At 39.7% G+C, this 60,948-nt stretch overlaps 1 protein-coding gene across 1 annotated transcript; it reads left to right on the forward strand.

Annotated features, from left to right (window-relative positions):
* Positions 1-45,368: 45,368 nt before the first annotated feature.
* Positions 45,369-59,135, forward strand: wnt4 (wingless-type MMTV integration site family, member 4). Its single transcript, XM_058372925.1, has 5 exons — positions 45,369-45,975; positions 56,063-56,298; positions 56,391-56,522; positions 56,688-56,830; positions 57,654-59,135. Exons 1-5 carry the CDS (start codon positions 45,899-45,901, stop codon positions 58,122-58,124), a joined length of 1,059 nt encoding a protein of 352 aa, XP_058228908.1. The 5' UTR covers positions 45,369-45,898; the 3' UTR covers positions 58,125-59,135.
* The last annotated feature ends 1,813 nt before the right edge of the window (positions 59,136-60,948 follow it).

A 60,948-nucleotide genomic window follows, 5' to 3' on the forward strand; every position in this document is an offset into this window, starting at 1 on the left:
AAGATAATTTAGTGTAGTGTATTGTAATATAATGTAGTGTATTATAGTGTAGTGTATTGTAATATAATGTAGTGTATTATAGTGTAGTGTATTATAGTGTAGTGTATTGTAAGATAATGTAGTGTAGTGTATTGTAATATAATGTAGTGTATTATAGTGTAGTGTATTGTAATATAATGTAGTGTATTATAGTGTAGTGTATTATAGTGTAGTGTATTGTAAGATAATGTAGTGTAGTGTATTGTAATATAATGTAGTGTATTATAGTGTAGTGTGTTGTAATATAATGTAGTGTATTATAGTGTAGTGTATTGTAAGATAATGTAGTGTAGTGTATTATAATGCAGTGTAGTGTATTGTAATATAATGTAGTGTAGTGCACTGCAATGTATTGTAGTGTAGTGTAGTGTATTATAGTGTAGTGTAGTGTATTATAGTGTAGTGTAGTGTAGTGTATTATAGTGTAGTGTAGTGTAGTGTAGATGCTAGTGTAGACACTGAACAGATACTATAATCGCTAATACAGTGAGGTTTCTGTAACTTCAGGAGAGAAGAAAAGACAGGAAGCGTTGAGGAAGCGAATGTTTACAGCAGCTATAAGCGAGAACCCTTAACTAAATTGTTCAACAACATGAAATGTAACCGGATATGGTTATAAAAGCTTGACATGCTGTTCTTTAACAAGCAGGAAATTGTAATTGATAGCAAATTGCTGTAGTATTATAACATTTCTGTACACGCTGTCATTGGAAAATAATCAACTTCAGGGTGGTAACAGAACCTTTGCTTCATTACACCAGACAGTGCTTATCATATATATTTTTGTTTCCTGAACACCCCAAAGTGTTTTATTCTCCACTTGGACAGATGTGAGTTAGTGTTTGATAAACAGGTGGCGAAAAAAAGTCTTCAGTCTGTTCCTTCGCATGCAGCCTAAATTTTAGTTCTGAACCAGCAGTAACCACAGGCACATTGAAAACAAAGCTCCCTCTCCATTTAGTCTGCAAGTGTATGTTTACTCCTTATAACTCCATTCATCACAAAAAGGAAAACCTGAGCCGTAATGTGTCGGGGAGGATTTGTATAATGCTTGGATAACGATTTGGATAAGTGCTGTTACTCTTCTCATCCTCCCCCTTCCTCTTTCTCTCTCTCTCTCTCTCTCTCTCTCTTTCTCGGAGACAATTTTTTTACACAGAAACCCCGTGAAAAAAATAGGTTCCAGCTGTCAAGCCGTAAACTTTGCTGGAACATCACGAAAGCAACATTCTGGGATGAAACACAGCCGGCTTATGGCTTCAATTAGTGTCAGCTCTGACTCGAGCTTGTTTGAGCAGCAACAATGCAAATCATTCTGAGCACCTTTTCAAACTTGCGTTTTCCAGCTTGGCCCACGCTAGAACATGGTGCACCTTCTTCTCAAAAGAAAAAAAAAAGAGAAGAAGAACCCGTTTTCAGATGGTATCTTCGTGAAAGCTCCTGCAAAATCCAGATTTTATTTCCTGCACGCTACATTAGTAACAATAAAGTCACCGGGATTTGACGCAGACGAGTTGCTCGTCCATCATGTTATATATTGTATACAGAGTTCACTTTCAGTGTTTATGCGGTTTTAGTTTGCTCTCGAAAGTGTTTAGGACACCAAAGGATCTCCCACATGGAGCAATTTCCTCTTCCCTTTAGCACGGTGCAGTCTGATTGTTTATATCCTTGTCTAATTGCGGATCGTACACGAGCGGAAACGGAAAGGTTGAAGCGCTAAGCGCGTGAGATTAAAGCCCTGTTTATCCGTGGTCGAAATGCTTCAAATCATCGAAAAAAGAAAAAAAAAACTCAGAAAGAAGCTCCAGGGAGGCAACACCGCAGGTGATTTATGATTGCACAGCAAACACATGGACGCCACCCTGCATCCATCCCAGGATGCAGAATGATGTCATGCTCGGCGCTGGACTTTACACAAACTCCAACAGCTACACGACCCAAAATAATGACTACACTTCCAGTAAGACTTGTCAAACACTGTACGCTTGAACCATGAATCTAAAGCCGTACAATACGTAACTAATTACACTGACAAGGACAAATCGATTGACAAAACGAGAAGTCGGACTCGTTCTGTCAGCTGAAAGTTGTAGGCTGCTTTCTCAAGGACATTTTAATATCCATTACATAGCAAAAACGTGCCAGGGATTTGAACAACACGCTGATGGACACCAGACATGGAAATGATGGACTGGTGTGAGAGCTTCAGGATTGGTGAGGTCTTTCCGGCTGGATGATACAAAGATGGCACTTATCTTGTTTTGGGGAAAATGGACGTTAGTGGAAATGGCTTATTAGCTGACGGTAATAATCATAATAATAATAATAATAATAAAGTGCTTAATGTTCAATTGACATGTCTAATTTCAATACATATGCATTACTAGAGTCCATGTAACAATATACAATGATCAGGTATAACATTATGAGCAGTGAGAGGTGAAGTGAATAACACTGAGTATCTCCTCATCATGGCACCTGTTAGTGGGTGGGATATATTAGGCAGCAAGTCAACATTTTGTCCTCAAAGTTGATGTTAGAAGCAGGAAAAATGGACAAGTGTAAGGATTTGAGCGAGTTTGATGAAGGACCAAATTGTGATGGCTAGACCACTGGATCAGAGCATCTCCAAAACTGCAGCTCTTGTGGGGTGTTCCCAGTCTGCAGTGGTCAGTATCTATCAAAAGTGGTCCAAGGAAGGAACAGTGGTGACCCGACGACAGGGTCATGGGCGGTCGAGGCTCATTGATGCACGTGGGAAGAGAAGGCTGGTCCGTGTGATCCGATCCAACAGACGAGCTACTGTTGCTCAAATTGTTGAAGAAGTTAATGCTGGTTCTGAAAGAAAGAGGTCAGAATACACAGTGCAGGACGGGTCAGGGCTGTTTTGGCAGAAAAAGGGGGACCAAGACAATATTAGGCAGGTGATCATAATGTTATGCCTGATGGGTGTAAATATGAAGGAAGTGAATCCTCACCATGCTTGGTATCTTGGTATGTGAGATTTGTGCACCATTTTTGTCAAAAAGATTATGTGGATGTTTTGTGGGCAAACTGAACTAAAAATTCATGACTGATTTACAAAAGTTTCTCTTCAGGGTATGTTGATAAACACCATTCAGCTCTAAATTACCAAATTCTGACACAATGCGTTCACCCAGAGCTGAAAATGTTGACTAAACATTGAAAAAGCATGGATTGTACTAAATCTGCTCAGCCACTGCAGCTCATTGATACACACTAATTCAATTTAATTCAATAGCCTTTATCTGTCACATATACATTACAGCACAGTGAAATTCTTTCTTCTCATATCCCATCCTTGGAGGTTGGGGGCAGAGCACAGGGTCAGTCATGATACAACACCCCTAGAGCAGAGAGGGTTAAGGGCCTTGCTCAAGGGCCCAACAGTGGCAACTTGGCAGTGCTGGGGCTTGAACCCCCAATCTTCCAGTCAACAACGCAGAGCCTTAGCTACTTGGGCCACCACCAACCTTGCCTCAAAACAGCTTTACAGAAGTATAGAAACATAGAAAACAATCAAATTTAAAGTTGATATTTATCCTGAACATTTATCCCTAATGACAGAAGTGTGAGGTGACGGTGGTGAGGAAAAAACTCCCTGAGAGGATATGAGGAAGAAACCTTGAGAGGAACCAGGCTCAGACAGGAACCTCATCCTCATTTGGGTAATTTAATGCTTACTCCATTTATAGGGTGTTATTACTTTTGTGCTTTATTTCTAAATTCTGCTTTGTCACAATTCACAGTCTCTTTCCAGACATGAATATTGAAATACAGTGTTTTTTGTGTGTGTCTGTTATGTTTTGGTAGTTTAAATTTACACAATCTCTATAGATGAACGTTCTATACAGACCATATTTTAACAAATACCACAGTTCCAGTGTAAATGCTGCTGGGAATGGTTTTTGTGAATAAATGTATTCGTTTTGGTCACTGAAAAAATATTTTCAAAAGTCTATGAGGAATGTGAATGGGGGGGGGAATTTACTTCTTTAACCAACACCGCTGAAAAAGTGATGGCTTTTTCAAACTGCAAATGGAATTTTACACTATAGCTATTCTTCTAATTAACTAATTTGTGAATATAAAAAGTATGCACAGTATTCCAGATGTGATGTCATTATTTTTTTTAAAGCATTTCAGCTCTGTTAACCAGATAAATGACCATGCAAGGAGAAACAAGAGTGGACCGAAAATGGACCCCTGGGGATCTCCTGTAGTGTCATGCTTTTGATTAGGGTATTAAACGGTTAAGAAGGAGTTCACTTATCCAAAAAAAATGTCAGGTTTCCCAAGACCTTATGTTGCAAGCTCTGACTTTTTTCCTGAGAAAGGTCTAAATGTCATACACATGTATTAAAATTGCTTTGTGTACATGATCGATGATTGCAAAAAAAAATAAAAAATTAGTTCAGACCTAAAAAAGCAAAAACTTCCCACTTGATTTCAACATAAAGCTGATTCAGTACGGTGTAAAAGACGTCCCTCGTGTTTACTTTTGCCTTAAATGCCTTGATTTTGTTTATTTCTCAAGTGTATTCGTTATGCATGTACAAGTCTGTCTTTTGCATAGTTAAGAAATACCGAACCGAGGTCAACGAGCACACGAGGCCTACGGCGACACTGCAAACGCAGGAGAATGCAAGATGAGGAATGTGAGGAATCGTGTATGATATGCTGCAAGAAAAAAAAATAAACAGATGGTGCCAAGCTGAAATGTAGAGCTCTGTAAATCCTCCTCCTACTTCTAGCCTCTCGCTAACAATGACAGATGATGAGAGTGGTGGTCGGAGATGTTTCCTCTCTGAGAAAATCCCATCCTATTAGTCAGTGGGAAGCCGCGTCACTCAAATTGCTGCCTCGCCGAGCCACACTGCTTCCAGGTCACGCTTCAGCGCAGGGAGTAGAGGGCAAACCTCTACCAAACATGACTTGCCTGGTGATAATGTGATGTACAGTTTCCTGGACATTCCTGGAGGTCCAGTTTTTAATCAGCTTTGCTTTCCGTACATGTGTTACATATAACAGCGAGTCTTTTCACGTAGCAAGGCACATAGTTAGGGAGAGATTTATTTATTTTCATGCCAGTAGAAACGTTCCATTACTTTAAAAGATCCTGAAGGACATTTACGACTTTGCGTCTATCTGCAAAGCAGGAAGAAATATGATTAGTGATTTTACACACATGTACATTCATACACATGCATACCATTTCCATTTACTACTTGACCAATAATTCATTACTCTGTGGCAGAGCCAGGAAATGTTTGACTGCAGTTAGGACTGGGGAGGCCCCTGGCTCCGCCCCCGCTGCTACTGGGACTCCAACACTGTGAAAGATCTTACACATTTTATATTAATTTACATATTTGGAAAATAATTTATTGATTTGATTTAGTAATTTGCATATTGCAGTCATTTACATATTGCACAATAATGTACAATAATTTACAAATTGCATAATAACTTAAATATTGCACAGACTTCATCATTCACATATTCCACAGCTGCCATATTGATTTGACACATTCACTTACACATTGTGCAGTAATTTACATATTGTAAAAATAATTGAGTGATTTACATCATCAAATACAATACAAACAATTTACATATTGCATAATTATTCACAGATTGCAGAGTAATTAGCATCTTGCACAGTCATTTAGTAATTTGCATATTACGATTATATGTAATAAACACATTACGTGTTGCATCATTCACATACTGCACAGTAATGTACAATCATTTATACATCACTCAGTCATTTGCATGTTGCACAGCATTTTACAGTCATTTACATATTCCACAGTTGACATATTACACATTCTCATTTAAACATTGTGCAGTAATTAACATATCGTAAAACAATTAAGGAAATGAAGTTGTCTTTCTCTGTCACATATACATTACTGCACAGTGAAATTCTTTCTTCAAAAAATCCCATCCTTGGAGGGTTGGGTTCAGAGTTCAGGGTCAGCCATGATGCAGTGCCCCTGGAGCAGGGGGGAGTTGGGGGGCCTTGCTCAAGGGCCCAATGGAGCCAGCTTTGCAGTGCTGGGGCTTGAACCCTGATCCCTGAACCACTGCCTAGTAATTATAGTAATTATAGAACATATAAAATTCCATCATTTCCATATTGCAGTAATTTGCTACTGTTATTTGTACATTAATTGATATAGTGCCTTGAAGTTTAAATAGCATGTGACAAGAACATGACTTTTATAGTTTTGTAATAAAAAAAACTACATATATATTTTTTCACTTTTTTCTATTGTGTCTGGAATAGAAACTCCATAAAGGTCTCGAATTGTTAATCTCTGACTGTGTGTTTTCTTCCTCTTCTTCTTCTTTTCATTTTTGTCCTTTTATACAATCCCCTAAACCCCTGACAGTCACATACCCCTCTCATCACTTCCACTGTACTTGCCTCTATAAGCTGCAGTCCTTTTAATCAGCTGATTAGTGAAGATGGTTCAAAAAAAAAGAGAAGTGAAGCTCATTTCAAAGGTGATGTCATTCTTTTGGAGCAATTTGGCCCTGGGAACCAATCTACTGTTTCTTTAGGGTGACACAAAGCAGTGATCCATTTCCTGTTTCCTGGCACGCCGACTTGGCAGCACCATCGCGACACCATCCAGTCGACATTCAGAGACAGGCGTCACACAACCGAGCAAAGCTCCTTATTAGCAACGAGTCGGAGAGAGAAACATCTACAACTGATGTATAGAGTGTATACATGCTAGATGCTACATGCTAACAGCCAGAAACCCTTATAATCTCATAATACAGAGTGTATTAGCAGTTACAGGTCTTTTTTTTTCTCCTTGTTAAAGAGGAGTTTCGTTTAGGCCTCCGAACTCTTTCAGGCCCTGACACGTCAGGAAATTTAGGACTTGGCAAATCGCAGCTTGCTGAGTGACTTACAGCAGGATTCAGCGGTGATAAATTTTCACTAATGGTCTGAGAGGTTACAAAGTACGGTTTCAAGTTTAGAAGGTGGGGAGGAAGGAGAGAGAGAGAGAGAGGGAAGGAGGAAAAAAGAAAAACTTTGAAAGAGATCAAATCATTTATCTCAATGGTTCGGTTCCCGTCAAGTGGAATGTAAGCAAACGTTCAGAAAATTAAATCATAGCGCTATAGTTTAGATAAGAGGCTAGTTTAGATAGAGGAGAGTGGCTGCCTTTTTCATTCATACCGGCTCTCCATGACGAACCGAGAAACAGCAGTCCATTACTTAAGAGATAAGCGAGAGACAAACTGACAAGGATTTGATTACGGCACAGCAGGAACAGTTTACCTGTTGTGTTTCAGCAGACGTTTTGACGATGGAGCTCAGGAAGATGGAAGATACAGCACACGGCGACGCAGGACAGGAAGACGGAAAAAAAAACAGAGGGGAGACTTCACTTTTGGCCACCAATGATGATGAAATCTTACAGCTTAAACTGGGATAAGACTTCACTTACATTCTTTCAGCTTGTCCAGTTTTACAGCCTGGAACTGCAGTGAACTCCTACACCATCCATCCATCCATTTTCTATACCCGCTTTATTCCTAATTAAGGTCACGGGGGTCTGCTGGAGTCTATCCCAGCACACATTGGGTGAAAGGCAGGAGTACACCCTGGACAGGTCACCAGTCCATCACAGGGTCACACATATAGACAGACAACCACACACACTCACACTCACTCCTCTGGGCAATGTAGAATTACCAATCAACCTAATGTACATGTTTTTGGACTGTGGGAGGAAACCGGAGTACCTGGAGTAAACCCACGCAGGCACAGACCTCTACACTATACATCCCATAATACTGACCCAGGGGAATAAGACATTACACTACAATTTACAATTAAGACGCACACAATCGATTCTGATCTGTTTCCTAAAAAATCAAAGGCTTCATTTGTTTCTTAACATGCTAGCTTATTATTGTTTCCATGGTAACAGCTCACACAGTGTGCTGAAAGTTCAGCATAAATGCTGAAGTTTTTTTTGGAAAACTTTTAATTTAAAATTAATTTGAAGTTTTCTGACATCTTTAGGAGTGAGGAGTTTATAATTTATGGATTATTTTGTTTATCAGAAACAAATTAATTTATTTTTTACAATATATTAATAGCCGGATTTGAAATGTATGCTTTATTGTTGTGTCTGTGCTTTAATTTTCACACTTTTATCGATTTTTGAGTGATTTTTTTCAGGATTCATTTATTTTTATTCAGCTTAGTTTCCTTTATTTTCATGTTTATTTTCGTAAAATTTTCACATGAATTGTTTATTTCTCACGTGATTTCTTTCAAAATTTCCTTTTCTTTATTTGATCTGTTTACACAAGATCCTATTATTTCTCATTGTTTTAATGAGTCAATTATTTTCACATCAGATTTTTACCCCCTTTTTAATGTTTGTTTTCACATGTAATTTTTCCACATTCCAGACGTTTACACTTCTCTCACATGTCACATTACGCACATGAACAATTATTACACTGTTCATGTGCGTAATTAAAGGGCATGAGGATGATCTACACCATTACATGTCAGCGACAGCAGAGTAAGGAAGAGGAAGTGAGTTAATAGTCTGGTTTCTTTTCTTTTTTTTTTCCCACAGAGCAACATCATCTCGGGAAGGTAAAATTGCCAGAAATCCTGTAATCCACTGGAGAGGGATTGAGGCTCCACAATTACAGAAGCACTGCCTTGGGAACCGAAAGTTCCCGCGACCATTGGTCTGTCAGCAGCAGGAGAAAATGAACTGACATCAAACACTGCACCTCACTGCAGGCTTAGACATGTCCATAATCACACAGACAGGACACAGGGCAGAGGGAAGAGAGAAGCTGAGAGAGAGAGAGAAAGAGAGAGAGAGAGCGAGAGAGAGAGAGAGAGAGACTGAGAGAAAGAGACTGAGAGAGGGATAGAAAATGGGAGAAAGAGAGAGAGGAGAGAGAGTGATAGAAAATGGGAGAGAGAAAGAGAGGCATAGAGCGAGAAACAGAGAGAGTGGGATGGGTTTAGAAAATGTGAGAAAGAGGAATAGAGAGGGAAAGAAAATGTGAGAAAGAGTGAGAGAGAGGTTGAGAGAGGGTGAGAGAGGGAGAGAAAATTGGGGGGAGAGAGGTTGATAGATAGATAGATAGATAGATAGATAGATAGATAGATAGATAGATAGATAGATAGATAGATAGATAGATAGATAGATAGAGAGGGATGGAAAATGTGAGAGAGATGGAGAGAGAGAGAGGGTGAGAGAGGGATACAAAATGTGAACGAGAGAGAGAGAGAGGAATGATGATGAGAATGAAAATGGACAGAGTATACTTTATGTAAGTATAGAGAGATGACATGCCTTTACATTGTGTCCAGTTTTATTGGTGATTAGGTTGAGTCCTCAGCTCTGGACTGACCCGGTGTGTGTGGAGTGGACGGAGCGTTAGGAGAGTGAGGCGGCTCTGGTGCGAGGTGCTCAGGTCGTTACACTCACACAGCCTGACGCTAATGCGGCCTGGCAGCTCAGCACACCTTCCCCAATGACTGATTTCACAGCTGCACTTGTTTGACAAAGCCACAGCACTGTTAGCTCTCTAAGACAAACCTTCTCGCCTCTTTTTTTTTTTTGTTTCTCCAGCTCCACCGACCCCACGGGTGATCGTTCCAGAACGGGGAGAAGGCCAACAAACCTTTGCAGCCCCGAGGAGCCGAGGTGATTCATTAGGTAAACAGTCTACTGTTAATAAAGCCTGTTTTCCTGCAGATGGAGAGTGTAATCTGAGGCTGCAGCTACACGTAGTTTTGAGAAAAAACGTATTTGCTGAGTTTGGGCTTGTAATGAACATGAAAACAAAGCTTTTTCGAAAACGCCCTCCGAGGTGGCCGAGTAAAGTGAAATAAAACTTTGTTACTTCGTTTTTTCGCTGTTTCTGTGTGAATTTGTGCAAATAATGACGATCTTGTTCCGTTTTGTTCCGAACTCTTCATCCGTAGCCTGGGATTTTATCGGAAAAATGAACGTTGAGTTTATTCGGATAATGTTTTCACAAACAAAATGCTTCGTATTCAAGAGGTAACTCCATCACATCATCAGATCACACATATCAATCCTTACTTTTGTCTTTTTTTTCACTGCTACTCAATTGACACACAGCTCATAATGTTGTGCTTGAAGCGTTGATGTATGCCTCGCCCCCTAATGGCCTGGAGAGATAGCGTGAGTCGTTTTCAAACCATTTTAAAAATGTGTATACGATTAAAAAAATTTAATTAGCACTCATACAGCATGCGCTGATGTGAAATACAAGTGAGTGTTGGAACGTTATTGCTAATTTCCAACATACACTCGTACACTCCCTAACCCACAAAGTTGAGAAACAATGCCGCCGTGACAAACGGAGACATGCAACTTTTTTAACGAGTCTTCCTGTGTAATTTTGCCTCGTAAATGACGCCTCCTGATTGACTTCTTCTTGCGCAGCCAGTTAATCCTGCTATCCTGGTAATTTCCTCACAGCACACCGCGTTTCAGTCGCACCGCCGGGTTTGTCATCCCGCTGATCGTTTGTTGATTGCCTGTTTATTTGGATGCTCTGCTTATGTAAGAGAGACGCCGTGTAGGCTGGAATGTTTTCACGCAGCTCTGAGTCACGCCGTGACTAACACCATGTGCTGGATTCTACAGTGTGAACTAAAAAATTTCTCACATCTTCTAATCTTATCGTTTGTTTATTTTTGATCTCTCTCTCTTCGTGCTGCGGATTTTTTTTCCAGGCTGCTAGCTGCTAGAAGACCGTTGGTATTATAGCATTTAGACTGAGCCTAATGTACCCAAACAAAGACCTAGTCTCTACAGGCTCAAACAAAGCCCCGGTGCAGAGAGTTTTCGCAGGGGCACCAGTGGCCTCGGCGCGAAACAGCTGGTTCTTATTAGGCCTCTGCTCTCTCTAATTATTAAAGAGCTTTGAGCACGTGTGCAGTGGCGGGACTCCAGCTCCAACACCTGTCAGCTGGTTATTAACACCAGTACACTGCTCCGAAAGCTTCAGCTACTCTCCGGCTTTTTGCTCTTTTTACTCTCGTCCCTGGGTAAGCACACACACACATACACAGTGCTGACAGTAATTAGAGCATTAAGACTCACTGGAGCCTCGTCATGACGTTAAATACAGATCTTTACTTTCTGGCAAAAGAACATAACTTGGAAAAGACACTCGACGTCGACATTTCTATCGTCACTGGACTGCAACGCGAGCAGCTTTGAGTTCCATCATACTTCATTTTGACAACAACAAAGTAACCCTAACACGGAGTCGATTAATATTCATATTTAATGAAATTATTAATTCTTTTCTTCTCCGATAAAGATACGGGGGCTGTTTTTATATCCGTGATGCTAAAAAAACTCTCTAATTCACAACAGGAATAAGGGTTAGTGACAGGCACATATTATCCGTGTAATTGATCATAAACAGCTTTTCCTTCCTTTCATGCTTGATTTCACAAAAGGGCATCCAGATTCTAGCCTGCGTTAGAGCAGCTGCCCGCTAAACGTCACCTCTCGTTGGTCTCGCTCGCTGCCGAGATCCATCAGTTTGTGTTTTCCTACACGGGCAAAAAAAAGTGTTTGCTTAATGTGTCATAGGACTAGCGCAACTCTGCCACACTGCAGCTGGATTTAGCAGGCTAGCTTCACATTAGCGCTCGTTCTCAAATAAGTGTGACGTGTATCATTTAAGCGAATATGCAAAGCTTCTTTTGTGTAGATTTCTGAGAAGAGTTTTAAATAGAAATATCAATCATGGTGTGAAATTTAAGCTGGATTCTGTTTTTAAGACATCTGAATGAGTATTGAACATGTCACAGAGGGATGTTGTTACATCATTAAATATAAGAGCCAATCACGTTTCAGTATGTAAATCAAGGCCATACAGAAGAAAAAAGCAATGGGGTGTATGTATGATTCAGGAAAGTTTTGGTTTCTATATTTAAATATGACTTGAATTTCTTAATGAAGGAAGTTTGGTGCAGTTTTTTGTCTGTTATAAGAATAACTGTTATAAGGCAGTATTTCCATTCAGTTGAATAAATTCTACAATCTTTTAAAAACTAAAGCTATTTGCTGCTCTTCTCTGCAGCATTTCGTTTCAGCCAATAAGAAGATCTGAAAATAGACTAAAGTGGTCTGGAATTGTCAGAAGCATTATAGCAGCCACTTTCAGGATATCATAAAACGGGGGGTGGAGCTTTCACTAATCTTTAAAAAAACAGTTTTATCTTCTTACCTGCAGGCGATTTGGCAGAGGCAAGGAGGGAATTAAGTTGAATTGTATTCTTTTTACATCATAGTAGTAAAAGCCCCAGCAGCCACTGTGTCAACCTCAATGTCAAGAGACTTGAGTGATGCTAAGCACCGGGGATAAAGTGCTCCTGCCTTTAGTAAACTCTCCTTTGCTTTCCTGAGCCTTCAATTTGGAAAAAAATATCCTAAATAAATTCTCTTTTGAAAGTTTAATTATGTTACTTTACCAGAAGACTGAAAGTGTTGTCCAGGATTTTGAAAACCTTAACAGATGTCCAAAAATATCTGTAGAACTGAAATATAGAAATATATCGGTTTAATTTAAGCAAAGAGCTCTTTCTGTTAAACAGCCCTGTCAGATCGAATCATCTCTGTTACAGGAAATACTTTATTTGTCCATAAAGTGCATCAATTTTTCCCAAGGTGTTCCACAAGGTTCAGTATTGGGTCTCATTCCATTTATAAGATACATGCCTCCCTTCACTCAGTTATTCTCCTAAACCGCCAAATGACAAATATATCTCATCTAACTTATTGTTTTATTCTCATTGAAGCTAATTCCTTGGAATAGCATCTAATATATTCGTTTCTGCTTCTGGCTGAAAGACTGCCCTGCATACTGAGCACTCTCTTTCCTTTTTCGCTTCATCTTGCATTCATTTGTCTGATTTTATGTCTGTTTTCTGTCTTTTTGATCATTTGTTGAATCTGTCATGTGGTTGAAGCTCCAGGCCTAAGTTTGAGTGGCGCCTTGATCTCCCTTGTGTGATGAGTGTCTGTGTGTTTTATCATTATTTTCTGTTTCTTGTCTAAAATCATAAAGTGAACTTCAGTTTGAGAAAAGCGCTGTAAAAAAATACACACGTTACTGTTATTAACTGCAGCAAACAATAGCAACAAAGGCAGCCATGTTTGTTTCATTCGTACTTTCTTGAAATAATATGCATAGTCATAACTGTCACTGTAGGACTCTGCTCTTCTTCTTGAATTACTCAGCTGCGGGATGTTCAGCTGACAGAAGGATGTTAGCTGGCACAAAAAAGCCCATGCCCAGAATAGCAGTGGTATTTAATAACTGTGTTCAGACTACGTGGGGTATGTTATTAGAGTAAATTACCTCCCCAGACCTTCCAATGGACTGTTTGGGTGGGCACGGATGGCCACCCATGAGTGAGCACATTAAAATCTGAAGGCTGTTTATTCTGAAATAGAGGGATGACCATTTTACGATGATGAATGGGCCTTTAAGAGATCCTCAGTGAGCACAAGCTGTCTCTTTTGTTATTTGTGCAATTTGGTTGCCATCCTATCAAAAATGAACAAAAAAAACCCCCCTGACCCCTCTCGCTGGCCGATAATAATCCTGTTCATTCCAGACTGTCCGATTAGCTTCCCCCATCTACACACACTCCTCATAATAGTAAACATGTTGTCAGAAATCTGCAGCTGCTTAACATTAAGATCGAGCCTGAAAAACCGCTAACAGAGATAGTTTTGTAATAAGGTTGGCTAGGAGAGGCCACAAGTTGCTGCTCCTGGTCCTTGAGACTCCATTGTGAGTTCATGCCACTAAATGTGCATGCTGCGAGCTGATAGTCTCCACAGTGCACCTTTAGCTTGTACAGACAGAGAGAGAAAGGTCTCTTATTCCTTCACCCCCTCCATTAAAACCCCACCCCAACCCCCTGATATGTGTTGCGGCCGGACGGCTGATTGGAAATGGCAGTTTAACAAGAACGCTTCCCTGCAGACCGAGCCCTAGCAGCAGGGCAATTCGATCGTTTTCACGAGTCTTGCGGTTCATCCCTTCTCATTTAAGATTACAATCCTTCGAAAATTTAGGTCACACAATGAAGTGCTGTAGGTGGGAGAAAAACAAGGACTCTGCTTAAAGTACTGGGAAAGACAAAATGAAAAATCAAGTCTCTCTTATGCAAGAAGAAAGTCTGTTGTTGTAATTTGTACGAAGTGGATCAGGTTTCTCCAATAGGCCTAGAACGAGATTGTGAATAAGGAGGGGCCTGTGTCGAGGGCAGATTGTGGTCATACCTGCGAGTATTTGCTCAACAAGTCCCTGATGACAGAGCGGACAAGGTATGCTGGCCAGCTTTGGGAACAATAGGGCCCTTGCTCCTCCTAGTCGTGATGTGTGTAGCTCTGGGAAGCAACCGCAGGGCCAAGCAGTGTAAGCTGATGCTGGAAGACTCAATATCCAACTGGGTCAATGGCCAGGGGGCCAAGCATCCAGTGATCTACTGATAGGACTAAGGGCATGGACACAGATGATTCAATTATGAGCATAACTCTAATTAACCATTAAGGTACCAAAGTTCAGGCCTCACTACCATTCCACACATAAAAATTCGAACAGTTCTTTTATTACAGTTGTATCATAATTGCTATTATAAATAGCATAGTATAATAGTCGGCATATATCAACTATGACACATTTCTTAAATGTTCAGCATGGTTACAGATCTGACTATGAGCAAGGCTCATGGTGGAACCCTGTTTGGTCAAATCACAGAAGCATTTCTGGGAATATGTTTTGAGGTGTACATAGAACAGTATTGAACAAGTTGCAGCCAGGTAGGAGTAGACCCATCTTTGTTTTTGCCTTTTTCAGTTACCTGCTGGTTGGGAAAACATATTCTCATCATCGAGTGAGCTCCTCTAATCCTCTGCTTGCATGGGGAGGGGCTGGAGACACTCAATCTGCCTCTGTGTTGGCTAGTGGGATTTCCCTCTTTAATTAATTCAGGATTTGTACCGGGAGCAGAGGTCAGATGTGATGAGAAGCTCAGGATTGATTTTCTCATGTTCGATCCCGGGGTCTATTATGCCTTGTGCAGAAAGGCAGTGTGTGTATTTGTGTGCCAGTGTGTGTCCCTGATAGTGACTCGTGATAAATCCGCAGAGTGAGTGCACTAAATGTTGGAGGAAACTTTGTCCCCGAATACACCTTCGCAGTCTTGTAATGTCACCGGGAGTTTCATTACCAGATTTATTTTCTCCAGACTATAAAAATCCTGTGATCTCCCTTCTCTGAAAATATTTTTGACATTGCAGGAACATCTGGAACATACTGCAAGTGCACCACAGTCTTTGATTCACTGCCCATCAGTGGCACATGCAACCCGTGTACCCCACCCACTGCTCCACACTTACCGAGCCTTCCAGTCTCATCGTAATTAGTTCCTGTTTATCTGACCCGTGGTGGCCTTCTCTGGCTTCTCTGAAACATCAGACAGTGCAGGCTACTGGAGGTCAAAGGTCAAAGCTATCACAATCACTCCTAGCATGCCGCCTAAGGAAACTGAGCTGATGATCACAGTGCTGCACCTTGCAAAGGTTCAGCCACCCGCTACTCCCGTCTGCTGATTTACTTGTACACGGTCTGTCTTTAATTACACAAGGAAACAGGTGTTAAGGTCAGTGCCACACCGTTTTTTAATTAGGCTTTGGAGTTCTACAGCTCAGCCATAACCGGCTATTATTTTACACAGCAGCTAAAAACTCAGAAGGCCAAAGAATAGGGGTCATTGACAAATTGACTTTGACAAATTGGATCTGGAGGTCGTTCTCGTCTGCAGTTTTTTCCCCACCAAGTCCTCTGAGAGTCTTGCAGGATCTTAAGGTCACCGCTGTTGGGATGGTCCTTGGTGGCTCACATATCCTGCATATTAATACAGCCTGTCATCAAGCTCCTGGTCCAGCCATGGCCTGTGGAGTTTTTCACCCTCTCTGCTCCACAGTATTTGGTGTGAAAAACTTTCTCTCCAGCTGCCTAACTCACATTAATTCTGACAGGCTGCAAACAGCAACCCCTTGGCGACGCTTCCATGGATCACCTATTAAAGGAAACGGGTGTGGGGGAGTGTAATAAAACACAGCAATGCAAATATGCACAGCAAGCACATAAAGTTTCCAAAAGAGGCAGGCTTTGGCGTGGGAGGAAAAGTGCCGCTTGCCAGGTTACGAAAAGCTTTCGGAATAATAAGCACCTGAAGCTGGGTAGGTGGTGCAAGTGCGAAGGATGACAGCAGATAAAAGTCTTTGGACTATAGCTACATTCGTATATACAGGTCAAAGTGACGCAGGACTGTACGAAAATCAAAATAATTCTAAATCTTTTTAAATCACACCTGTGGATTTTTTGAATATGTGGATGAGACGAACTTGTGATACGAATGAGAGTGGTTTACTGTCATCATCGTCATCATATGATGTTGCAGCAAACAATGATAGAGGTCAACAACAGCAGTAACAATATTACAAATGTGAACCGTCAAGACTGCCAGATTTGTGCAGAGAAGCTTGTAAAGTACTCATTTACTTCCACATTTCAGGTGTCAGTCCTGCTTGATCGTTTCCCATGAAGCCCATGTCAGTCCAGTGCACTGATTGATACGCCACCTCTGGCTCACATTCCCCAGCGTCTGGAGGCCGCAGTGATTCACTGCAAGTGAGAACAGTATTATAGTAGCTCTGAGAGCTTTCACTCATCAGACTTGGGCACGGCCAAACCTTTTACACTCGCACTGTTGCTCTGAAGAGTGGCAGTTTTGTATATAAAGAGCTATAGACCATTTCACTGAAACAATGTCCATTTCTCCTGAATTTAGTCTTGGCAAATTCCAGGGTACCCAGCCCTTCTCTCTCATAAGATATGACGTCTACCAACCAGGGAAGGTGAAGGTGAATACAGTATGTGCTTCCTCTAAGAGACAGTGATGCTCATGCTGCATCACAGGAAAGTGGTGTAACACAGACATCGTTTTCATCGCACATCATTACAATCTCACATTACAGACAATCTAGAGATGCCAACCAACCACAACGCATGCCTTTGGACTAGGGGAGCAGACCGGAACACCTGGAGGAATCTCCCAGTAAACAGGGAGAACATGCAAACTTCACACACAGGGTGGAGCTGGGAATCAAACCCAAGACAGCTTATGGGTGAGCTGATCTGAAGCGAGTGGTATCTAAACATTTCCAGCTAATGCTATTTGTCTTGATTGAGGCTAATTGGATGGGGAAGAAAAGCAGATCAGGATGTGTATAGAGAGCTTGTACATTAATGCTGCTTCTAAGAAATGAATAAATGTTTTCACAGCTGAGAGACTGTTGCTTGGAAATCTTTGACATACACAAACCGTCCACTGCAGTCCAAAAAACAAACCCGGATCAGAAGGGCCATTTTGTTGGGTTTTTTTTTTTTTTTTTGCACCTGCAGGGTCTGTTAAAGCTGAAGCGTGAGGGGACTGAGCTCTTCCACGGTTTTGACCATAAACTGACCCTGCGTCGCTGAATCATACTATAAAGACGCAGTAAAAAAAAGTTTCCAGTCCCGAAGAGCTATATAAACTCCTAAACATGGGTCAAAAGGAAAACCTGCTCTGTTTTAAAAACACAGAAGCCAACCGGGATGTGTAGGAAGCTCGGCCAAAAACAATCCAATCACACATCAAATCCTGCAAAGCAAGCTAATGTTTAGGTCTACTCACTTCCTTTACAGGCTAAAAAAACTTGACTGCTGTCTATTTTTATTTTTTTATTTTTTTTTTTAATGTTTTGGGAAATAACATCATTTTGTTCATGCCGCTAGATTGACGTGCGATATTCCGTTTCATTGGGATCAAATGACTATGACTATGGAATTTCGCTATTTCCTATATACTCCCTTATTCCTAATAATTCGTCTAGGATGCAGGAAGCAGATTTCTGTCAATGAACAGAGACAAAATCTCCAAATCGGCTTATGGCTGCTTGGGAATCGAGTAGGAAATGTCAGGAAAAAGGAGCAGAATCTGAGAAAAATAGAAAAATGTTTGTAGACTAGACGTTTCTTACCATTTTCTTAAAAATGAACTATTTTATTCGCTGTTATGATTACAGAAGCTTTTGTTTACACAAAAAATGTCATGATACATAGAATGTGTTACAGAAAACACAGAACCAAAACAATTTGCAGTCATTCGATGAATCATTTTCTGACCCCAAAATTCTTCTGAATTATTTCATGAGATTTTCAGATGTATCTTGTGAATCATTTTGTGAATCATTTTGTGAGTCATATTGTTTCAAATGAACACAATAATCATTTCTTATCATCAAATCTTCCCATCACTCATTTCCAACAAGTTGTCAAGCATGTTGCCATGGAGACCAGCTTCAGTGCTTATCATTATGCCATCTGAAAAACTGGACATTTTGACAGAGGCTTTTAAATCCAGCGCTAAAAACATGGCATAATTTATACCGAAGATTCATTGTGTCTTTAAAAACCATAATCCATCTGCTTTTTCATAGAAGAAAAAACAAGGTCAGAGGTCAAAAGCTGGTCTAGATGTAGCCCTGGATCCTGTTCAGATCTTTAAATACAGTGCTTGTTTATTATTACAGGATATACGTCATGGCTTACGGTTAAATTATGTCAAAGCTGCATATTTTTTATTAAATGTCTTCCTGTTTTCCACTTCTAAAGCGACAGGAGCGACAGTTTTGGTGGAAGTTGCTATGCTTAAACGTAGCACTGGCATGCTGAGTGGCTCGCTAATCGTCCCGCTGCCTGTAGCCATCGACCTCACACACACACCCACACACACACACACACACACTTGGTGTTTGCAAACACATCTCGCCTGTTCCTCTCTCATGCACAGTCCTGTTTTAAAAAGTCGACCACCTATACTGCACCAGTTTGCACCCTGGGGCTTCTTTAACCAGGCTACACATCAGACTGAAATGAGCTTGGGATGTGTTGTGACAACAAAAGCAGGCTATAAAAGTGCTTAGAACAGGGAGGGAGGTGTAGTACCTAATGCTTATTTATAATAATTATAATAATAATAAAATATATGTATATGTAAACCACAAGCACAAAATGGTAACACAAATGGGAAAGGCACAGATTAAAAAAAAAGGCAATTAGCAGAAAAATGCTCCAAAAGAACCGGAGTGTTAGGAATATTCCAGAAAGAGGGATGGATTTTTTGGCATGACGGCTATCCTGATCGGTCAGAGAATGTTAATCGGATCTTAGGAGCAGCTGTAACCTGTAGGCTGGGTTTAGATGGTAATACTACGTTATCGTTTCTATGGTAACGGCTCATGCATCTCATTGATAAAGCATTGGTGAAGTCTTCTGTGAGGAAACATTTATTTTTGGAGAATTCAAGGAAGTCTCCAGTCGCAGAGTTACAAAGCCTTGTTGTGGTGTAAGAGGAATAAACCACATCCAGATGTTCTGTTTTACGGGAAAATAATTGACGTTGTGGTGGTGGTAACAGTGACTCCGCTTCATCGCTGATGATATTCCTATAACAGGACACGTGTCGTGGTTTACTCCACATATTTACAAATAACAAGCACTGGTTTAACTGGTCTGCAACAGACTTCTTGTTTTGCCTCATGGTGAAATTGTGTTTTCGTAGGTATAGGAAGAACTACACAAGCGAAAAACATCATCCAGAATGGAAATGGCTGTTTTTTAAAAATCTGCATAGCCTGCTAGCGTCGTGCCTCTAACATCACGTCTTTATCGTGTGATTTCATTTAAGGCTTTAATGCTACACCGCTTCATGTCGTGGATCAACAATATAAAGCTTGTTCCATCTTGCACCAGTCATGACAATAAAAAGAAAAACAGCTTAGCTAGCTAACCCAAACTAGCCACGGGTATGTTGGTGGCTAGCATGAATCTGATTTTTGGTGAGTTTGCTAGTTCTATAAATGGACTATAAATGATCAATGGCTAGATTACAGCTATATATTGGAGCAGAAACATTAAAACCTACATTAAAATCAAAGGTGTGTGTGTGTGTATGGATATGTCCTTACCAATACAAACACAGCTGCAGGTCTAATCACTGCCCAAACCTACAGTTCATAAAAAAATATAGAATTAACCATTTTTTTCATCCAGCCATTTTAGTGATTTTACCTTCCAAGAAACGCAAGAACCAAAATAATATATCCAAATATTTCTTCAACTTGGACTGAACAGATTTTTTTTTTAATTATTCCATTTCCATCCATGTGACCACACTAGTTTAGGTTCACCAGCAGGGTTTTTCTCTTAATGGAGAATCTTCAGAGCTTTAAAAGTAGAATATGGCGTGCCCCAAGGCTCTGTTCAAGGCCCAATGTTATTCTCCATTTATTTACACAAGCTAGCTTTCAGTTCTAACCCGGTGATCCATTATTCTCAGATTCAGCAACACAGCTACACATGAAACGAAATGAAAGACGTCACACAAATATAGAAATGCTTTTACGAACAGATTTTTTCTCCTTAACAGCCCATATGTCAACGTCGGACGATGTGACAGTTCGTTTAGCGGTTTATGCTAATCTGTATCACATGTCCGCACTTCTCTTGTGGCTTTTAGCTGAGTCTCTGTTTGTAATTCGTGTTGCTTTGTGTTGGTTTGCGCTTTGCTAATATGTTATACTTTATGATAACTTGTTTGCATTCTTTCACATTTTCTCATTAGCTTTAGGAATTCCTTCTGGTTTTTTGTTTTTCTGAAGTTTTTATGAAGCATGGACCACGATGTACGTCAAGCCTAAATGCCAGAAATTACTTACTTTTGGGCTTCCAAACTCTCCAAGAAAAAGAGAGAGACATAAAATAGAAGGAATTGTACCAAGAGCTGAAGTTCCTCCAGTTTAACAGTTATTAGGTGAGTCAATATAAACATACCTGTTAGTTGATTCTGTTCGTTCGTTGTTATTTTACACTTTGCTAAAAATCTGTCAAGTAAATTGTTGTCACTCAGCTATAAAACTGTCAAATTAACCTAGCGCCCGTGAAGCACTCGACCCTGGGGGCAAGCCGAGATGCCAGACCTCCGCTTCTTCATCACACAGGTGAGTTATTCCTTCCTACAAAACAGAGGCTTCATTTTTCAAGTGACAAATTACACATACCTCCCTGACAGTGGACACTGTTGAGGGTCTTGTTTTTTTTTTCTTTTCTTTTTTAAATCCTTCTTGTTGATAGGTGGATCTGCACAACACGTTGCTGGCAAACTGTCCTCCAGCATGTAGTAACATGTTAATATCCACAGATACAGCTCAGGTTAATATACCCAGGCACTGACCAGAGCTTTCTAAGCTTTAGATGATCCTTAAACCATAAATCTGTAAATTTAAGAAATTAACCCTCCTATTATCCTTGGGGTCAATTTGACCGCATTCAAAGTTCAACGTCTTTAAATATATGTTTGACATATTTTTTTATCCTTCATATTTTATCACTTTTTCTAATTTAATAGGGACAACCAGGTAAACATAAAATGGTATAATTTTATAATAATGTTTTCAGTGTCCTGACCACATTTTGTGGCATCATTGTGTGTTCCCTGTGGTCAGTTTAAGCCCAGGCTGTTTTAGCTGTATAAAACCCATTCATCTGGTTTGGTTGTTCTGGATAATATTGAGGTCAATCAATTTTATAAGCTTTAAGAACATCCCTCTGCTTCAGGGCCCTAACCTAACATAAACATACCTGTGGTATTGCAAGAACTATTACAAGTACTACTTTCCAACTGTTATAACTAACAAAAATCTGTACTAAGAAATAAAATAAAACCATTAATAGCGAAAAAAAAAAAGGATCTTTCTGCCCAGTTTGAGGTGAGGTTTTATGATGATTTGTATATAGTCGTGCAAAAGAAATTCTGGGGTGGGGAGGTGGGTTGGGATTATGTTTTATTTTAAAAGCTATTTAGGTCATCAACAAAGAAACATAAAAAAATGGGTTTAAATTGCTAGGGTCAAATTGACCCCAAGGGCAAAACATGTTTGTAAAATCAGCGAGTAAAAATTAGGAAGTAGGACGTACAAAAAAATGAAGGCAAAAACATTCAAAGAGGTATTACATGCTGTAGCTGTACAAAGTCGTCCCATGAGAGTGAGATTATAACGAATATTTTTTATCCATTTATAGTTACGTTTGTAGAATGTCCAGTAAACAAGTTCTCACATCATTGCATTAAAATTTTTTTTTAAATTTAATTTTAAATTTTTTTTAATTCTGTTTGCTTGGTACTGAGAAATGTCTTGAAGGTGTCGGAGTTACAGCTCTGTTACAAAACCCTGACACTGGAGACTCACTTCATACATGTCATCTCCTTACACAAAACTTCACTTTATCGAGTTAACAATTCCATACCCTTTTAAAATCTGCTATGTTGTTTTTAACAAGGTGACGTGAATCCTTGGATACGCTGTTACTATAGAAACGATAACGTATTAGAATGGTTACACTTTGTGTTTTCTCGGTAAAAGAGGCCGGCGAGGGAACAACTGTTCGCAGCTGCTGTAATGTAAGTGATAATGTAAGTAATAGAATTAAATGTAGCTATAAATGAAAAAAAAAACGATTTTTGGAATTGTTGGAAAATTTCTGTGGTTTAAAATGACAGCACTTCATCACACCATCCGGTTGTGTATTGCTTCCGTTTAACATCTTGACGTTCTTCAAACGTTCAGTGGTGGACCTGAAGCCAACTTTAGCTAAATCCATAAGCTATCGATCAGCCTGTGGCTCTGTTGAGTAAACAGCCTCGTGTCATCCAGTCACTGAAAGAGGGAAACCCCTCGGGCTCATCTTCGGCTGAGGAGCAAACCGGGACCTGACCTGCTGTAGAGAAGCCACACATCCACCCAAACACCCACGTCCTATCCCCCCTGTCCTCCTGGACATCACTCAAGCCTTCTTCATGACAAACCAGTCATGTCTGACGGAGTGCCTGCAGACCCAAAACAGATCGGTTCGACTGGAATCCCGCAAAGGTGAGAGACAAAAGGCCGAGGCCGACCTCTGTGGTTAACAAAGAGCAGTAAAGGAAGCCGCTTTAGAAGATTCCTAAACAGCCTCTTCTCTAACCGTGGCCCAAGGACATTTCTGTGCCGTTTTCCTGTTTCGGCGTCTTGGGTGGCTTTGGATGGAGGGAACCGACACTGGCGAAAGGACTGTCATGAGGGAATGCGCTAATGTATGAAAACAAGGCCTGGAGCGACAGCCGTCGAGCTGGGGAAGCGCATTAGCCTCGCTCGATTTTAAGCTGAAAACCAAGCTGCATGGAAGCACCACCACCAAGCACCGGCAGCTTGATCGATATCTGAGACCACCCATATCCCAGACTTTCCGTGAACCCTGAGAGCGAATATTTCAGCAGGGTGCTAGTGAGAAGACGTCCTGCCGAGATGATATACAATCTCTCGCAGCACAACAAAAACTTTTTTTTTTCTTCTTTGTTATTATTGTTATTATGATTTCTTTTTGTGTTTGTGTGTGTGTATGTGTGTGTGTTAAACCACATTTCCCACAGTTCATCACTTGCTGCTTGGGCCTGTGATAATAATGTGGGTGCTGCGTCGGGAAAAACTCTTAAAATGACTCGGAAGAATGTTTACCACAAGTGCGCTTTCCAGAAACGCTTCCAGAAAGGCTACCTAGAAGAATTCAGTTTTTTTTTTTTTTAAACAACTGTAACAATCAGAGGACAGCGTGAAGCCTGCGGCATTGTGTGGGTGGTGGTGGGGGGTGCTTGTTGGAAAGACAGCAGGATGAACACACTTCAGTAAGAGATAAGCTCAGAGGACAGACACAGGGCTGTTTAGCTCTGAGCGGTGTCAGAGGACGGGGCATTAGGATGGACACTCGGTAGTCAAAACATGGCTGACCCTTTGGACCTGGGAGAAAGAGAACGAAAGAGACGAGGCCTGAGGGAGCTGTCACTAAACCAGAAGGAAGAGAAAGAAGGATATAAGTCCATACGAGGGACTGATAACCATCTCACAACATCTCACACCTTCATCCTAGGTGATGAAAGACTTAACTGGATTAGAGATACGAATGCATGGAATATGTGTGTGTTATAATCACGTCATCTAAATCGAAGCCTGAGAATGTCTCCAAACCTCACTAAACAAAATGATTTTTTTTTTGCTTTTATATATTTATTGAACCAAGGACATGCTTTTTTGTCATCTGTTGTAATTGTTATAATTAGTTAGTGTGACATTGTTGACAAGGCCAAAGAGGTGTTTGTTTAGACATTTTTGAAAGGAGTCTCCAGTCCTAGAGCTTTGGACCGGTCTTGCTTTGACACCAGAGGTCTTCTTACATCCTAGTGTTCCATCCTGGAGGGAGATTTAGCATTTTTGTATAAAATGCGTCAGTGTATATCAACAGACAAAAAATTTTGTCTCTCTCTCTTCAACGATTCCATGGTTTCATCCCTGCAAGTCTCTAGTTGCGTTATACGTAGCATTATACCTGTGAATGAGCTGTTGCTATAAAAACCATAACCTATGAAGGCTATTACGAGTTGTGTACTGGTTCCCTGTAGGATGTTTGCAGTTTATTTAAACTTGTCTTAATAACTTGTCTGTTGCTATGACGTAAGCGCTAACAGGAACTTTTGAAGTTTTCACAAACACTAGCGTAAGTGAATAATTCTTTAATAAGTAATACATTATAATCATTAGCAAACTGCTGTGGTGTTAGAGTCCTGTTAGAGTCCTGTCCTGTTGTGTTTAATTCCTTACAGAAAGTATACAAAGTACAAGGAGCTGCAACAAAGCGAGTAAAACTCCACAAAAAGGATTCTCGCAGAAACCTGGCACATCCCTTAACCTCTTCCCTATAGAGGCGATATTGAACACGCGCCACGTTATCTGACTCACTCTCTGGGTTGCACCGAAGGGGAAAACTTGGAGCGTTCCGATATATTGAGGGTTTAAGAGCTTTGCTAGTTAAATTCATTGCTGCTGTAATTTATATAGTCTTGTTATCTTAAGTGATTGTTGTTTTAAGGCTCACACTCGAGCAGATGTGAAAATTAGCCCACACGTAGCGCCGGCTTTCTTGGACGCGGTTCGAGTTGGCTTCGGCAGGACGAGGACGGGGTGAAAAAAAAAATGTTCAAAAGTGCTCTTCTGTTCACTGCTGAAAAGAAAATGGGAGGGAAAAGGACAGATAAAAATAAGCAGGACAATTAGAGTAGCCAAAGCTTTAGTGGACATGTCAAAAGCGATTTAAGGCGCGCTGAAGAAGTGCAAGGGGAAAAAGATAAAAGGAGAGATGAATTTCCAGGTAGCAGATCCAACAGGAGGAGGAAAGAGCGCTAGATTACAAGATTAATAAAGCCAGGAGTAAAGACTGGAGTGCAATTTAAGATGGTTACATGTCATGCTGTACGTGAGCCAAAGAAAATCTTCTTGTCAGATTATACGACGAAGGAGTTTGAGTAAAGATTAAAGAACGAATGATACGTTTTTCTACGGAATCAGAAAGGGTTCATGTGAACTATTCTGATGTAAGGATAGTTTTCTGTCCAGTTGCATGCGCTTCATCACCATTAACGTAGCTTTAAGTGTCCTGTGACTCTTCTGTCATCGTATTGCTAGCTTTCAGGTGAGCATCGTAGCAACGCTCGGAGTATGAACAACTTTTGAGCAAGTCCATATTTGGTCACGATGGCACAAACATTCAACTAAAGAATCGCAAAATTTTATCTAAACCACAGTGTATGTAGAAGTATTGTATTGTATTTACATGCTCTCTACCTTTCGACCTCCTGAACATTCACTTTTACAGCATTTCTTCCAGAAGTCCTAAAAATCTATGTCGGAAAAAAGCATATCCTCAGGCTAGCAACCAGGCAAACAGGCCCTGGTCTGATAAAACTATAAAGCTGGAAGTTTCTTAGATATTGTTAGGAATAAACATGAGAGCTAGTACAGCGAAGCTTTTCTTCTTCTTTTTCTTTTTTTTTTAAATTAGCCGTGTTTACTTAGTGCGTAAGTGTTTAAGAAGATCTAAAGATGAAGATTCGCAGGGCTCTTAGGCAAACTGGTCCTGCTGGAAAACAATGGAAATGCATTCCAGATGCATTAAAAAGCACTAATCCCCAGAGAATCTGAGAACAAATGCATCATACTGTCCACCAGTGCAATTATTTTTCCTTTTATTGCGTGTCTCATTTATGCACCATGAATCTGATCGTGAAAAAAAAAAATGGAGAGTCGTTGCCTGCTAGCAGCGTCATTGCCAGTAACGCACGATTGAATCATATGAGAAAGCGGCTGAAGCATCAAAACCACAACAAGTGACTGGTCTGGTTCACATTGTCTTATTGTCTTCCTCCGCTGAATGATATGCCGTCCGTCTTTTACGCAGGAATCTCGCTTGGAGCTTTCTGGAAGCTCGCTACGGATTTTCAGAGGTAATTGAGTTCCACTCGGCTTGGCTCGTCCCCTTTTTTACTTAGACGTAGCATCATTTACTGGTACATTAGTCACCAGAAATTCAACACTAAATGAAGGGGCCTTGTGTGATCCGGCAGTACCAGTCGAGGATCAGGTTACCATGGTGATGAGTAGTAGACTGAACGTCTCAAGCTAGGACATTTACCTAGTATAGGATGACTTGTTTAAATGCAGAGAATCTTAAAGAAAAGCTCTTCAATATTTATTTTTATTAGCTAGAGATTCATAACTGAATCCTTAATTCTGCACCCACTCGTGCTACAGTTACGGTTTCTATAGTAACAGGGACAAGCATAATGCTACATTCAAACATACATCGACTCACAGTGACAAAGTGTCCAAAGATGCTTCGTTTTCAATGATTGTTTGAGGGATAATGAAAGTTGGAGATTATATATGGGCGTGGCCAAATTAGCGACACGAGAGAGCTGAGAAAAGTTGAACTTTACACAAATTCGGTGCAACTTGGTGCAGAGACTACCAATGGGAGTGAAAGCAGTAGAGGTGACATGATCCTTCATCAAGAACACACACTGCTTCACATTCGGCTTCGGAACACCAAATCTTCCTCCAGAACGTTTCTATTCATCTGCAAGAAAACTACAGCAGCAACGCCAAAGAAGAACCTTTTTTGGTTCCCCAAAGAATCTTTCAGTTAATGACAAAAAGAAGAAGAACAACAATAATGACAACAGCAATAAGAAAAAGGAGAAAAGAACAACAGCAAGAAGAAGAACTAGAACAACAACAACTACAAGAAGAAGAAGAAGATCAAGGAAGGCTCTAGGTATACCACTGGAAAAACAAGTTAAGAACCCTCAGTGTTTGTACCTCTACAAAGAACCCTTAAAGGTTGTGCTTTATTATACAGTACAAACTATTCAAACAACCCCCTAGAACCTCCCTCTTCACTTGTTTTTGCCTTTGAACTCCCTGTACATTTCTTTTTTCCGAGTGCATCAATATAACTCTTGCATTAGGAGAGTAAATCAATCACTGTGTCTAACTATTCAAAGAACCCAAAAACTCAAAGACTTTTTCTTTCTTATTATAAAATATCGGAGTCTTCAGTGTACTGATGTTGTGGACATGTAACAGTGTCATTAAGTCACACCAAATATGCTGAACAGAACACGGAGCATGTTAGGCACTACTGGAGGAACCTAACGAATCCGAACCCATCGATAAATATCCTGCTTTTAAACAATCAAACAAATCCATGCGAGTGGAAGCTGGAAGGAGAGATTTGTCATTCTTTGCCAGAGACTCTTAAGCAGGCCTATCAGTCGCCTGAGGAAAAGAGTGAAAAGGGAGAAGTTGATATTGATCCAACTTCCCAGACACCCACAGTCAGGGATCTTGTTAACAGGATTAAGACGCCCTGAATAGGCTTTCACTAGAAACAAAGAAAAAAGAGAGAGAGAGAGAAAAAATGGTGGAAAAAAAAATATCAAGCCTCGCTAACACTCTTTAATTCAGGAGCCACTTCTTAATGAGAGTCCTCGTGTTAACTGTCTGAGAACTGCTACAGTTGATTAACAAAACAACACTTTTGGGTTTTTGTATATATGTGTGTGTGTGTGTGTGTGTGTGTGTGTAGCCTTCACCACGTGTCTTCCTGCCTATTACTGTCGCAGTGAGTCATGGCCGGCCATGCAGCCAGACATCCGGGACGCTGGGCTTGGCACCTTTCTCTCAACATAAATCCCAATCATGATCCTCCCTATTACAGCTAGCGAAAGGTCATGTGACCCAGACAACATTCTCCAGCATGATTAGGATTAGAGAGTCATCTCGCCGGGCTGGACCTGTCGCCAGTAGCTCTCGCGACTGCTTAGCGCCTAGCTGTCCCTGATGAAGAACAACAAAACCAGTGTCCGTGCCGCTCAAAAGCCCTCCGGATTAGAGGAAGGACCCCCGCTGGAGCATGACGAGGCCTTTGTGGCTGGAGTCCGCAGCAGCCTTCATTTTTGTTGTTGTTTTTCTTTTTTTTCTGTCATCTTTGTTGTTTGTTTGTTCCATTTCCTTTAATTCGGCCGCCGCACGGATTGACAATTGGACCTAGGTGGTGTCGCCCGAAACAGACGCCTCAGTGTGATGTGATTGAAGTGGTGAAACAAATACATTCAGAACAGAGGGAAGACGATTTGTCGCTGCTCCACTGGGTGGTCCTGCTAAACCTTGTAGTGTACATTCATGTCCCGGTGACACGCAACAGATCCAAAACAGGGTTTTTTGATGAGATTGTTATCCAGATTCTTTTCTGTTTTTTTGTTGTGCATTATAGACTGCAGTCACGGTCAGGAAGTAAAAGATGAAACACCACAGAGCGATGCCCAGGAACCGACTCAGCAGCTAGGACCAGAGTTTATTCCTTTACTATGGTGGCAACTTGCCAGGAATGATGGTGTTTTAGTTAAATAATGAACAACATTGTACATTTCATCCATTTTTAGCTATATTTAATGTTAGGAATTAAGTTATTTCCTGTTTTTGCTTATAGCAGCAGTCATTCCTTCACTTTTAGTTAATAAAATAAAAGACAGCACTTGTTTGGAAATGTAAAGCTTACAAAAACTTAAAGCTGTGGCTACTTATCCAGAGCAATTTACATTTTTATCTAATTTTTTTGCAAGGGCCTTGCTCAGGGGCCCAGCAGTGGCAGCTTGGTGGACCTGGGCTTCAAACTCACAACCTTCCAATCATCAGTCCAGCACCTTAACCACTAAGCTACCACATCCCTGTTCATGTGTATGCTGTTACTATAGAAACTAAAATCCACCATATAGCGTAAACCAATCAGAACGGAGTACTCAGCATTGGTATTCTGCTCTGGACGTATATTTATTACAATCATTTACATCCCAGCCCAATGCTCTTCCCCTGATCACCCCGCTTCCTAAAAATAGTTCCACTCTTAAAACCTAGCGCTGTTCTTTGCCATTCCCAGCCATCCACGTGTATAGCGGCCGTGTCCGTCACGCCCGTGTCTCTGCGAGTGGCACCTCTGAGGCTGAGCTCTTGGCACGGATTCCACTCTGATCCCCACTGGCACCTCACACCGATGGTATCTTAATCTTTCCCCTGATCACCGGTCTCCCACCTCCGCGCCTGACTATTTTTGGGGCATGCAGCGGGTTTGGGTTCGAGAGTATTTGTAACCTCATCATCGGGTCGCACAAGACCGGGGGAAGAAGAAGAGGGGGGTCAGGGTAGGAGGGTTGGGGGGGGTGTTTAAAGGAAAGACATGGCATTGCTTTGAACCTCCATGCCACGGTCGTGTTTTAATAGTGGAGCGAGACGTGGCGGGTGTGTGTGTGTGTGTGTGTGTGTGTGTGTGTGCACCACTCTGATTCCACTGGGGATTCCAGAGCTATGATCTAATGGGGAAGAGATTGCAATCAATTTATGGTGTGTGCCATATTAAGGCTGGAGTAGAGCAATGCAGGGATTTTTACAGAAGTGCAAAACACATTAACAGACCAGAAAAATGCTACGGAAAAAAAATAAAAAAATAAAGCAAGTGAAAATTCAGTGTGAACTCCAGAGCTCTGCAGGAGAGAGTAAGAGCTTCAGCACTTTCGCTTCCTTCGTCCTGAGGGTATTTTAAATTTAGGTTAAATTAAATTAAAGTTAGGTTTTGTAGTTAAATATCTAAAATCTCAGGATATTTTCACGTTTTATTTTTATCTACGGAATAAAACTCATGAATAAAACAACACTAATCATTTTTACGCTTCACTTGAGCTTTAATTTATTTATTTTTTGTTCCATCACTTTTTCTGATTTGTTGTTATGTTTTTGTTTACCTTGTGTTTTCTGACTCACTTTTATCAGATTTGCTGTTTTATTATTATTTTTTATTGTTGTGTTTTCAGTTTATGTTTTTGTTTCTGATTTAAAGCATTTTCTTTGATTTGTTTTACAGCATTTTCTGATTTTTTGCAAAATAATATATTTTTTTGTTGCATTTTTTAAAATTTGTTTTTGTTTATGTTTTTGTGTTTTCTGACTCACCGTCCTGTTATCTGATTAGCTGTTGCATATTTTGTTGATTAAAAGCCTTTTTTTGGGCTTATGGGCCACCGTAGAGCTGTGTGTGAGACCTGTAATGGAATTCGAAGCACATGGCAGAGGTATGATTGCCTTGTCGTAAAATGTAATTTGTTTGTTTGTGGAAGAAACCGCAGAAGACCTATATATAAAACAGGCGACAATTCCTGTAGATGCGTATGTGTCGTCGGATCCGGTCTGATGCGCTCTACGCTTTCACAGCTTTCGTGTCAGCGATCCAATGCGCTCCAGCAGAGACAAAACAATATGATTTCCACTTACATGCTTCAGGGTGGATAAAATTGCTGAAAACATTCAGTTCATACCTCGATAATTAGTCTTCTGAACTCTATAGAGCTGCTAGAGAGAGTGTGTGTGTGTGTGTGTGTGTAATGTGACACATTTTGGGTTATAAACAATAGAGAATGTGGTACGGAGGGAAGTTTGACTCTGAGGTCTAACCACAAGGCTGTAAAAGTGGCAAGTCATTCCTTTCATTCTCTAGTGGAAGTGCCACTCATCAAATTCCCAGAGAGAGAGAGAGAGAGAGAGAGAGAGAGAGAGAGAGAGAGAGAGAGAGCTAGCAGGGTGTAAATTGATTTCATTAAGTTCCAGTTACAGAAAGTGGTGGTGCCGGTTTGGAATGAAGGGGAAAAAAAAAATCAAATAAAATGAATCATGAAAATGGAGTCCAGCTGTTTTGTTTTGTTTTGGATTTTTTTTTTTCCATCATGGTTAATGTGGTGATTGTTTAGCAAAACATTTTTCTCATTTTTTCAGTTTTTTTGTTCTTCTTCTTATAAACCCATGGCTATGATTTGACCATTTCACTCGTTTCTGTCTCCATCTCTTTCTTACTTCCCTTCAATAATGAACAGATCCAGCGATTTCTTTTTTCTTTTTTTTTTGCATTGGAAAAAAGGGTGGCAAGAGGGTAGTGGGGAGGTAGTGAGATGGTAGTGGTAAGGGTAGTGAGGAGTATTATGGAGGGTAGTGAGGAGGATAGTGAGGAAGGTAGTGAAGGGGATAGTTAGTGGAGTAGTGAAGAGGGTAGTGAGGGGTAGTGAAGAGCATTATTGGGGGTACTGAGGAGAGTAGTGGGGGGGGTGAGAAGGGTAGTGGGAAGGTAGTGAGGAGGATAGTGAGGAGCATTATGGGGGGTAGTGATGAAGGTAGTGAAGGGGATAGACGGGGGGTAGTGAGGGGTAGTGAGGGCACAATGCTCTCTCAAATATGAACAGCACCTGTTCCCTCCCTGAGCGCTCTGAGCTCACCGTGTAATTAATGGATGTTCCTGCACTTCAGAGAGCGCGAGGCATGAGATCTATGGATTTACCAGCAACTGTCTTTATTATGTCATATTTCTAAACCTACAAAGACACAGAGCTGTCGAATTCTCGAATCTGATTGGTCAGAATGTGTTGTACAGGGACTGCACTGTACAGTGGATCACCGGTGGAGTTTTTTTAGTTATATTTTGAAAACCTAAAAATAAAATAAAATGAAAAAATAATAATAAAATAAAATAAAATAAACCTTACTGTAAAGAATGACATCTTAGCATGTTAAAATATCTTAAACGTCTTAAACTCCACCAGTACAATACAAGTCCCTGTGTAGTTTTTATTGAGATTTTAACATGCTAAGATGTCATTTATTACAGTAAGATTTATTTTATTTTATTTTATTTCATTTTTAGGTTTTTCAAAATATAATTTAAAAAAAATTGTTTAGGTCCAAATGATTTTACTTATCTATGTTAAATTAAGCTTTCAGATTTCCAAAGAATTTCTAAATTGTTCTAAATTTTCTGAATGAACAAAAAATAAAAAAATAACCCACAAATAATAAATGCTCAAATCTATAAATCAGCAACTTGTATAAATGAACAAATGTATATCATATCATTTAATGTAACTGCAGGAAACCAAGCCACCATCAGTAATCTCTCTATAATCTATTTAAAGTTTAAAGATTATTTGGTTGTATTTTCTCACTTTGAGATGTACCGAAGACTGGCTTTGGTCTCCCTGTGATTTGTATTGAACGTAATTCTAATGAATTAACTGAATTAGAGAGGATTTTAAAAACACAATGAATCTGAGGAATGTGTTAATAAGTTAACGGTCATTGAGTTACAGATATATATCTACTGCACAGAGTCCTAGAGTGGAAGGGCGGGGGGGATCATGGATCATGCCATGTTAGGTTAATGGGAGGGTGTGGCTTGGATAACCTCGGATAACCCATTTCGAGGTGCGCTATCCAGGTGTTTTGATGATATTAGACTGGATCCCTGCGTCGTTTGTGTTGCAATGGTTACAAATTTCATCAACGACCCCCAACCCAAACAAAAAACACAGAACCTTTTCTCAAAATAAAGCACTCTGGCAGTTGAAGAACCCCCGAATGTGTGCTCAAGAACCCATAAGGAGTTTTATAGTTTTTATATTTTTCTGACACCCTCCTCACAAAGGTTCCTTGAATAGTTTTAGCTTTCCAGAGGAGTTCCACCTGGAACCAGATATGGCGACTTGAGAGTGTGCTGCCTATCAAAAGATTTTGAAGTCCATATGAAGAACCCATAAGGGTTCTAGAGTAAAGCTTCCTCACACACTCCTCACAAAGGTTCCTTGAATGATGGAACAGTTTTGGCTTTCCAAGGGAGTTCAACCTGGAAACTTTTCTCACAAGAAAACCCTCTGGTATGGGGTTCTATGTTGACTTTTTTTTTTAGCTCTTCCTGAGAGGAACTGAAGAACACTTGAGTGTGTGCTGCCTATAAAAAGATTTTAAAGTCCATATGAAGAACCCATAAGGACTCTAGAGTAAAGTTTAACTGATTCCTTCCAGAGAACCCTGATTCCCCCTCTGGTAAAGGGTTCTACATCAAATTTTTAAGTCCCTCCCCAGAGGAACAAGTCCTTGTGTAAAATTTAACTGGTCTCCTGACCAATGCTTCTCAAAGGTCTAAGTAACCTAAAGAGATTCTGAAAATAGCCTAATAATCAACTCCACATTGATTATTTTCCTTAACAACACATCCCCGAGTGTTGTATTCCTTACTTGTCGCATTTATTGCTAGCAATCACGACCGAACATTGCATTTAAAAGTTTTTATCAAATAAAACAGCAGCATTACGTTTGCATCAGGTCCTCGTGTGGGAAAGTTCCTCTCAGAGTCCGTGGACATTTGAATATAAAACAAAGACAGAGTTAAGTAAGTCTAAATTCAGTGTGATGTGAAAGATGGCCAGACAATGCAACAAAGCCCAGGGTCATGCCTCACACCAAATCCTGTTAGGCCTGCCTCAGTGAGGAAAGTCACTCCATTCTTCTGACAAACGTGTGGTAAGAAAGCTCAGGTTAGAAATCCTGCAGCCTGTGAGCCGTCCGCTGGCCATAATAAACCCCGCTCTCATCACAAAACACAGCAGGACACCGGGATCTGGATTAGCTTTAACTGTGCTCTCAAATAAGGACAAGAATTCCTTTCCTGGATTCCTGGATTCCCAGGTTCCAGTGCTGTCCCCGGATTTCCGGAAAAAAAATTCTTTTTCTTTTGCAGATGACTATAAAACAATCTTGGCGTTACAATCTGATAAAGAAGTATTGGTTTGCAACAGAACCATTAAAGGTTCCCTGAGAAGTACAACCTAACCCCACTCAAAGGTTCTCTAATGAACCTGAAGCTCAACTATCTGCTTCCTGAAACACTCTTACACAGTCCCAGCTTTCAAGAAAGATCCTGTGCTCCTAAAAATAAAGGTTCTTTAAGGGTTCTTTGTCAGAATGTGTTTCTATGAAGAACCTTTAACATTTGTGGAATATTTCTTTATAGTGTAATAAGGTTCTTTAGACTATAAGAATGTTATTTATGCCACTAAGAAAAAATGAATTCTATTAAGAACCATTTACTGAAGGGAACCACAAAAGGTTGTTCTCAGTCATCACTGAGAACCAAACCACTTTTTGGTTCTTCCTGGCACCTTTATTTTTAGGCGTGTACTTTTCTAGATTTTCTACATAGAACCTTGATAAGTGGTTTTTTTTTTTTTAGATGAACAGGTCAAATGGCACACACATAGAGCATTTGAAATACAAATTAAAGGCTGAACCCAAGGCTTCTAGACTTAACATTTACTTTAAGGTGAAACTGACAGTTTCCTGATTACATTCCTGGAAACAAAAGGCTTGTAGGGTTCTATGAGAAACAATTTAATGCTTATTTTGAGGAACCAAGAACAAAGAACCTTTAAGAGTGACAGCTAGAAGTGCACCTCAGGTCAAAAGGTTCTAGGGTTCTACATAGAACATTTAAATTCTTCTATTAAGGAACACAACAAGAACCCTTGAGTGTGAACTGCCCATCAAAAGTACAAATGAACAACCCATAAGGACTCTGGACTTACTGATTGCTTCATTTTCTCAAAGGTTCTTTGAATGACCAATAGTTCCAGCTTTCCTAGAGAGTTCCACCTCATATGAAGAAGCCCTAAGAGTTCTAGTAACTGACTCCTTCCTGATAAAGGGTTCCTTGAATGATTCAGCAGTTCTGTCTGCAACTACATTGAATTTAGTAGTTTTTGTATAGATAAACAAACCCTTGAGTGCTCAAAAACTCATAAGGGTTCTAGAGTGTTCTCAAGGTTCCTTGAATGACAAAAAGTTCCAGCTTTCCGAAAGACTACTAAGGTTCTACTTTGAGCCTTTTCTGAAAATACAACCCTTTGTAATATGGTTCTACATAGAACCTATAAAGAACCCTCCAGGGGTGCAAAGGAAACTTTATTTCTTTTATGTATAAAAGTCATGAAGGTTGTTTTTATAACACTTTATTTACTTTTGTTATCAAATAAGGCTAACAACGAGCAGGGTTCCTTTCACTCTTTGTATTTAGGTTCTAATGGTTCTCTAAATTAATACTTTATTAAAGGTGAGTGCACATGCTTGGTGAAGCCAATACTTTAAGATGAGATTTGTCTTATAGTTGATGTTGGATTAACCGTAACACACCTACTGGATATGTAGTGTGCTACAAAACTGTTACGGTTCTCCAGCCCTGAACAAACATTACCATTCTACAGAACTCATGATGCATTGTGTTCTAAAAACCCATGCTTGTAATACATACTCCTTGTTTTTCATGCTGTTCAACGCTAAGTGTTTTTCATGCTAATATACATCTATATATTTTTTGATTCGTCATTGTCTACTTGAAGTCCAAAGTCCTTTGGTTGGAAAAGAGTCTGCTTTTCAACCCCGATTCCCACCAAGTGACCGCTGAGAGCGTGAGCTGTGTGAACCATCTGATTGATGCCCCCCAATTAAGTTCGGATCTGAGCTTTGTTATGGGCATCCCTCCGTCCCATTCAGACATTCAAGCGGCGTCTCCTTTCAGTGAATCAGCACATTCAGGACGCTCTTTGGAGCCATTGACTCCCTATTGTCTGCTGTAGAGGCCTGCTGTCCAGCCCCCTTTGTTATGACAGTTGGGCAGCTTTTATACAGACTAAATAAGATAACTCAGCTGTTCATTTGGGAGGGACTAACCCCACAACCCCGTCACCTTCACACAACACACACACACACACTTTTCAGCCTAAATGATCCACATGATATCATCGTGGCATGAGTCTGACGCTTCAAACTGACGACGGATCACCAAGATCTCTCTAAAGTGACCATGACTTTAACACAACAACAACCAGTCCCATGTAACTCCAATGGAACAGCATGAAGAAAGTGTTTTGTGAGTGTGTGTGTAAAAGACAGAGAGTGTGTGAGACAGCGAGAGTGAGAAAGGCAAGCGCCGGGGCACACTGAGGTCAGCGGTCGAAGAGAGAATGCCGATGATGGCCAATGAGCCGAGTTACTCAGTAACTCCCTCTCTCACAGCAGGGTACTGGGCCAGTGCAGGATTAGACTCAGACTGGCAAAGTTACCCTCAGCTCTCACAGAAACGTGTCACGTTACCACGTAAAACCACTCTCCATCACCAAAGAGCAGTCTTCAGACATTTACTCTGCTTACTCACACTTTAGTTTAGTTTATCTTCCTTTCTGTCACCTGCAACTCAGACCGTGATTCTGACTCATAGGAAATGGAAAAACGTCCGTAAGCAAGGAATAACACGGAGTTTCGTGGACGTTTGACAGCATTAAGTAGAACTGTAATGAAGTGACGTTGGAAAATAATCACTTATAAGCAGGGGTGATGAAGTGGAGTAACTGCTTGTGTTTTATTCCTTTTACACCACAACGATTTTACAGTAATAAAAGGACGACACATTTAAAACAAACAAGTTTCAGGTTTTTACCAACGAGTCTCTCCAGAACTAACAGAAATGAACGTAAATTAAGCAAACTTTACGATATTCAGAGATTTTCTGCAGATTTGGGCTGAGACGTGTCGTGTGACATCATCGCCACGTGTGGAACATGAGTACAGCTCTCAGAGTAAGCTATTACAGATGTTTTTTCACTGCTGGAATAATCGTGTAATCCTTGCAAGTTTACCATTTCAAGTAGAAAAAACAAAAAGCGCAAAAAAATGCAGAAAGTCGCATCGCAAATTTTTTAAAAAGCCGTTTTATGGTCCCATTATAATCAGTAGCAAAAAAAACCCTCTTGGTTTCTGATAGGTTTATTGGATATGTTTATTGGGGTTCTGTCACGTGTTACAAGAACCTTCTAGATTTTTTTAATCAAGTTTTTCAGCAGAAGCAGGATCAGACCAAGATCAGGTTCCTCTCAGAAACTGGACATCTGAAGACTGGAAAAAAGCTTTTTTTTCTTTTAATCTTCAACGGTCCAGTTTGAGGGAGTCTGTGCTCATGATGGCCTCCGATTCCTGTTCTTGGCTGAGAGCAGAGGAACCTGATGAGATCTTCTGCTGGTGTATCTCATCCACCTTGAAATTTGATCCCAAAAAACTCCTGAAGGAACTGACATATTATTAACATTCAAACAAAGCTCTGACACTGGAGACTCCTTCCTTAAACATGTCCTCACTGAAAACTTCATATCAACAACTACAATCATTTTAATCCTCAGATTATTAGCAACGTGTCCAACTTTCTGTACATTAGAACATGCTAGAACACTAATATAAATGACTATAAACACCTTCCGACCAATCAGAGCGGAGAATGCAGAGGTTCCAGAGAGCTTGCGTGTTTTTGTGCTGTGTGCAAATGTTTGCCGGGACGAGCAAACACGTCGGATTTCACCGGACAAGAGAACAACATCGTGTGTGTGAGTGTGTGTGTTATCTCCACCGGGACGTTTCCCCTTATCGATTTGGGGTGGAAGTGAAGTGGAGTGCACAGTCAAGGGTGTGGGTCGGTGTCAGGGGCGCCGTGGAGACCTGTGTGCAAAAGACTTATCATCATCATGTCACTTATCATCATCCTGTGCACAAAGGATCGTTCAGGTAAACGCTGGAGTCTGACTAAAGACATTCAAAATAATAAAGAAGAGAAGAAGAGAATGAAATAACTGGATGTATATAATATCTAATAGATAACACTGTTACACTGTTAATCACACTAATCCCTAAACAACACATCCATTGTGGAATTGTTTCCAGGTAATATGACTGGAATAACTATATCAGTATGTAATAACATATTAATACACATTAATAACTGTTCAATCCAGCTGTAGGAAATAAACAGGTGCATGCTTTTTAAATTTTTGGACATAAAATAAAATGTTCATTTATTTTTTACATACTGAGGTCAGACTTTACTCTTTTCTTACTCTAAATTTATTTATTTTTATTTTTTTCTGAATGAAATATAGATGTTTTAAAGAAATATTGTAAAATCCTGTTTCTGTTTGAAATGTCAAATTAAACAATATAGCAATGACTGAACTACAGTAATACTGTACAATAATTACTTTCAATTATTTTATTTTAATGATTAAATAATATTATAAAAATATTAAAATAAATAAATAAATACATAATTAAAAAAACAATAATAATAAAAATATATGTTTTAAAAAAGGTTTAACATTATTTTATTATTATTTTGTACAAAGATTAACCTATTAAATATTTATTAAAAACTTGATATTAAAATTACAACAAAAAGTTTTTTGTGTGGTTTTTTTTTTTGCATTTCAATTCAAAAAATTAACATCGGTTACCAAAAAATAATTTTTTTATTACTATTTAATGAATTATTTTTAAAAAAAAAATTCTACTACTGTTATTATCGTCTTATTGTAATTAGTAATAAAAAAATGGTTTTTGCATTTCAGTTCAAAAAATGAACATCAGTTACCAAAGAATTATTTTTTTATTACTATTTAATTAATTATTATAATTTTTTTTCTACTACTGTTATTATGGTCTTATTATAATTAGTAATAAAAAAAATGGTTCCTCATGAGGTTTGTTGCATACATTTTTCCGGGGTTCTGTCACATGGCAAAAGAACCTTCTAGATTTTTTGAATCTAGTCAATGATACTGAAATCAACTCGTTTATTCACGTTATGTTTCGTTGGTTCTCCTTTCAGTCTGGTCACATATCCATATTTTCGATCTATGCCTAGACAGGACCCCCCCCCAACCTCCCCCTCCACCTCCTCCCTTCCCAAGCGCACACACATACACACACACACACACACACACACACACACCCTCGCTCTTTACCTGGTCAATATTTGTGTGGTCCTGAAAGAATTGCGTCTTTATATTTGAGAGGTGGAACAAAGCAGAGAGCAAATGCAACCTGGTGTGATCTACGAAGATAAGCGATGTGCAAACACTTTCACTGTGATGCACAGTGACAGAAAAGACTGTATCCACACACACACACACACACACACATATCAGCACGGTCTGACAAGGTGCTGAGAAACATAAAGTCTACAGTTTTGCCAGCGATGACACATTTTGTTTAGTTACAGTTGATGTTGTGGGACTGATGTGGTGATAACTTTATGTAGAGCACGTACTCATTCAGGTGGATGAGCTACAACAGCAGAAGGCCACGTCAGGTTCCTCTCAGATACTGGACAGCTGAAGGCTGGGAAAAGGCTGTGTGAGTGACACAGCACTCATTATAGCCTCAGATTGCTGGACTTGGTTGACAGCAGAGGAACCTGATGAGATCTTCTGCTGTTGCAGCTCATCCACCAAAATTTTTCGTGATGATTTTCTGCTCACCATGGTTCTACAGAGTGATTATATCCTTCTTGTTGTGATCCTTTAGATCTTCTTCATTGACAAGATGTTTCCACAGGATCTTTTCCATGTTTATTGCACCATTCTGCGTATGCTCTAGAGAGTTGTGTGTGAAAATCCCTGAAGATCAGCCGGTCCTTAAATCCTTGAACCTGTCCATCTGGTACTAACAACCATGCCAAGTCACAGAAATCCAACTTTTTCTTCATGATGATGTTTGATCTGAACATTTACTGAAGCTCTTGACATGTAACTGCATAATTTGATGCTTTGTGCTGCTGCCTCCTGATTGGCTGAATAGATAACTGTCTAAACGACTAGGTGTGTTCCTAATAAAGTGCCTGGTATGTGTACGTTCCTTCATGAGTCTCTCTTTTGTCTCTTTGTCTTGAGGTTAATGAACCAATTACATAAGATGTAACTTAAAGGTATAAGTTCTGGCACTGGAGACTCCTTCCATGACTGGTAAATGAATGTCTGGTTAAAGAAAATGTCACCACCTCAACAGTTTCAACACATTTTTTAAATAGGTTTAAGTCACTGTGAATGAGCAGTTGCTATAGAAACGATAACGTATGATAACGAGAGCGCTAATTGAAACCTGCGCCTGTTGTCAAAGAAAAAAAAAAGAATCAACCCCTCCTGACCAATCAGAGTGGAGAATTTAAAGAGCTGGTACGTCTCCTCGCGGGACAGCAGGTGTGTGTACTGGCCTCACAATACAGCCGTAACTCACAGCCGTGGCGCTAGGGAAGGGTGGGATATGTTTATAGTGGCTGATGCTCAGTGCAAATGTTAAAGAGGGTCTCGCGCGCCACCGTTAGCATACCTCTGGGATGCCGTTGCCTTGGTTACGCCTGCGTAAGCTGGGGCTATATAAAATCTGTCCAGCTTTGGAATGTCATTGTGGCCAGATATATGTCCCAGTCTCAGTTGCCATGGACGGTGGGGTTGTTAAGCAAAGCCTTTCCATGACTAAGCCCCTTTTTCCCCTTTTCCAGCCTCTCCATTCACGGTGGATTTCATTTATCACGGACAGGGACGCTCGATTCGGCCCTAACCTCTGCACCTCTGGCATTGGCTGGTGAAGGGTTTTTGTGTGTGGAAATGTGTGAAAAGAAGTGTGAAGGCAACCTGATGGATTGGGAACTCACTGTTTGGTTTTCAGGTCATGTCCTCCATGCCACGGTGCTGCCACGATACCAGCAAAAACTTAAGCAATTATACAGAAACTTAAACCAGATTAGCAAAACTAGCATCAACTGGAAACATCTGCAGGAGGATGAAAGTGTAGCTACGTTTATATATACGTAGCTAGGATGTAACTAGCAAGGATTTTTCATGTTATTATATGTCTTCGGAAAAGTTTGTAGAAGCCCAGTTCAGATTGGGAATTTTTTAATATTTCAGGAAAATTCCAATCAGTTCATTAATTAGCTAGCAAGTCTTGTAATTGAACAGCGCAGTTAACAACACTAAAAATTTTAATTTAAATGCAGAATTTTATTCTTCGTATGAATGACAGCGACAGAAAACGTAGCCTGCATCATCATTTATAAGGATCACTGACACATTATGAGTGACGTCATCACGTTACATAATGATATCAATTCATCACTTTACAGAGAAATTCATCTCACTCAGTAGCGTCTTCCTCATCTATCAGACACACGTGTTTATTACAGAACTAAACTCAGAGTTCTAAAAGGGTGCAGCGTGATCCTGAGCGTGAGGCGGGAGAGAAAATGCCGGAGACATTGTTATTTCAGGGGAGCAGCTGGCTGCCGAATGGAAACCCGGATATCAGTTATCACACCCTGAGCCTGACGCGGTCAGCCTGGGGTCTCCAAGCATCCGGGATTCAGATGGACACAACACTTAGAAGGTTTTACCGCTAGCCTTAGCGGGCTGCTGCTAGGTTAGCAAAGTTTTAGGTTTAGGCTTTCTAGCTTTAGGCAAAACGCATTCAAACACTCGTATACACTAAAGTAAAAAAATCTTTTAAATTGCTTTCACTTCTTTAAATTTTCTTTAATTTTTTTATTTAATCTTCATCCTGATTAGTTAACGGATTAGCCGACACTCTGACGATGAGGCAAAACAAGTTAGGTCAAGTCAGTTACTGCTCGTAATTGCTACCTGAAGTTTGTTTGTCGCTAATTTAGCTATCTGAAAGTCACCCATAAATCATTTCCTTAAAAAAATCCGCCTCAACCTTCATCCAGTTCGGACTCCGCTGTAGATTTCAGGCCAGAAATAAATCTCAGACCAAATTTTCAGTATTCTGCTGCAGAAAACAGACGAGTTTACACGTGTAAAATCTAGGGGGGGGGGATGATCATTCACCAGTTATGGAAGGAGTCTCCAGTGCAAGATCTTACACCTCTAAGTTATGTCTTTGTGTTTAAGGCAACAGTGTAACATGAAAAGCTGTTTTTTTTATTGTTTTATTAAATTCCAGACAAGAAAGTCTCATGAAGGACTGTACACATACCAGGCACTTTATTAGGAACACATCTAGTCTCCTAGTTGTTTATACAGTTATCTATTTAGCCAATCAAGAGGCAGCAGCACAAAGCATTAAATGATGCAGTTACATCAACAGTTCAGATTAAACATCTGTGACTTGGCATGGTTGTTGGTATCAGATGGACAGGTTCGTTATTTTATATTTTTGCTGTTTTAGCCTTAGTGAAAAAAAACAAACAAAAGAAGCAAACATACCTTGGGGCAAAAAACTGAGTTACACTGAACTCTTCATTTAAGTCCCAACATTTTTGAACCCCGAAGAGAACATTAGGAATTTCCAGCGACCCCGAACCTTCACTTTACATCAGGACTTTACTCCAGATCCTGTATTTTCTCATATATTTCATGTTAAAAATGATTATATATTTAAAATGTTCATATCTTTCATTGTCTCTGGTGTTTACTGTAAATGATGTAAATTGATTTAAAAAAATCAGTAAAGTTCCTCCATTTCTATTGCAAAAAATGTCACTTCATTGAGTTGAAACGTGGCCTGTGTGAACGTGACTCCTAGCTCAAACATTCACGTTCACAGTTATTCACAATATTAATAAACAAATAAAACAAATGAGTAAACCCCAAGCTGTCTTCAAAGCCATTCCTGAGGCGCTTGTTCACTATAAAATACAAACTTCCTGAAGCAACTCAGCACCAAACTGTCAGTCAGTTCCGCCGCCAGAAAGAGTAAATCTCCCTGATATCCGGTTAATCATTTCCCCTGGACTGATTCAGCATCACTGCACTGTTTCCATGGCTAAAGACACCAGAATGAGTTCATCTGTGAAACACAGGGCAGGAAGGTCTGAGTGACACTCAAATAACCTGAAACTGTCGATCCAAATGGAAAGCGGTGGCCACAGCCACCGGGAGAGCTTCCCTCTCAGCCAGTCGCTAACCCAGGCCTGCCATTCCCACTCGCCTGGACAAGCGAAGCTGCCTGTGTTGTTTGCGGTTCCGAGACTGATGCGTCGTTTTAATGGAAAATGTGGAGAGTGTTAAAAAAAAAAGTGAAAAGTGCGCTGTCCGGAAGCCAAACCCCATCTCCTTGGCTCCGGAGAGTCTTGTTGCCGGCATCGTCGGCGGCGTCTGTGGGGATAACAGATCGCACCTCTTTTGTAAGTGTGGGATTGTCCACCAGCCAAAACTCAGTAAATTCACACCAGCGGGTGCTGAAGGAGAGATCGGAGTCTGAGCGGAGGGATTAACTCGGTGACGATGACATTTTGACAGGAGCAGGGGTTAAAATGTGATTATGAAGGTGCAGGGGAGGGTTTCGTCGTCAAATAAGGAACGGAGCACTCAATGTCAGGAAAATAATCATGTGGAGCTAGAAACTTTATACAAGGCTATGATTCTTTCTTTGTTTATAATTATGTTGTGAAGATTTATTCATGCTTGTCTTATTAGTGTGAGTAAACTTGTCCTCTGAAGATGTGGGAAAAGTTACAGGGTTACCCGTTACACCTCTGACACTGGAGACTCCTTCTGTCGTAGGAGGAAGGAGGAGTCTCCAGTCCTCTCTAACTTGTTGCCATAGAAACAAGAACATATTATAACAAGCACATTAATATGAAACTGTCAGAGCTGACAACATGAGGTCATGAGGTAAACTATGAGGTCAATATCAGGGTTTCAGGAACAAAAATGATGTACCTCATGATGATGATGATGATGATGCATATAACCAGACAGGAAGTGGTCAGATAAAAATAGCTTGTGAATTGTTACTTTAATGTTTTGAGTCTCCGTTCAGATGATGCACACAGAGAGCATCTTTCAGCTTTACTCACTCTCTCCCTCTGTTGGTCATTTCTAGAGTCAAGTGACCCCCTCCAACACACACACACACACACTCTCTCTCTCTGTCTCTCTCTCTCGCTCTCTCCTCCTTCTCATCATCATCTTCATCACCATGCATCTTACATGCTTTATGTCTGTTTCTTTGTGCACATGTTCAGTACCCCACTAAACAGATTTGGTCAGTTGGTCAGAAGATCCTAAAAGTTGTGCATGCTGAAGGTCATTAAGAGTGAAGAGTCTCAGCATTTCAGCCTTCAGGAAACTGAGAAGAACACATCAACAGACGGGTGAGGAAACCTCATTCTGGGTCTGGAGTCAAGCAGTTCATCACAGTTTACAGAGTTAGTGCTGAAATATAATATAATATAATATAATATAATATAATATAATATAATATAATATAATATAATATAATATAATATAATATAATATAATATAATATAATATAATATAATATAATATAATATAATATAATATAATATTTTTTTCTTAATTAATTTATTATTAATAATTACAATCAATTGATTTAATTTGTTTTTTTAAACTAAATTATTTTAACAGTATATATAATAATATATAATAGTGAAATTATAATTATGTTTATATAATAATAACAATAATAATAATAATAATAATAATAATAATAATAATTATTATTATTATTATTATTATTATTATTATTATAGAAAATTCTTCAAATATTTGTAATGTAATATTGTGTAAAATATAAATATTAATTTGCTCTCTTTCTACTACTACTTTATTAGTTGCTTTCATTATTATTATTATTATTATTATTATTATTATTATTATTATTATAGAAAATTCTTCAAATATTTGTAATGGAACATTGTGTAAAATATAAATATTAATTTTCTCTCTTTCTACTACTACTTTATTAGTTGCTTTCATTATTATTATTATTATTATTATTATTATTTCTCCTTCACTGACCGTGCAGGGAAATGAGAGGACAGAAGTTAGACCTGGTCTAATGTAAGTTGCTGCAGAACTCATACATAACGCGCTTTTAAACCCGCCTCTATCTCCACACACACACACACACACACACAAACCTGCCCCCCACATGTCGCACCGCCCCTCCGAAATCCTTCAGGAGCGACTAAATTCGGCGCTCAGAGCGGCGGCGCGTCACTGCGTCTGATTCACACACACACACACTCTCTTACACACACACACACACTGCGCTCTCAACTTTACCGGAGTCTCGCGGGGAGGCGCGTTAAACGGGCGGCGCGCGCGGACAGACAAGACGAAACCGGGACCAAAGGGAGACACCGTGCGCGACATATTGCACAAAATTTAAAAAAATAAATAAATAAATGAAAGAAAGAAAGAAAAGAAAAGAGAGACAGCACGCATTCGAGGACACAGACTTATCAGACTTCCCTCTAAGACTGATTTTGTCAAGTTTGATTTGAACTGTGCACGAGGAGGCACCGAGACGCGCGCGCGCTCCTCCGACTGGATACCCCGTGTACGGATTAATCGCTGAAAGTTGGATTTGCCTCCAAAATAATAATAATAATAATAATAATAATATCAACAAAAACGTTAACACGTGCACTCGCTTCTCTTCCTCCTGTGGATTGTTTTGTTGTTGTTATTATTATTATTATTATTGAATTAATAAGTTTGAAGATGAGCTCGGGCTGTTTGTTCAGGTCTCTGCTGATGCTCTTCCTGGCGCTTCTCTCCGCCAACGCGAGCAACTGGCTGTAAGTCAAACACACTGGTTTTTCCTTTTCCATTTCTATTTCTCAGTGGATGGATATTTGTGACAGCTGATAGATCAAATCAGGAGTGTGTATAAGTGTGTGTGTGTGTGTGCGTGTATGTGTGTGTGTGTGTGGGTTGCGCCACGCGTCCAGGACGCACAGAGAGAAGTAGCTTAAGTGTGTGTGGAGTCTCTCAGTTACCTGCTGGAGCTCTGATTAAACGTGAAGGTAGAAGAAGTTCCCCAGTGAAAGACTGAATAAATGATCTGTGTTTATACCAGTTCAGTGTTTAAACCGGACCCACAGACTGACAGATATCTCAGCATGTATCTTGACAAGACTCGTGTCTCAGATACACACCTGTACCTGCGTCACGCGCCGCAAAGTTTCTTTTAAAAGCATGCCAGAATGTTTAAGTGTTGTTTATAACTCACAGCCACACACACTACGCACCAAGAGTGTTTATCAGGAGAAATAATCACAGAGCTGGGAATATCTTCATATTTACAGCCAGGTTCTCAGTCACCTGACCTCTGATTAACACAAACACGGAACTGTTAGGGTCCGGGCTGCGAACTGAACGGCGCTACGTTCTTAGAAGACACCTGGAGAACCCTGGAGGAACCTTCATCATGGAGTTCTTAGAGGGATTAGAGATCTTTTAGGGATCATTTGTCTCAAGAACCGATGACTTGCGCTTATAATTGAATAACAAGGTTCTGTGGTCAAGACCGTGTAAAGATGTTTCCAGAAAACTTTTTTTTTTTTTTAAAGAAGAAGAATATTTTAGCTGTTCTTAGTGGAGAAGAGTTTTACAAATTGCTAAAGACTCAAGATTTTGAAATAGATTTTGCTCATGGAGTCTGTGCTTGGTGAGCTGGAACATACTGGAGGGTTATTTCCTGTGTTTTAAGTGTTCTTGTTGAAATTACAGTTCTCATTTAGTTCTTTTTTATGCAACTATTTTAACTTTTTTCTTAAGAGAAAGAGATTTTTCCAAAGAACCTTTCTGCTAAACCATTCTTCTAAATGATGTTCTCTTAGCTAATATTTAGATAAACTCTAGTCACAAAAGGTTCCTGGAAGATTCGGATTGTTTCGCATTATGTACAGGGAAAGGTTCTTGAAATAAATGGTTCCTAAATGACCCCTAGTTTCAACAAGAGAACCTAAAGTTTTCCAGAGAAATCTTTGTTTTGAGAGCAGGAACCCACATTCTGGAGTGTGTGTGTGTGTGTGTAAGATATTGCACTGTTTAATACTGAGGATGCCTGTGTAGTGTATTTTGAGAAAGTGGGGTTCTTTTATGAGCCATTCATGCAGGTTCCTAGAGGCTCAGTGCAAGGTTCTGGTAGTGAGACTGAGTTCCAGCTCACAGAAACAAGGGATCCACTAGCAAACATACTGATATCAGGGTTCTTTTAGGAACCATTCACCCATGCCTCATGACACCATGACGTTTTCTGATAGTTAGAATTTCCAAGAACCAGGAAAAGATCTTCGGAAAAGGAACCTTCTGATTCACTGACGTATTTTAGCACCTCACAGAACACCATCTTTGCAGTTAGTTCCTGATTTCAGTTTCTGGGGTTCTTAGTCAAAGTTCCGAAAGTACCGATGGTTCCTTTAAAGAACTTTAATTTAGATAAACACCTCTAAATCTAACACAGTGATCATTATTTTGACATCAGAGTTATTACAGTGGAGCAGTTCCAGCTCAGGGAAGGACGGTTCCACTTTACAGTACATGTTAGGGCTCTGTGTTGGTCTTCAGGAACAATTTTACAGCAAAAACAATCTAGGAGAATCTAGGAGTGTGTGCGTGTGTGTGTTTGTGTGTAAGAGAGAGAGAGAGAGAGAGACAGAGAGAGACAGAGAGATTTAGCTACAAACCAGAAACAAGTTTCTTGGAAAACCTTGAACTGAAGAGTTTCACTCACAGGAACCTTCACAGCTCTTCTATGAACTTTATGAGTGAAGAAATGGTTCCTAAATCAGCTTCAGGTGAAACTGCCATCATTTTCTAACACAGCAGTGTATTCTTTAAAGCACTGTATAATTAGAAAATCTTCTTGTGAAATTAGGGTTCTTGCAAACCCCTTTAACGTTCCTACAGCCACAGTGAAAGTTTCTGAAGGTTCACAGAGAATGTGTATGAGATCCTGGAACCTTTAGCGGTAGGAGTTCAGCTTATTCTCAGCAGAGACGATACAGAACAGGTTTTTAGAAGCGACTGATTGATATTTATCACTGCAAATTTTCCCCCTGAAGCCTCCTTCGTGCCCGTCAGTCGGTTTTTTTGCCCGTGTTTTTGGACCTGAGCTCTAGGCGTGGTGACAGGAGAAGCTCTCAGACATGCTCAGGCATGCAGCCCACGAGAGGATAAGGCAAAAAAAAAACCTCTTTACCTGTCTGCAGAAATATGATTATTTTGACAGAATGATTTGAACGGGAGCCCCAGGGAGCAGGTAGAAGCAGGCAGCTTCACATCACGCTTGGCAAAGCTGACAAAAATTAAAGAAGGGGGGGAAAAAAAGAAGAAAAAGAGGTGTGTGTGTGTGTGTGTGTGTGCGTGTGTGTGAGAGCCGTGAATGCGAATTTGCCTTAAGCTGTGGCTTAAACCGTGGTTGGATCCTGAATGAAAGGGATAAAAGCTATTTACAGATGTGTCATTTATAATGGCAGCTTCGAGTTTCAAAGAATACGAAACAAGTATGTAAACAGTCCGAAAAAACAAAATCTCAACAATAGCTGCTGTAAACGTTTCTAAACAGAGCAGTGATGCTTATTTACCTGCACGTGGGTCATTTACATAACCGCTGGACTTTTACTCGGGCGTCGAAACTCAAGAGTTAGCTATGAACAAATTATTCTTCATGTCTTTACGCAAACGCAGATGAATATTTTGCCTAATTTGTTCATAAAATAGATTGTGGAATAAAAAAAATAATTTCGAGTCATATAGCAGATCGCTGATGTTGATGTCTTTGCAGTAATTAAGCAGAAAAGCAAAAAATATTTCAGAGTATATTGTTCCTCTGACAGATTATTACTAGTCTGTTTTTATTTATTTATTTATTTATTTATTTACTTATTTATTTATTTATTTATTTATTTATTTATTTATTTATTTATATCTCTGTTTCTTTAATTAATAAATAAATAAATTAATTAATTAATAAATTAACAAATTAATTAGATGTCTAGGCCCAACCATTTTTTATAATAATAATAATAATAATAATAATAATAATAATAATAATAATAAATAAAAATATGATTTTTTTAAAATCTGCATTTAATTGAGTTGTTTTTTTTATTAAATTTTATTTTCTGTGGTGCATTAAATTGCATTTCTGTGTGTTTAATGCAAAAATTTGAGGCAGAAAAAAGTATTTCCATCACCATGGCTACTGCACTGTATGATAACGCTTTCAGTTGATAAGTCAGTGGATATTTAACGATGCTGATGAATGTGATGTGATGTGATGTGATGCGATACGATTCTGTATCTCAATTCCTAACGCACCGGTTCGATATTTGACGATATGAAATGCCGATACGATTCAGATTCGGTGTCCTTCGACCCTCACCACGTGACCGTCTTCGATCAAAACCTGCGTTTAGCGATAATTGACGAATGATGACGTAAGAGAAGGGGGAATGTCAGAGCTACACATCTGATTTATTTGATTGTTATATTATAATTGATATCGATACATATTCGTGATCCTTGTAAATTGACACGAGTGCAACATTTTAGTTCCTTTTGTTAAACGGAAAGCTTTTGCCTGTCATCAACGTGACTTCAGCTCACTCTTATTTAATGGGATTAATCATTAATAAAGCAGTATCAGTTTAACGAGCTCAGTCATTAGTGAAGAGAGATGGCAGGTTAATGGGTTTAATCATTAGATAGAAATACGCTGACTTCCAGCTTGGCTACGGGTACACAATGCTGAGGGACGGATGAAAGAGGTTCACCACATCAGAGAGAAGGTTTATATAAGGAGATATATTTACAGTGTTCTGAAGCTTATGATGGACTTATGGTATTTTTCATTCTGATGAAAAAGTGACTTAACTCTGTGTTTCATCGCTCTAATCTTCTGTACCGCTAATCCAGAGCTGAGCGACGGGACAAAAATATCACGAGACTTGGTGTGTCATGACACACAAAAAAAAAGAAGGTTGATATTTTATTCATCTGAAAAAAAAAGAATAAAAAAGGAGAAAAACTAAAAATTGTGCAAAAAAATACAAAAAGATCAAAATCAGCTGCTATCAGATGCCTAAAAATTTGTCATTTTTTTTAAAAAAAAATTGAAATGAAAGGATATAAAAGATCATGATTCTCAGCAGAAAATAAGGTTGATAATTTTATTCATCTGGAAAAAAAATAAAATAAATAAAATAAAATAAAAAAATTCAGCTAAAATACCTAAAGATCAAAATCAGCTGCATTCAGGTGCCTAAAAATTTGTCCTTTTTTATTTAAAAAAAATGAAAGGATATAAAAGATCACGATTCTAAGCAGGAAAAAAGTTGATATTTTATTCATCTGAAAAAAAATAAATAAAAATTTCAAAATTCAGCTAAAATACCTAAAGATCAAAATCAGCTGCTTACAGGTGCCTAAAAATTTATCCTTTTTTTATTTAAAAAAATTAAAAGTTGATATTTTATTCATCTGAAAAAAATAAAATAAAAAAGGAAATAAAATTTTAAAATTCGGTTAAAATACAAAAATAGTGCTTTAAGGTTCCTAAAAATGTTTAATTTTTATTTTTAAAAAATTATTTGAAAAAAATAAAAAGCATATGAAAGATCATGATTCTCAGAAGAAAAAAGGTTGATATTTTTATTCATCTGAAAAAATAAATTAAAAAAAGTAGATAAAATTTAAAAATTTGGTTAAAATACAAAAAAAAATCTAAATCAGATGCTTTCAGGGGCCAAAGATTTTCATTTTTTTCATTTTTATTTTCATTTTTTAAAAAAAGGATTCTCAGCAGAAAAGTGTCTTATGGCAGAAAAGCCACTGTAGATTTAAATCTAACTTACAATATTGGATGTATTTTTTAAGAAAAAAAAGAAAAAAAATATTCGAAATATTCCACATGGAATAGCTTCTTAGACGCATTTCCTTCAGAAATGATAAGTCAGAGTTTCTGAGAAAGAGACATATTTCTGTAAAACATTTCTGAGAAGTGTGTCCCTTTACCGTGACCTCGTATAAACTTTTCAAATGAAGGAACTTCAAACTCAGTTTTGTTTATTAGCCAGTTGGGAGCCATGTTTAAGTTTATTGCTAATAAGCTGCAGATAATCTGGAGAGCAAGACAAGGCTTTTACGTTCTAGAGAGTTTTGATTGGATGATTACAAAGTTGGATCCATCCATCTTGGTAATCAGTTTTCCTCAAATATATTCTTGTCTTTAAAAACTTTTAAAGGACGTCTGATTTCTTCAAGATTTTTTTAATTTTCAAGAAGCATTAAGTTCTCCCTTCCTTTTTATATAATATATTTTAAGATAAAAAAGAAACCTCCTGCTTGTTTTTATTTATTTAATTTTTTTCTTTGGGGGGGGGGGTTATGATCATTGTTGTGAGCAGCGGGTCACGCTCGAGCGAATGTCACACCACCTGCGATGGAAAGAACAAAGGTTTAGCCGTGCGACAGTCAATAAATAGTCCACAGCTGATGAGCAACACGAGAAGAAACCGCTAATGCAAAATATATCCTGGCGCCTAACGCTGCTAACACAAATAACACCAGTGACAACAGGTCAATGAAGCTGTGAAGGCAGCGTTCTCACACACACGCCCAGGTGATCCTCCCGGGGCTTACTGAAAGGGAAAAAAAAAACATGTCTACTTTTTAACGTGTCGAAAAGAAAGAAAAAGAACCACCCTGACGTTTGCTAGTGTTCTTCTCTTACTATGATTTCCACACGGTCCGGTTGAAAGAAAGCCTCACAATCGTGCTAATTTCTCTCTCTCTCTCTCACTCTCTCTCTCTCTCTCTCTGTCCACGTTCGCTGTGTGTTCCTTGTGCTTCTCGTCAATCCGTCGTCGCTCGTCGGGATCTGAGTTTTATCACGCTGAACGCACGAGAAGGCCAGCTGAGCTTCAGGAATGAGAATTCTGTCTGTGAGAAAAAATGTCTTTTCTAACACTCTTTACAGAAATCTGATGGGAATTTGGTCGGTTTTCATCACAGCAGTCTGCTAACTGTGCAGGTTTAAGCATATTCTGAGTCATGAAGTTGAAGATGCTGTGCAAAAGTATTGGCACCTGCCCTAAAAGACATGAATATTTCTAAGCATATCGTCGCCCTGCTTGTGTCAAGAGTGTCTCCAGTACAAAGCCAAGCATATATACTGTATCAAAGACGTATGAAGGTCATTACCGAAGCCTGTGATGCTACTATATGGAAGAAGTGGATCGGATCTGTACGGTTTAGAAACGAAGGCAATTAACGCTGTCCAGGCGACGCTGGAGGGAGAAACTGAGAAAAGACTGCCCTCTAGAGTTAAAAGGAGATGTGATGCTGGACTAGACTTACATTTCTGGCATTTGATAGACACCCTTATCCAGACTGACAATTTTTCTCATTTTTATACAACCGAGCAATTGAGGGCCTTGTTCAAGGGCCCAGCAGTGGCAGCTTGGTGGACCTGCTCACAACCGTCTGAGCAGGAGTCCAACACCTTAACCAACTAAGCTACCACATTCCCCACAGTCTGTGTGATTTCAAGCATGCATGCATGGATAACGAATCACATAACAACGAATTTTGCAATCTATTTTCAGAAAAATCGATGACTGACTGTAGGAACATCTGAGACGTGACCAATTCCAGCCTCATAATCAAGAAATACCTGTGTGTGTACTTCTATGACATAATGACTAGTAATTATATTATTGCGCCAGTCATGACCACTTGAGTCTTCACCATCTCCACCTGATCTTGATCCCGTTCCTCACCTCAAACCCGAGCTGTTCAGACAGATTTGCCTTTAATGGCTTCTGTATGATGCGAGTAAGAATGGGTTGAAGTGGTGAACAGAAACGTCCTGGAGTATTGTGAAATGACTCTGGATAAACATGCCTTTCAGCACGCTGTCATGAGCACTCTGTGGTGCAGAACCGAGAAATATGTAAATAGCAAATATCGGTGTAAACACAGGCGACGTGGGGGATTTGCTCTCCATTCCTCTCCAATTTGTCGCAAGCGTCTTTATCTGGCAAGTGATCTGTTTAGATCTGGTTACTCACACTGATTTTTTTCCTCCCTTAAAGAGAGGAGATCTCGCTAGTTTGGTGAGTCGTTTCTGAAAAGTCTGCTAGAATAAGTCTTTACAATTAGATTTACATTTTGTATTTCGGTGTTAACTCGTGCTCAGGGGCCCAAACCAGGTAATTCAACATAAAACCTAAAGCCTAGTTCTCGTGTGAGAAAAAACTTCTCACATCGAATCCCATACTCTCTATCTCTGTGTTTTGTTAACCCTAGCGTGTAGAAGGTACAATCGAAGGCCAAAAGAGGACGAGGGAAAGTAAGAAAGCACCGCAAACAAAGATCTCCGTCTCTCAAGGTCTCCAAGTGTTCCCACATGAAGAAAGCTCTTGCGTGTTGTTTATCAGGTGTTTTGCTTCTGAAAGATTTTTGTTATGAACGCTAGCATCATACCAGCAGCTGGTACCGATATTCTCAGCTCTGATTTTTTTCGTTTGGGTCCGTATTCTAATTATAATCGCATGCAGACGAAGAGCAACAATGAAGACGTGAAGCTTTTGTGGTGGTGGGAAACATTACGTGGCGAGAAAAAGTTTTAGTTTAGCCATTTGTCGAGAACGTGTGTATAAATATATATATATGTATATCTAAATAAATGCTGCCATGTCAGAGTACGGATAAGATCAGAAAGAATTCGGCTTGGTCTTCAGTCTGCTCAGTGATGTCACCCCACTTGGCTGAATGTGGATGAGATAGAAGAAGAAGAGGAGGAGGAGGAGGAGGATGGTGAAAAGGAGGTTATCAGTCAAGCTGAGTGGTGAGATGAGTGCTTGAGGAATGAGAAGGTGTCTGTCCTGTTCCTGGCCTACAGAATTAGCTCTTGTCAACAGCTCCGATTTGTTCTTCTGTGACCAGCCATGTGGAAAAAAATCGAGGATATCTACGTTCACTCAGGTTTATTAAAACCTGCTCAATCGATCCGGTCATTAAACCACTTTTATGTTTACCTAAATGGAGCTCCTTCTCCAGCCGTTTCTTTGATCTCCAGACATGGCAGGTTCCCAGAGCAGACACTTGTTTGGATGTGAAGTTCTAAGTGTGTTTGTGACGAGCTCGTGAAATGACCTATTTTTATAAGGTGCTCTTAAGAGAGACCTGGAAGCCAGTGTGAGTCTGAGCAAAGCCACAACCGGTTTCTTCCTTTCTCATGTCACCGTGTCCGTGACCCGTCTGCCCCTGTGGTGAGAGCGAAAGATAATGTTGTACTCAGCTGCCCCTCAGTGCCCCTCGTCCCCACCTCCTCCTCCTCCTCGAACCCGTCTGCACGGCTCTCCAATAAGCTCTCCAGGAACTTCTCAGCAGTTCCACTGTGCTGTGTTTATGTTTATACTGTTTGTGCTTACCAGATGCTTAAAACAAACAGACAACCACGACGGGTCGCTGAACCTGTGGAATGATGCTGGGACGATCTGTTCGGTCAGTTTTTTTGGAAGATCTTAGTTTTTTTTTTCCGGTGAGATTTGTTCTGTTTTCGGATTTTGCTCATGGGAATGCTGAAGGCAGAATTCTGCAGATATCATGCATTGATATGCAGCTTGGAAACCTGGCCAAAGTGTTTGAATGTGAATTCAATAAATTTACATCACATGAAATAAAATCTGTATGTGGTGTATTTAATAAATTCAGGGATTTTTTTTTAAACTTCCTTAAGTCTAGATTTGCATTTATTTGCCTTTATTTCAAAATTACAGGTTACGGTTTTGAAGGCTTTTTTAAATTCATGTAAAAAATTAACACGTAAAAAAGTAATTAATGCTAAAAATGAAGCTTCCATGATTCCCACTCACCTCTTTAAGATCAAACTTTTATCCAATCCGTGTTGGAGTCCAACGATCATGAAGTCACATGATGCATATTAAAGTCCAATTTAACTGCTATGAAGCAACTACATCAACAGATTTAATCTAGTGAAATAACCAAATTCCTCTTAAACATCTACCTTACAACTGAGGGCATGAGGCCTTTATTATCGCCACACATACATTACAGCACAGTGGAATACTTTTCTTCACATATCCCAGGCGAGGGGGTTGGGGTCAGTGCGCAGGGCCCCTGGAGCAGGGAGGGTTAAGGGCCTTGCTCAATTGCTCAATTTGACCTTGCTCAAAAGTGGAGCTTGGTGGTGCTGGGCCTTAACCACTTGAGGCACCACTGCCCCCTACAAGCACACAAACATTACCACATAAACCAACTAGCTAGAACTGGAACGCTACCTAATTAGTAATTAACGAGTAAATAACGTTTAAGGTCACTGTAGAAGACTTGTTTTATTAGTTGTTCTATTTTGAAAGCATATACTTCTCATCAATATGGTCTAATATTTGAAAAACGTAACCTGTGATTTTGAATTATATGATTATTAAAGGCAAATCAGACAGCTAGCAAATTAATAAATAAATAAATAAATATTTATTTAAATAAAAATTTTTATTTGTTTATTTATTTAAATGAAAATTTATTAAATATACCACAAGAAAAATGTGGTATTCCATGATCCATAGAATAGCAGAATAGCTCAATTATTTATTTAATTAGTTAATTAATTAATTAATTAATTATAGTGTGTCGGATAGTAACACAGTAAATATTCTCCTAACACGTCCAGTTTGTAGTCTCTTAAGAAAAGCATTTTTTCCTCAATAAAACTTTGACCATTATCTGATATCGATACTCATGTATACCAACATTCTTTACTTTAGACTCACGATTATCCAGTACCCGATCAGCACCATCTTGTTATTATTCGTCTGGTTGCTGGTCTCACTTCCGTTCCTTTCTCTCCAGGTATCTGGCCAAGTTGTCGTCGGTGGGGAGCATCTCAGACGAGGAGACGTGTGAGAAGCTGCGAGGTTTGATCCAGAGGCAGGTGCAGATCTGCAAGCGCAACGTTGAGGTGATGGATGCCGTTCGCCGGGGAGCTCAGCTGGCCATCGACGAGTGCCAGTACCAGTTCCGTAACCGACGGTGGAACTGCTCCACGCTGGACTCCATGCCTGTCTTCGGGAAGGTGGTCACGCAAGGTACGTTCATCATTCAGTATCAGGAAAAGCGAGTATCCGAGATATCTCCCTGCATCGTGGAATTACATCACGTTTTGTTTTATCTTTGACAGGCACGAGGGAGGCGGCGTTTGTCTACGCTCTCTCAGCGGCAAGCGTTGCATATGCGGTGACCAGGGCATGCAGCAGTGGGGAGCTGGAGAAGTGCGGCTGTGACCGGAACGTGCATGGCGTGAGCCCTCAGGGTACGCTGAATGATAAAGGGAACGCCTTTAAAATCTGATGATTAATCAAAAGGACACAAGTTCATTCCAGATACATAAAATATAAAAGCACTTGTCATGAAGATTAATGAAGGTTCATGAGAGAATGTGAAGAAAAGCTTTTCCATTATTTCTCTTTCTCTCCAGGGTTCCAGTGGTCGGGGTGCTCGGACAACATCGCCTACGGAGTCGCCTTCTCCCAGTCCTTTGTCGACGCCAGGGAAAGAGGCAAAGGGCAATCGTCCAGCCGAGCTTTAATGAACCTCCATAATAACGAGGCAGGAAGGAAGGTGAGGCCCACAGACGCTTAACTGGACACCATTCCAGCATCATTAGTAATTCTGAAGGCACATATGCATGCAGTAATAGTGTGTGAATCATGCTGATAAGATGGAGAAGTAATCTGGCTGTTCTGTATTTATCTGCCGTAACGAGATATAACGGAGACTTCAAGGTCGAGATGAACCCCTGATCTGAACGTGGGAAGATTTTTCTTCATTTTTCTTTTGACACCATTAAGATTCGGACAAGTTTATTCAGCAGCATGAAAGAGCTAGCATACAGATTTATTAGATTAACCCTTTTTACAAGTCCACCAGCGGAATGGAAGCTGTCTTACGGGACGTTTTCAATCAGTTTAAACTAATGAATGATGTGAGTTTGATATAAAATGAGGCTTTTAGTGAGTTTTAGATGTGTTTTTTTCTCTCTGCTGGATAACTGTACACAGAATTTTACTGGATGAAGATCAAATTTGAGCTACTTTTTAGATGAACAAGCAGAAATGGGTTTGATGAACACTACAAATGTGTCTACTTTCATACGAGGTTCATATTAACCGCCAATGTGGAGAGACATGACAAAGACATTCAATCATCAACATGGACACAAGAAAAACAGGAGGAAACTCTGTGAAAAGAGTTAAATGAATGTAGCGTGTAACTTGGTAACATGGAGAATTATTATAGACATTATAACTGACTATGAATATGAATAATAGGCACAAAAATGATAGACACCATCATTTGGGACAACAGCTTTATTTTGATTTTAGATTTGTCTCACTTTTATTTTTTCCAGTCAGATAAATAACCACAACCTTCTCTTCCTCAGGCGATTCTGAACCACATGCGAATAGACTGCAAGTGCCACGGTGTTTCCGGCTCGTGCGAGGTGAAGACCTGCTGGAAAGCCATGCCTCCTTTCCGCAAGGTTGGCAACGTGATCAAGGAGAAGTTCGACGGCGCCACCGAGGTGGAGCAGCGCAAGGTGGGCACCACCCGAGTTCTGATGCCACGCAACTCGCAGTTCAAACCGCACACGGACGAGGACCTGGTCTACCTGGACCCGAGTCCCGACTTCTGCGAGCACGACCCAAGGACGCCGGGCATGCTGGGAACGGTGGGCCGCTTCTGCAACAAGACCTCGAAAGCCATTGACGGCTGCGAGCTCATGTGCTGCGGGCGCGGCTTCCACACGCAGGAGGTGGAGGTGGTGGACCGGTGCAGCTGCAAATTCCACTGGTGCTGCTACGTCAAGTGCAAACAGTGCCGCAAGATGGTGGAGATGCACACGTGTCGGTGATGCTCTCTTTCAGAAAAACCCCCTCCCTTCACTTTCCCTCCACTGAACTGAATGGAAAAAACTCCCTCTTTCCTTCTGACTCCAAATAGAATAAAAGAAAAAGAATAAAAAAGGGAAGATAGGAAGGAGATATTCACAGATTCATCCAGTTATAAAAGAACATGTCATACATGGGACAAAATTTTAGGGGCAAATAGAGTTCTTTTTTATTTCAAGTCCCACTTGAGAGTATTTTTCTCTCCATTTTTTTGTGGTTACTTTCTTATTTTTGTATTGTTTTCTAACTTATTGGAATCGGAGTGATTTTTTTTTTGTATTGTGACTAGCTCCAGTGGGAGTGGTATAAGGGTGGAGGAGGGTCGGATGGACAAGTGAACATTGGGGTGGTTGAAGGAGACGAGGAGACTTCCCCCTCCCGCTATCGATGCTGCTTTAGGATCTTATCTGGAGACACGGACATCAAGGGAATTATCTAAGATACTGAGATGCAGTCCAGGTGTACATCTATATTATTTTTTATTTCATTTGTCAACAGCATTTTTAGATAGAGATGGACAATTTTATGCTGCTTTTAAAAGAAAATCACTCACGTAATGTACAGCATTGGTCTTTTCTATATATATATATATATATATATATATATATATATATATATATATATATATATATATATATAAATTTCTATTAAGGAGTAACAAACTGGAAAATCCTTGTTGTTGTTGTTAGTCAAAAGGCAGACCTGCACAAATTATATGTGTATAAAAATCCAGTCGTTAGTTAGTTTAGCGCCGAAAAACAGATTGCCGGCACGGATCTGCGACCGTGTTTCCAAATCTACGCTACGCAAGTTCGGACCATGGATACCATTGCGGTGACTCCAGCACTTTTCATCTCCAGACGCACATGCCGCAAAAAATCTCAGAGCATTCCCTCTTCCCATAAACGTGAAGCAGAGTGATTGAACTATTTATGACCGTGTACAAAAAGAAAGAAAAGACAAGACAAGAAAAACTATATATAATTCCACGTTTTTTTTCCTGTAGTACAACCTTTTTTTGCTATACAGCACGCTTCTAAAGAACCATAGCTCTGTAAAAGACTTTATACACTGAAGAGGACTATACTGCATATGAATGTACATTTCAATGAAATATATGCCTTTTGAAAGACGAGAGAACGAGAGCTGCTGTGTTTCTTCATGAATGAACATTGTGTGCATACACAGACACACACACACACACACACAGAGATTTATACAGTGGCCGAGAAGCAAGAAGTGCAAAACACAATAACAAATCCAAAAACACAAGGACGATTCAGACAAACTGGAAAAAGGTAGGTATAGTTTGTGAACTGAATTCTCACCTCTGATTGGATGAGACATCGGTCACTCAGGATATAGAGGAAGTCTAGCAGAATCTGCAGCAATAGAAAGTGGATTGGTGTGTATGAACACAGCTCTGCTCTTATAGCGCTCCTTACATCCTTTAATCTGGAATAGTTTAGTCTTCCAAAGCATTCCTGGTGTGTTTTTAGAGATCGCAAACACCATGATACGCTATCAGTATATCCAAAATCATGCCATATGAATGTTCCTCAAAGTAGCGCTGAATGAATTCTATTTTCTTATAAATATAATGTTTGTTATTTTCTTTAAAAGATTTAAAGTTGCACTGTCAAAAAAATTGGTTTAAATTGAAGGCAGAACTCCATACATGTACAAGAAATAAAGTTAGATACACAGTTTCCAACTTCTTGTATATCCTGAGTGACGGATGTCTCGTCCAATCAGAGGTAAGAATTCCATTCGCAAACTATACCTACCTTTTCCGCTTTGTCTGAATTTTCCTTGTGTTTTCAGATTTGTTATTTTGTTTTGCATTTCTCAGCCACAGCACTGTAGATTTACTTTCTGTTTTTCTGCAACTGAATAACATTATACACACATAAGACTGAGACAGACTTCCACACTTCCTGCTAACGTTACTAAATGATTGTTTCCATCTGAACACGATCTCATCAATACAATTATAAAGTGATGACACTGGTAGTCAGACGTTTAGAGCTTGAATAAGAGATAAAAGGTCAGAGCGTGACATGTCCAGCTTGTACCCTCAGCTGCCTGGTGACACAGCCTGGACTGCACCCGTCATACCAAGAACAATAAATATTTATGGAAACTATGCGGCAGGAATGAGGGATGTTGGCCATCACGTACGTGTGGTTTGGTGCTCTAAAATACTAAAGATGGTTCTGCCCTCACCTCAACATCACCACTGGCTCAGCTGTTGCCCCAATGAAGCTTTTTATAAGCAGGGCAGTTTTTAAACAAGCTCGTTGCCACGTCGGACATGAGTCATGAGTAGATTAAATAAATAAAAGACGGTGGTTAGAAATGATGAAATGATCTCCGAGCTTAGGATAAACATGCAGATCACTTGAGGACAAGGTGAAGGTATTTCATCGTGATTGAACAGAAGAGACAGGACGACACTGCCAAGTACTTAGATATCAACTTTCTTCTTAAGCGTGTCTGATGTAACTCTAAAACTGCACTGCAGTAAAAGTGGAAGTCGATTCCGTCCGACTTTCACGTTTCATTTATTCAGCAGCCCCGACATGAATATATAAAGACATATTTCAGGTTTTAGATGAATAAATAAAAAACTCATCCACAATTACATCAAATATACTCTTCCCAACTCAAACGCTCAATCAGCATCTGAAGAGCACATGGTTTCCAGAACCTCTTTTACAGCCCTACGGCAGGTTTTATCAAAGGTCTGGCTCCAATAAGCTCAGGATTATGCTCAGAGGAAGGGGG

This window comes from Hemibagrus wyckioides, linkage group LG21 (genome assembly GCF_019097595.1).
Source record: "Hemibagrus wyckioides isolate EC202008001 linkage group LG21, SWU_Hwy_1.0, whole genome shotgun sequence".
Taxonomy (NCBI): domain Eukaryota; kingdom Metazoa; phylum Chordata; class Actinopteri; order Siluriformes; family Bagridae; genus Hemibagrus; species Hemibagrus wyckioides.

Coding starts and splice junctions, on each gene's coding strand:
- wnt4 (XM_058372925.1), top strand. CDS start 45,899: ATGAGCTCGGGCTGTTTGTTCAGGTCTCTGCTGATGCTCTTCCTGGCG. Junction 56,299..56,390: donor CGGGAAGGTGGTCACGCAAG/GTACGTTCATCA, acceptor TATCTTTGACAG/GCACGAGGGAGGCGGCGTTT. Junction 56,523..56,687: donor GCATGGCGTGAGCCCTCAGG/GTACGCTGAATG, acceptor CTTTCTCTCCAG/GGTTCCAGTGGTCGGGGTGC.